This window comes from Dipteris shenzhenensis, chromosome 22, assembly GCF_047967505.1.
Source record: "Dipteris shenzhenensis isolate YYH24624 ecotype China chromosome 22, Dip_SZ_1.0, whole genome shotgun sequence".
NCBI lineage: Eukaryota > Viridiplantae > Streptophyta > Polypodiopsida > Gleicheniales > Dipteridaceae > Dipteris > Dipteris shenzhenensis.
In genome coordinates this window covers 28,634,090-28,706,178 of record NC_141617.1, presented here as the reverse complement: position 1 = coordinate 28,706,178, position 72,089 = coordinate 28,634,090, and the positions used below count along the sequence as shown (strand labels likewise).

The following is a 72,089-nucleotide window of genomic DNA, read 5'->3' as shown; positions in this document are numbered from 1 at the left end:
GTGAGGTCCAAGGGGGGGGGGTCTTTCGGATGAGGGGGGGTAAAACAAAAAATACACTAAAATATGAAAACCCATCTCCTTTCAAATGAATGTAACTTTTTCATGTGTTACCCAAATTTCAAGGTGTAAATACATATTTGAAGCTCTTTTAGTGTAGAACACAACTATGTTAATTTGAATAATTTCTACACATGGCATATTGTTAAATTCATCTCATACTCAAGATTTTGATATGTTTTCTTACTAAAGGGAGTTGGCACCCCAGGGGGCCGACCAACTGGAAATGTGGACTAGAGCCCAGAGCCCTAGGGGCAACCCCTCTTGCTCTATATGTACTTCCACACCTCGGGGCTCTAGCCAATAGCGGCTTTGATACCACATGAGAAGTGAAGTGGAACTGAACAAAAGTGAAGAGAGAGAGAACCAACCTCACACACAACAAACTGAAAACGGGAGAGAGAAAATAATCTCAAGAAAACCCGTGTTTGATGGGGAAAACCTCTTTCTATATATGATTTAACTGCTCCACAATGAGATGATAGGAACAAATAAAGGGGGACAAGCATCCTGAAATGTGGGCTAATGATCCATAGCCCTAGGGACTAACCCCTCCATGCTTTACTGCTAGGCAACCCTACAATCCCCTGCCCTCTAGCCTGACTACAAGGGCTCTAGAGCCAACTTACTCACGTGTCAAGGGAAGGATGACTGATCATATGTATTGCATGATGAAGTAATGGATGGGCCCACTAGGGAGGATTGACCTATGGCTCAGCCATGGGGGCTCAGCTATTTACCAGCTTGGCTTTTTTGCATTGCGGCTAGGTGAGACCTACACTGGCACACCCCGTGGTTGGAATTTGAAAAATTCCAAGACTCGAACGCACTAATTTATTTCTAGGTTCAACCTAATGGAAGTTAGTAGACCCCATTCATGATGTAAACATCACATCAATTCAAGACCATGCAGTTAGTAGAGTGAAGAGATTGGTGTAGTACCAAGGTTCAAACTACTCCCATACATAGATGTCCACTACCTTCCAAAAGGAAGAGATTATTCTGCAGTAAAGTAAAACTAAGCTATAGTGCATATCATGATTATGTGAGTGTAAATACAGTGCTACCATTTTAGGGTAACATGCCGGGCTAGGAACCCATAAAATATAGTGTCATCCATGCTAGTTTATACAAAATGAATAAATAAAACCATGCATGAATAAGTACATTCACATTCCACCAGCACAAAATCAACATATTTCTCCGATCAAGCAAATAGGAATCCACAACATATGTTGGTGTAGAGTCCTCAAAGAAATCCTTCATTTTTCTTTTAAAATTCTGAATTTGGCTGTGATTAAACAATAGGAATTCTAAATTCTAAATTTGATTGATTTCCGTGACTGACTTTGGACTTCGGACTAGCATTTTTCTTTTAAAATTTTGAATTTGGATATGATTAAACAATAGGAATCTTAAATTCTGAATTTGATTGATTTCCATGACTGAATTTTGACTTCGGGGACTAGCATCCATCACATTCGTGTTTGAATTATTCGTACTGTTTCAACAACATATGTTGAATTAAAGAACACAAAAATTACTATTTTTCTATCATTTAGACTTTTTGAACTTCCTCTTTTTGAAATCAATTTGATAATTAGAATTTTGGACTATCCGAAACATGCCCAAACTGCTTTTTTTTGTCGGACATACTTCCAAGCTGTTTGTTAAATTTATGTTTGCTATTTTTCATGATTCCCAGCTTTCATTTGTTGTATTATTTGACCTTGAACACTTGCCAAGTTTTGGAATGTTTTTGGTATGAAGTAGAGGTGATTAGGGGACTCCTCCAGGCTGTTTCCACTCCATTTTGGGCTCTTTTAGCCCTGGTTTAACCTCCTCCCTTTCCCTTCATCTTTCATCCTTACCATTTCATCCACTTCAGCATCAATATCATCATTATCATTTTCTGATTTTGTTTTGGTATTTGTGTTTGAACTTTTGGTTTGTGCTTTGCACTCAAGTCCTCCCACACAACTGGAACTTTGCCAACACTTGGATTTGACTATAAACCAAATTTTGATTGCATAATATCATCTTTTGCATCATATAATTCATCCTTAAACTCAGTAAAAGCATCATAAAATATTTCAGATATATCATCCTTCAAATCTAAAATTTTTGTTTAGGAAACCACCTCACTGAGTGATTCTTCTGAAACATTGTCCTTACCATTTTCTTCACCCAATGATTGAACTGAAGTTAATTGCATTTTTTAATCTTCAAAGAGTTGGTCTTCAGCTTTATCTTCATCTAGCTTCTTTTTTTTGTTTACCTCACCCTCAATCTGATCATCACTTTGCCATGTATTGTCATTTGGCACACTCGGATGAATGGGTTAGCCTTATCCAAATCAAAAACCTTTTTAGGTGGATATAGACCATATATATGACTAACACTCAGCCATATAACATCAGTCATATGAGTCCATTTGACCTACTTTTGAAGCTCCTCAAAACTACCAACCAATAGCCTACAATGCAGTTTCCAACTAGGCTTGCATTTTGGCATAGACTGAAACACACCCAAATCATATTCAAAATGAGATCCAAGTTGATGAAATTGATGTCCATACATTGGTCTTGAATACCCAAGCCCACTTGATGAAACTCCATCATAAATTCATCCAACAAAACATCTAAATCAGCCTCTTGACATAGGTACAGGCTGCAAACTGCTTGCTTTGTAACATGTGGGTCAATGATAATGAGGGCTGAACTTGATTAGACACATCATATTCATTTTCAAGAGAAAGTAAGAATTGATCCACCACTTTATCCTCTTCATTCATATTCTTATCATTGAAGCATAATACCTCATCCATAACATCATGTTGTTGTATGTCTGGATTCTTTTGCTTCCTTTCAAGCTTATTAGCTACTTGACATTTTGCAAATAAAATCATTAACATCATGCATTGTGCCATACCTCTTATGGATTCTAGTACATCAACATCTTGCAAACCATCAGGTCGTGTGAGGTTTAGGGATAGAGAGGGCTCCTCTTGGCTTCTTTGGCTCTCGGTCTACTCATCTTCTTGTCCTCCAACATTGTAACATCTAATTTGAGAATTGTAACCTCAAAAGGAGAACTCTAGGGGAATCTTTCAAAGATTCCCTTCTTTTCATGTGAATTTTACATTTTTTTTAAAAAGATGGCCATTTTGCACAATGTCTTTCGACAAAAGACATAAAAAACATATTTTTTTGAAAAAAATTCAACAACGGTATTTTAGAAATCAAGCATGAAAACCTTTACTTAGAATACTGTTGAGAGTTCACGCTCAACATCATGTGATCATGTGTGCATAGCACCATCACGTGATCATATGTGCATAGCACTAACCTTATAGAGTGCTATAAAGGAAAGGGTTAGATCCCCTAACCCTAACCCTAAAAGGGTTTGTATATATTCTATTTATTCAACTAAATCTAGTGTACAGTTAGTCATTTGTAGTGTGCTCTCTAGCTGTGCCCTCTCTCCTCATCTCCACTCTTCTCCTCTCCCCTCTTCATATTTTGTCATGGTATCAGAGCTCCCTTGCCCTTCTGCAAAGGCATTGTGATCCTTGAGAGTGTGAGAGACATTATGAGATTGATAGTTATCTTTAGTGTTCTTCAAGCAAGTTCACTTCTGCTGAGAGAGACATTTTCGTCCATTGAGTGTTCAATTCCGTTCATGAGAGATATTTTCGTCATTGTGAGGATTGAGAGATTTCTGTTGCATTTCATTGAGAGGTTCCGTCATTCTTTTGAGAAAGATATTTGTTCTTTTGTTAAGGAGAGAGAGTAGCCTTCTACCTATGCGGCTTGAGAGAAATAGAGCTTTGTTTTGAGAGCTTTGTCTTGATTTATCAGCATCTTGATTGCATACAACTCCAAGATAGGCAACTCTGCAACTATATGCAAGAGAAAGGCCTTCCAAACGAGCTTCAACAAACTCTTCAACAAGCAGACAATAGATACGATGCCCTACACCTTCTCCAAACTACAAAGCATCTTCCATCGATGCTCGTGCTTCAGCCAACCTGCTCCAACAATCTACAACTTAGCTCATGGCCATGGTATCACCAAGCTCACAAGCTAGGCTCAGCTGCTGCAACGGAACATCCAAACTCTAAGCCCCGACAGCCTCTACAATGCAATAGATGCTTGACTGCCTTCGAAGTCGTGCACCTCCAGTGCCATAGTTCTTGCAGTTGCGCACCTTTAGCAGCCACACATCTTCAGCTAGCATCAACATCCGTAGCCGTCTCTTGTAACAAGCAAGCAAGCAAGGCACAAAGCGACCCATTCAACTCAACTTTCGGCTCCAACAGCGGCATCAGCAATAGCCTACGCCACCCAGCAAAACGGTCGCACCTCCAGCAAAGCAGCCCATGCTCCAAAAGCTCGCAGCGTCAACGGGCCTCCCGCCAGCCATCAACACTCCCATAGCAGTGAGCAGCAACCTCCAACAAACCTTTCCAAGGACCTGCTCCCGGCACTCGATGCCCTACGACCGCCTCTTCATCAACCACTCAACGAAATGCATGCTAGGTCGAACAGCCAACGACACCCTCCATAGAGCAAAGCAACCACGCTCCATGCTTCTAGCTCCTGGCTTCTTAAAAGACTACATCAATGAGCCTTAGCTCTACGCTCAATCGCCTCAATGAACCCATGCACGGGCAGCGCTGCTCCATCGACGTCGAAGTTTTTTCTACGTTGACAGAATCTGATAGATTTCGTCGGATCTCCCAAGGCTCTACCCTTGCGACACGTGGTAGATAGGCTCCGACTCGAGTTAAGTCAATGGACCCTGGGTTTGTTCATTGGTTAGATTTTTGACACATGGCCTTATCATCTACCCTATCACAAGGGTCACCACACAGAGGTGTGGTCAATCAATGGACACATGGCACTCTTATCCACTCAACACGTGGCATCTTCCCAGCTCTTATCCTCCACGTGGCATCTAATCTGCCACGTCAGGAGTCCACACCACCGACTAACACGTCATCATTGCCACATCATCTGACACATCATCATTGCCATGTCAGCACTACCACGTCATCACTGATAGCCACGTCAACTCAAATGCTAAGGTGGCCATGTCAGTAGGCCACATCATCACCGGCAACCACCTCAACAGGCTACGTCAACACATTTGCCTCTACATCGATGCATCTGACCCAGCACTTAAAAAGAACAAAAGAAAAGGAATTATATGTTGTTCTTTCATCGATCGACGGTTGGTTTAGATCTAGATCAGAGTAGACTAGATCACCATAGAGGGGATGCTTTGAATTTCCCCAAGTTGCCAATCTAAGCCATGCTCAAAATTCCCGACTCGGAGTTAGTCCATACGCTCACATCCGATTTCACATCATTACATTACCTGAAACCTTATGTTCATCAGTTCAATGAGCAGACTTCAGAGTTCAGAGGCATTGCAGATTGATTCAGTGGGCAGATAGCACTTGATTTCACACACACATGCCACCATTATAAAGCCTATCAGCTATCTCACGGCATCGTGCACATCATTTTAGCCTTGTAAAGCCTCTTTGCTATTCTCGGCATCATTGCCATAAGCCTTGTAACACAGATCAGATTTTATATACTACAGTTCTATCTTCACCGATGGTTCAGAGATTTCACTTGGCATATTCAGTGTATTTGCAGTTGATTCATACAGAGATTTTCACGACACTTCTGAGTACATTTCTTGCACCATGTCGACTAGCAACCTCAATCTGGAGGCATCTACTAAGTTAGACAACTCCAATTACGGTCATGGAAATACCGAATGGAGACCATTCTTGTGCTTCAAGACAAATGGGAGTATGTTGATGGGTCTACACCTAGACCATTGGCCGATCCAGCCACCAGTAGCTCTACTCCATCTGTTGTCATAGCATCAGCAATGGAATCTACACCGGGATCTTTGTGCTATATGTACATACAAGCACTTTTTGAGCTTTCAATTTTACTCCAATTTTATTGCATTTTGGAGTTGTAATGTCTTATTTGGAATTGTAATTAAAATGCGGTTGGCTGTAAGAATTGAATTACACAATGTGGAAATGGGATTCTTGTAACTATATTGCATACACAACATACATAGCATTCTGTAAATTTAAAAAAAAATATATATATATATAGCGCGTTTATCAGTGCATCTATAAATGCATCTACATATGCATCTGTCTGTTCGAGAAGCATTTATTTGCGCGTCTATAAATGCATCTATAAGATCGTTTAGTCATATAAATCAAACTTTCTACTATGCGTCTGTACATACTAGGGTCTTCCAAAAGCTCACTTGCATCTATGCTCAGCTTCACATTCTGCTCCAAAGGAACTGAAATAGGCTTACAGCCTGTCATCCCATATTTGGACAGCATGTCCAATCCATAATGCCTCTGCAAGAGCTGTATCCCACTTGGCAATCTAATCGCCTCAATGCCCAAGAAATAACGCAGCTCTCCCAAATCCTTCATCTCAAACTTCTGCTTCAATAGCATTTTCACATGAAGGATATAGCATGATAGACTGGGTTATTTGCCAAGTATATATTTCTCATGTTGTCACAATAAATGACAACTGACCCATCTGTAGATTGATGCATATCATCAAGTAGCTTATGCAACCAATCTGCCTCACATGCAGCCATTGCTGCACCCTTGTACTCAACCTCTGTGCTCGACAAGGCAAGTGTAGGCTGTTTCTTGCTGCTCCAAGTGACTGCAGCACTTCCAAAAGAGAACACATATCCACTGATAGATCCAAAGATGACTTGTAGTTCTCCTGTGCCTTTCTCTCCTTCTCAAAGTGGTGTGTGCGTGAGGCATGCTCTCTCTCTCTCTCTCTCACACACACACACACACACATTTCCACTGCACTTCTCACAGATCCCACAATAGCCTTTACTAAAATGCCTATGACAAGCTCTAGTGATCAGATTAAAAATCACTAGAGCCATCTACTTGACAAGCCTTCATTCAGGCTACCCAGGGGAATGAAGCTGAGCAAACAGCCCTTTAGATGGTAATATGGTCTAGGTACAAGACATCTAATGTGGCAGGCCTATGTGGGCTTTTATATGCCACAAGAGAGGCTAGATAGCCACCACAAAATGGCCTGTGGGCCAATCAGGTGATTCAGGTTGGTGAGACTAATTGGGTCAGCCAATAGCAGGGACAGTCAGCCACATTGGAGCATTAGATAAGGTCTCAGCCAAGAAGTGCTTCAAATAGCCCTTTATAGACTATAATTAGCCCCATAGGAGTGCATTCCATAGGCACTACTGGATGTAGGTATGAGGTAGCAATAAGATAGAAAGTGCTCCAGCCCTTAGTAGTGCAGCAAGGGACTAGAGAAGATGGAGACTACATCATCAAAAGCAAGGTGCAACAGAGGCATGAGTAGTAGCAGCAACATATCCTTGCCCTTGTGAAGACATTAGGTGGTGAGTATATTACAAAGTTGTAGAAAGGAAGCTAACAAAGATTTTGGCTCCCTGAGAAGTTTTGGGCACCTCCTTGGTGCATTGAAGTTCTCACTGGTATGAGCTATTTGTATTCTATTTTCCAACATGGTATCATAGCTAGTATAAGAGCCAACAAACGTGATTAGACATGTCAAACCTATGGAGGCTGGAGGCAGAGGTACACAGCCTGCATATCATGGATGGCACATGACGCAAGATGGCGGGGGAGCCAGTAACCAGGTTGGCCTGTTTAGAGGCTGGTAGGGCTAGTCACAGCCAGCCTACCAGGCTTGGAACAAGGGCAGACTATGGGGGGCTGGACCCCTCAAGGTTTAAGGGCATGGCCTTGGTTTTATAACCCACTGGGCAGTGGGGAGGCAGGGCAGAAGTCGGCCTGCATAGGGGCTGTACCCCTGCCTTGAAGTGTGGGCCAAAAGCCCTGGAAAAGTGAGCCCCAAAGGGGCATTTGTAGTAGACCAGGGCAAGGCCTGGTCAACCTGATGGGGCAGACATAGGCAGCCTGCCTAGTCGGTTTTTGCAACCCTTGAAGAGCCTAAAAAAGGAGGGCCTCCACCCCTCACTCATCATCCAACAGTTCAGCAGAAAAGGCTCCAGACAGGAGCAACTAGAAGACACTTCCTTGGGCTTCATCCTAGAGGTGAAGGAGAGTAGAAGGTGTGCTGCAGACTGAGCTCTCAAGGGCTAAACCTTGGCTATCTCTCTAGGCAACAAGGTGTTGTGATCTGGACAAAAGTCTACTTACGCTCAAGGTGGAGCGCGTGGGCTTGAGTCTAGAGATAGCCGGCAGATAGGAGAAGTGCCTTGTGGTAAGATTAGAGGACCACACCATTGGTGGGACTCTAGATCTATCTCTTTTGTATTGTGTCCATAGTTTTGGACAGAAATATATTATTTTGGTGTCTTCTATATCTGGCTGGTTCATTGTCTATTGACGAGTATGCACAATCTATCCTATGCACATAAGTTTAAGAAGTTTGTGATTCCACTCCCACACACACACAGTGTGAGCTCCTGGGCTATTCTATCAGTCTTTCATTATGCGTACCCTCTGTTGGTCGATTTCTAACATAATTGGTGGATACTTCAAAGGAGCTAGACCATATTAATGGCTTGTATGGGATTAGCAACACTTGTTATATCCTTATGCCCTAGAACCGATTGTTCCAATGAAGATGGAGGAAGGAGATCTAGTAAGTGAGGATTTGGTTATCATGAATCACCTAGTAGTTGTAGCTCACTAAATACTGCAGCAATCCAAGCCTCTTACTTTTAAGGAGTTGGGCCCAATTCTCATGCAAGAGGAAGATAAAAAGAAGAAATATGATGACAACAATGCAGCAGCAGACAATTGGAGTATCTTCATCAGTCGATTGGTAATGGACAAGATGTGTCAATGAAATGGTGTGGTCATTGCCCAAAAAAAAAGATGGTGTGGTCACCTCCCCATTTGTAAGCCCCCATATGAGGAGAGCATCGGGGGAGTGTACTATGAAGTGATATGGCTACCACATGGGCAACACCTTGGCTACCATGTGGGCAGCATGCTCATAGCAAAACATAGGGAAATGGGGCTGCTATGTAGGAAGCACATGGGCTACCCTGTGGGAAGCAGATCCAAGGAAATACCTGGGAGGCAGTTCAAAGCTTCCATGGTGCATAAGAGGTGCACAAGAAGGGTACTAAGGTGCCACATGGTTGTTTGTAAATGGAGGGAGTATGATTGCATAGGGAATACTGCATGGAACAAAGCGATGTGCTGGCAAGTGATGTTAGCAACTATAGGAAGGCATACATTAGAATGTATGGAGCTATTGGAGAGGATCCAAAAGGCCTTGATAGTAGGAGGTAGTCTTGGGATGATCTATCAGTCTTCCACTATGGGATACCCTCTGTTGCTTCATGTCTAACAACCTCATTTCCTTCACGCTTGTGCTTTTCCATAATAAGCCTCATCACGCTACTAATTAAGTTGTAGCCATATATCACTTTCTAGTGTATGAAAAATATTAACATGACAACTCGGCAAGAGAGCTGGACTTGCACCTTCCAAGTTCATTGACACTTCTATCCACACAGACACTATTATAGTTTTCAATGTAGATAGTGACCTACATGGAAGGTGCAATCTAGATGCCAACCGGGCTTTGAAACATGAACTTGTGCCTTGCAAGTTTTATCCAGAAACTCCTACATGCACATCTCGAAGTCCCTCATAACATTCCTACATGTCTTGATGCATCTCTAAACACCTCAGGGTGATCAGTGTAAAGGGCGGCAAACTCACACAAAAGATTGCACACCACTACTACATTATTGGGATTCTTTGTCGAATCACATATTAAACAAAAAAACCCTCTCGATGCTGTAGTTTGTTGACTACAAGGACATAAATTTTCCAAGCTAGAAGGTGGGTGCTTCCTTTCACATGAAAACATCTTGCCTATGCCTTAAACTACAAGATCATGAGGTAGAACTCCAATGTGTCGATGAAGAAAGGAGGAAGAAAGTTGATGTGAAAAGACATTGCACACAATCCTGAACTCAAACTTCTGCATTCATCACTACGATGTCTAATCCCCATGCCGCAAACCCATAATTCTGTCCAACCTGTTTTGAATTGGCACTACAGGAATAGAAATTGGAAGTGCTAGTAGTGTCAATCAATATCTGATTAGCCTTTTCGACATCTTGACAACGTGCGTTTGGCAGTCGATCTGCAAAAGTAACTCTCATTAGTGATAGATTTGTTCACGCTCATTGCAAAATTCCCAAGTTTGTGCCTTACCCTTCTACGATAATTGGGCCATAAATTACTGAAGTACAAGAACTCTAGAAGTGAAGATTTGTGACTCAATATTCGAGGGATTGGAAGAATATAGGCTACGATCAACGGATAGGCAACGGGAAGGGAAAGGCAGGGAGAGGGGTGAAGCGGAGAGCAAGGTAGCAAGTGGCAATGTCAATATGATGGGGCGATGAGCTTGGAAGAGGCCATTGGAGATAGCCACACAAAAGGAGAAAGGCTCAAGGGATGGCAATGAGGGAATAGGGGAGAGTAGTGACCATGGAGGCGGGAAGAAGAATGGGCAGCCCACGTGTCATTCTTTGTTTGGTCTTTTTGAAAATTTATCTATAATTTCATTAGATCAAGCTCTCAGATTTTTTAAGCTGTACATTCGAAAGCTGCATGAGAATAGTATAAATTTTCTTCCTATGAAAAAATCTAACATTGGCATGTAGTGAAACATGATGTTAGAACAACCCATAAGTAGGTAGAGGAAAAGTGATTTGCACGCTTAGGGAACGGTCACACATGGTCCATAGTTCGTTGTTACAATAGACGAGAGTACAATCACGCGAGGATGGAGGAGACAAGGCAACAAGCAACTCCCATTCGCTAAGCAAGCATTGATAGGAGTGCATTAAAACCCTACAAGTTGTAGAAGGCATTCTTTGCATCATTTTATTTGCTCAAGTGGTCTCCATTAATGAGGTAAGTAGGTTCAGATGAGTAGCCCCTCATCTCAAGGAGAGGCAATCCTTTGTTGTGTTATGGAAACCAATTCCCATCTTTTGGCAAACCAATTCAAGCCAATTATTGAATTTTGGGCCATGCATGGTCGTGCGCTTTTTTCTCCTCAAATCTATGATGTTATAGGGAGTTCCTAAAACTATGATGCAAATGTTCCAAAGTATAATATTTAGGTAATCGTGAATATCGAAACCATCATCTTGGCATCATGGGAACGCCCTCTAAAAACAAACTTTAGATTATTGGAAAAGCGTAGCATCCCACAATCATAACAAACAAGAACATACTTGTAAAGGTGACAACCAAGATGTCCTATATTATGGAGGATTTCTTACACCCTTATTAAAAGGAGACTTGATCTTTTTAATTATAGCTTTTTGCTCTAGGATTACAACCACTTAAAAAGGCAGATCTAGTATATCTAATGTAGCCAATACAACCACTTAAAAAGGTGGATCTAGCATATATATATTCGATAAGCCCATAATGTAGCCAATACAACCACTTAAAAAGGTGGATCTAGCATATATATATTCAATAGGTACATAATGTAGCCAATATAACCAAGGTCTGATAGTCTAGCCAAAGCAAGTACATAGTGCTCAACCAATCAATTCATTTGTTGGGGGCTTAGGTTAATGATTAGTTTTTTATGGGGGGCATAACTTAGATAATCGTATTAATTTGTAAAGGGGGGACGGAGGAGGGACGGAGCTAAATAATTGAATTTTGAATACCTTAGGGGCTTTGGGCTATTCAAAACAAACCATGTCAAGCACATCAAGCATTCCTTTGGCCCACCAAAAAATCAAGCATTTCTTTCCTCCACCAAAAAATCAAGCTAAACTAGAAAAGGGGAGGGAAATGTTCACATGTACTTTGGACTATTTAAAAAAATACATCAACCACTCCTTTGGCCCACCAAAATAAACTGCATCAAACATTACTTTGGGATATACAGAGATTTGCCAATTAGAAGTGGCAAATACACACCCTTTATTTTCTCCACATAAAGTAATCTTAGAGGCACTTCCCATGTACCCTTATTTTTTTCCACACAAAGTAAATTTAAAGGCACTTTTGATGCAAACTTGTAGGACAAACTTCTGCATATCATGAAAACTAAGGTATTGTGTTAGAAACTATCATAATCATGCTAGAAACAATGTTGCATAATCATGCTGAAAATAATGTTGCTTAATCATGCTGCAAACAATTTTGCTTGCTGAGAAATGCGAGACTAACAGCTAGTGACAAGTGCTTGTGGTGAGACCCTACTGATGTAGACTATGTGGGAAGAGCGTTGAAATGCAATGTAGAGCAGATATGTGAAGCATATTTTTCTTCTATTTGCACAAACTAGGGAAAAACGCTTGTGAAGTAGTTGCCAGTAAAAGGGGTATGAATCAAATGAGGGCATCAAACCCTTATGTGCCTATAGGCAGCCTACGTGGGATGCAGAGACTACCAAAGTCTTGCTTAGGGAAGTCATGATAGCCTAGTTGACATGGGAAGCACTTCTTATCACTTGGATACAGCGTACTATCAAATTTTGGAATAAACACACCCCTTATGTTAGTTTGATAGGGCTACAGATTCTAACCCCTCCTGTATTTACAATTCTACAAGCCTAACCAATTAAATAACCCCTCTTTTTGAATGCATGTGGTACACTAACGCATTGTAGGGTGCACCCCCCGAGTGCATGGTGAAAAACTAGGAAATATCCATTCTAAGCCATGCAAATGACATTAGATGGTCATGATACTTTTGCACAAGCCTTGAAATCACCTATTTTAAGGCTTGTCCAACGTATCATGCCCATAAAATAGTGGTTGCATGGCTAGAAGCACATCAATGCATGTTTTCAATGCTCATGCATGATGCATGGTGAAAAATTAGGAAATATCCATTCCAATCCATGCAAATGACATTAGATGGCTATGAGACTTTGCATAGGACATTAAAATCACCTAGTTTAAGGCTTGTGAAAAGTATCTTGTCCATCAAATACCATTTTCATGGCTAGAAGAACACCGATGCATGTTTTTCAATGCTCATGCATGATGCATGGTGAAAAACTAGGAAATATCCATTCCACGCCATGCAAATGACATCAAATGGACATAATACTTTGCATAGACCTTGAACATTCCCATTGTAATGCTTGTGCAAAGTATCATGCTTATCAAATGTCATTTGCATGGCTAGAAGTTGACATATGCATGTTTTTCAATGCTCGTGCATGATGTGGGGTGAGAAACTAGGAAATATATTGTCCAAGACATGCAAACAACATCTAATGGCCATGATTCTTTGCGTAGGGATTTAACTCACCTTGTTTGAGTCTTATGCAAAGTACCATGCACATCGAATACCATATGCATGGCTAGAAGTACAACAATGTGGTAAAAAAGGAGCTACAGTAAAAAAAGTCAGCAGGAGCCCTAAAACAACGCCTCCCAGGCTCCAAGATATTGTAATCCAATACGAGCCACCAATTTTTAAACTTAATCAAGAACTAGAAGTGAGAGAAGTATGAAAATTTTTACGAAATGCCAAAAAAATGGAAAACTCTGTTTTCGTCGATATAGGCACTAGTATATACATATGCCTATAGAAACTCTGATAAACTTTCAAAAAGCAAACCCAAATGCTTCTATTTTTTCCATGCCTCTCTTGTTTCAACTGTTGCCGGCTTTTTTCCTCTTTCCCATGACCTTGCCACCATCTCCCTACCCTCCCCTGCCATCCCCACACCATCGTTGGCCAACCGTCTCTCCACTCCAAGCTTGAAGAAGAAGATTTCTACTTTGGGAGCTAAAGAAGTGGAGGACATTTTCGAGCTTTTTGAGTGGTTGTCTTCAAATTTCTTCTTCTAGGGAAGCTTCCAACCCTCCCATCTCCATTAGAAGAATCTTTGGAACAACCAGTAGGTGTTTATGTGTTTATTATGTCTTTGTGGTTGCACAAAAGGAAAATATGATATTTTTATAGGGGAGATGTTGCCAAAATTTTCCAATTACTTGCTTACTTGATATGATTGCATCTTGTTTCTTACTTGCTTGCTTGATTTCATTGCTTTCTTGGTATCTTATTGTCTTGTTTGCTTGCTTTCATTTCTCTCATTTGTTTTCATTACTTGACATTACTTTATTACTTGACATTGCAAGAATAGGGGTATTAAGACTTGTATAAAGTATCATATCCATCAAACTCAGACACAGGTGGAGGGAGATGGGCAAAGATAAGGAGACTCATGGAGAGAGAGAGAGGCGGGGGGGGGGGGGGGGAGAAGCAAAAGGAGAAGAATAATTTTTTTAACATTAGACCACAAGGCAGGCCCCTTCATGGAGACACACACACACACACCGAGAGAGAGAGAGAGAGAGAGAGAGAGAGAGAGAGAGGGAGAGGAAGAAGAAGATGATGATGATGACAAAGAAGGAGAAGAAGAAGAAGAAGACTTTTTTAAACATTAGGCCACAAGATAGGGCCTTTCATGGGCACAGAGAGAGAGAGAGAGAGAGAGAGAGAGAGAGAGAGAGAGAGAGAGAGAGGGAGGGAGGGAGGGAGGGAGGGAGGGAGGGGAGTGGAGAAGAAGAAAGAGCGTACATGCGAGATGAGAGAGAGGAAAACTGGTGTTCAAAGAGAGAAGAGAGAAGAGAGGAGAGAGAGAGAGAGAGAGAGTTGTTTACCTTAAGACAACATTTGGATTCAAACTCTTGCAAGGCAAAGAGACTATACCATGTTGCTCTAGCTTGTTCGTACTCACATGGAAACACACAAACTTTGGGAGGAACACATCCCCTTTAGGAGATAGATCGAGGTCCAATGATTAACCTGTTGCTAGCACATGATAGGGGCTTCCTTATCAAATCAATTATGGTAGTGGGCGTGCCAGCACATGATAGGTTTTTGTGGAGTCTTTGTCATGATTTAATATACCAATGCTACACATTGAAAAAAGGCTCACCCATTAAAGCTTTAGAATCAACCTTAATTAAAGACTAATTACTGACTAAATCTTACGTTAACACAAGCCCAAATGCTAACCCTACATTTTCATACTTTATCACCATTAGGAAGCCCACTTGCAATGTGAACAAGGCAAAAGATGCTTGACGTTGCAACCTCCTATAGTGTAAATTGTTCCATACTCTTTCCCAATGCACATGCCTCTTCTTCCTCCCCAAAGGAACCAAAAGTAATATGATATAATGCAAGTGGTAATATGATATAAAACCCACTTGCATATTTAATATGTGACGTCCTTCTTGCAAGGCAAAGAGACTACACCATGTTGCTCTAGCTTGTTCGTACTCACATGGAAACACACAAACTTTGGGAGGAACACATCCCCTTTAGGAGATAGATCGAGGTCCAATGATTGACCTGTTGCTAGCACATGATAGGGGCTTCCTTATCAAATCAATTATGGTAGTGGGTGTGCCAGCACATGATAGGTTTTTGTGGAGTCTTTGTCATGATTTAATATACCAATGCTACACATTGAAAAAAGGCCCACCCATTAAAGCTTTAGAATCAACCTTAATTAAAGACTAATTACTGACTAAATCTTACGTTAACACAAGCCCAAATGCTAACCCTACATTTTCATACTTTATCTCTCAATAAGAGATCACCATTAGGAAGCCCACTTGCAACGTGAACAAGGCAAAAGATGCTTGACATTGCAACCTCCTACAGTGTAAATTGTTCCGTACTCTTTCCCAATGCACGTGCCTCTCCTTCCTCCCCAAAGGAACCAAAAGTAATATGATATAATGCAAGTGGTACTTGCATATTTAGTATGCGATGTCCTTCTTCCACGTGCCGATTTGAAACATTGACCTTGTATGAGTTGTATTCAAAGCAGGGACAAAAAATGACAAAATTTTTCCCCATTTCCCTTTTTCATTTGACAAAATTTTTTCGAGAGCGTTTGTAAATGAAAAAGAAAACACCCAATGACAATGATTTCTTGGTCAATTTTTGTCCCTGAAATTCCAAAGCTATCCTTGACGTGAAAGCACGATCCTTGATCGAGGGAAACAGCTCCGCTATATAGAGGTCTCTTTTGCATTGGCATTTCTCCGTTAATTCTTAGCGGTCCAGGCGTTTTAACACACCTCGCTTGTCTTTCCACTTCCCAGAAAACAGTCTGAGCGTCTTTCTAAGCGTCTTTCTAAGCTAGATCTTGCAGCATGGGTCAAGGGGCAAGCTCCTGAAATTGTTGGAGTCGTCCTGCCAACCCGTCACAACTCTAGAGATATCTTTTGGACTGGAATTTTTCCTCTGGCTCCAGCGGTCCAGGCATTTTAACACACTTCGCTGTTCTTTCCAGTCTCAGCGTCGACTTTCTAAGCTAGATCTTGCAGCATGGGTCAAGTAGCAAGCTTCTGCAATTGTTGGAGTCGTCCTGCCAACCCGTCAAAACTACCTTTTGCTGATTTTCTGGCCATTCTGGACAAACTGACGGAGGACGACTTAGATCGCGTCGTACAATACTTTGAAGAGGTACTCTCGCTGGTTTCGACATTCATTTGTTCTGCTTTATTTCGCAATTTGGAGACTGCTCGAATAACCCTCTCAAGAACTTTTGCAGGCCATTTCTAGTTTTGAAAAAGGTGAACCATCGACACCCGTCGATATACCAGAGGCTGTCCAGCATACCCTGGATTTTGTACCGAGAATCATGAGCGGGATTGCCGATAACGCGGAAACAGCAAGGGGCCAGGTGCGCGTGCTTAGTCTTTGTTTGATAATACGGTTGTAGATATTTGGTCGTCATCGCCTTTTCTGCTCCACATTTGTTGTACACGGTCGTCGGATTCGAACTGTTTTGAAAATCATCAGTGGCGAACAAATTTCCCACAGGTACACGATTTTTTTACGGGAGCCGTGGCCAAAGTATTATCAGATGTGCTGGGAGCTGCCGGAAATCTCCATTGGACCGCTACTGCACTATCGGTGGTGGCATACATTTTGAGACAACAAAAACTAAACTGTGAAAATCGTGAAAAATGCGTAGATCTGTTAAAAGAGATGCGAGATCTCGCCAAGTATGTGCTGCGACTTCACAAAGATGACGGTGAAATTAATGACGATGAGCGTCGTGAGAACTTAAGGAGTGCGACATTCGTGATTGTACGCGGTACAATAGCATGCCTCAAAATGGTCTCCTCTCGCTGGGCTTCCAGGTTTATACACCTCCACCGTTAATGATCATTACTTGACGTTCCTTAAGTTTCAAAAGGAATATTGAACCGCTCTGGCACGACTGAATCCCCAGGAACAGCCTCGAATTATCTCCCTTCAGTTGTTGTTCAGGTTGTTAGGTAGTCGTTGATTGCATTCGTTGAATAACGTGACAGCTAAGTAGATGGACGCTAGAACCATCACAAGAGGAGAGAAGCGAGCAACGAGAAGCGAGACAGAAGAGAAGAAGTACGGCACAGCAAAGGAGCTGTGCGCATTCCATATATACCAGGTTTTAATGTTCTTGGACTCAAACGGCTCGTTAGCCTCAAACTTAATGAGTTAATAAGGGGTTGTACGTGGTCGATCTGGCCTTGCTAAGAATCCGGACTCCGGAGCTGGCCTTGCTATTATGGTGGTCATGACTCGTAGGAACTGGGAATCCCCGCCCTTTAAAATGAACGGCACGTGAATAGAAGGGCTTGTGATGTGAGCCAATCCACGGATCTCCAGACTCCAATACTAAAACGGGTGCCGGGCGAGTTTTGTGTCGGCGGTCTTACAACCTTGTTAGATAGTTGGTCAATACTATTATGTATTTGTTGCCTGAAGAGGACATGGGGAAGAGGCCCATAATGTCGTAGGCCGCTTGGTGGTTGGTGTGTGAATGATTGGCAAGTAGCGAATGACTGACGATAGAGGTGTAGCAAGTGTCGTAGCTTGGGCCAGGAAAAAACTTTGATTAAATTTTGGTAAGGACCTCCGAAGTCTCCATCATGAAAGGCATAAAGATAAAGGTGTCAGCAATAGACAGCTAGACCATAGACCCTAGGTTGAGATGGTGGTTGATGATAGTCGAGTAAACCATCTATCATCTATCATGTGATAATAGAGAGGCAGCTTGTTGGATTCTAGCTGCTAGCGGGTTTTGATGACTTTTGGGTCTTCGCCCTGGAGAAGCTTTAGTTCTGTCACTGTCAAAAGTTGAGGCATATGAGAAGGGAGGGGTAAAGGTGTGCATGACGGAAGGAGATTTAGATGATTGAGCAATGATCACATGAGAACGAGAGAGTGCATATCCACCTTCATTCAACCTCCTAGAATAATAAGATGCAAACCAAGGCAATGTTTTTAAGTTGAATATCTAGAAGGCTAAGTCTCCCCTACATCTTGGGTGCCTTGAGGAATTCCCAGGGGATAAAGTGCATTTTACTCTTACCTCCTTTAGCCCAAATCAATGCAAAACATCCATTCCACTTCCAACTAGTGGCTCTTCCTGAAATTCCAAATCGACACGACGTAGGTTGGGCAACCATGAGGATACTAGCACTCGTGCATTCCAACCTAAGCACAATCCATGCCAACTTCTCAATTTCTCTCTAATTTGCTCTTAGACTAGTCGAACCTCTAGAGCACTATCAACCCCAACCTTATGGGGGCCCCTAAGTACCGAATTACGTGGCCCCTAGGAACCACTTGGACCAACAAGCCTTTTAGCTAGTTAGGAGGAGGATTGTAGTCTATGCAGAGTTGGAGGGTCTTTTGTCAACTACATTTGGAGCCCAAAGCGAGACAAAACCTCTTCAAAATCTTGAGAAGATTGGTAACCAAGCTTATTGTCTAGAGACGATGAGGATATGATGTCATCTGTGAAAAGTTAGGCATAAAATTATTCACTTAACAATAGCCTGGCTCCTTTGATGGATCTTGCGACCGGCCTCCACAACTTGCTTGAGCACATTCATTAGAGGCACATTCCTAATTGCAAATAAGGGGGTGCCCTTCTTTGATTGACCTCCTGAGATAGAAGTTACCGATTGCCCCTCCATTGATACAAAGCATTGCCAAAGCCTTTCCAAATAAGCAACCAACCATCTTCATGAACCCCTAGCTTTCTAAACTCAATTTTAGGGAAAATAAGTGGGTCAATTTTTAACTCAACTTTAGGAAAATATATGTCAGCTCATAAGTAATGAGGGGCGATTTTATTAGGGGGGAAATTTTAGATAAACAAATTTCAAAATACCCCTTGAATGCATGTGATGCATAGGATTTCTTAGTAGTGCACCCCTCAAGAGGGAATCCATATTGTCAAAATATTTTGGGAATGCTCACATGTTTCAAGATGCTCGCAGATAATTCATCATGACAACTAGTATGGTGGTCCACATCCTCCATCATAGTGGCTGGTCCTTCAATAAGCTAGACCAAGTCCTCCAGTGGATGCTTAAATACCTCAATCGAGGTATTGGCTTGTGAAGTGCACTAGTCTACATAGGTATTTTATAATATCTCAACCAAAGTTTGTTCCCATCCGTTTATGTTTTTCCATGTAGGATGCCTTAATACCTCAATTGAGGTAAATAATTACCCTTTTGGATGCATGAAGCCATGTTATATTGCCACATGGTCTGCCATAATAGATATCATACATTGATTTAGGTATGGTCTCATTGCCACATGCCTTACCCGATCAAGGTGTTAGTTTCATGTATATTGCCACATAGGGATTTTAAGCCTAGAGGACGTGCCATGTGTCACTTTAGTAATTGATTGAAATACCCTAATTGAGGTGGCTGCCCATTGCCCATTGCCCATTATTCCACTTCCTTGTATTTCAAGTGTCCAATTTTACTCAAGGCCAACCAAAAGTGGGCACCCATGGGCACCTTTATCTTGCAATCACCCACATCAAGGATCTTAGCCATAATTCTCAGATACAACTCTTTCATCAAGGATTTCAACCATAAATCTTAGGTACAACTGTGCCAGCTCATCCAACCCAAATTACATGCCTTTATGAGCCCAACAACCTTAATGTTTCAAACATTAGATTGGTTTGACAAATGTTATCTCCCAATGATTAGAGCTAAAATGATGGTTATAATCAGCCTGGTGGGTGTCCTTAACTAGTCCAAAGTTTGGCCTAAACTAAGCCAATGGCTAAGAACTAGAATGATGGTTGTAACCAACCTATTGGTTATCCTAAACTAGCCCAATGGTTGGCCTAAAGTAGCCCAGTGGTCAGATGGACAATAAGCTAGCTTGCCATTCCAACTATCGGGCTTGTCACTTGTAAAAGAAATCTCTCTCTCTCTCTCTCTCTCTCTCTCTCTCTCTCTCTCTCTCTCTCTCTCTCTCTCTCTCTCTCTCTCTCTCTAAGATCACAACAATACAAATGAAAAGATACATAATGTTTTGGCGACAAAAAATATAGTAACGAATAGAAATGGAGCTCTGCGACTATGTACTAAACGTACATTGTATCAAGCTTGTGAATGATGCACTCGTTGTACACTTCTTATGTCCCATCCATAACCTACAAACATCATTCTTGTTTGGAGAAACTCTGATGTTATTGTGCTAATTTTCCAAAACAGTGTCACTATAGCGATGATTTTGCACATCAAGCTGTATCACTTCTACTTGACACTCAATCATTGGATTTGATCAATTATCGTTTGGATATTGTACATCTATTTCCCCTTCTTTCAACCTCTTCCTTTTACCTTGCCTAGGCTTTTCAACCTCTTCCTTGTACCTTGACTGGGTTTTGGACCTTTTCTATCGTGTAGTCTCTATCTGCTTCTCTTGTAACTCTCATGGATATAAAGGAAATTGAACCAATAATATAGACCAGCTAGTTTGTAAAGACAGCAAACATGGAAAAATATAGTAACGAATAGAATTGGAGACAAAAAATATAGTAACGAATAGAATTGGAGGTCCACAACTATGTGTATCCCCACTTGCCTACTGGATCTTGTATGGAATTCCTTGCGTTGCATCCATGTTTTGACTATGAGGGTTTGCTTTTTGATCATCCCTTGAAATAGAAGCTCACATCTCTAGATCCTAACTTTACTTAATTTGATTTGCTTAAGTGGCCATGTGCTAAGAAGTTAGATCCTTTGTGCCAATTATTATTAAATGGGATAGACTTTATGGCTTAATATTTTTAGATAACCTAAGGTTAGCATTGCTCCTATGGTGATTTGGTCCCTACTCACTATTGAGACATGCCCAACTATCAAAGCACCCATAATTGATGGGAAACATGATTTCTTTGAAGATGGGAGTAGTTCCTCTTATAATGGCCAAATAGCATCTACATTTTTTATGGTGCTATCAATGCTCCAATGGAATTAGATAGTTAACAAGTTGCCTTGCAACTATCTTTGAATCTCCCTTAAGATCTAGTTTGATGCTCATTTTATAAGGGTTTCTAGAGTTCTCATTTTGGAAAACATGGTCAAATCTCTTGGAGACTTGAACCATTGGGTTTCTCTCTCCCTCACTCTCTCCTACCCTACATTGTATCAAGCTTGTGAATCATGTACTCATTGTACTTCTTGTGTCCCATCCACAACCTACAAGCATCCTTCTTGTTTGGAGAAACTCTCATGTTATTGTGCTAATTTTCCAAAACAGTGTCACTATAGCGATGATTTTGCACATCAGGTTGTATCACTTCTACACGACACTCAATCGTTGGATTTGGTCCATTATCTTTGGATATTGTACATTTATGTCCTCTTCTTTCAATCTCTTCGTTTCACCATGGCTGGGTTTTTCAACCTCTTCCTTGTATCTTGACTGGGTTTTTTACCTTTTCTATCTTGCACCCTCTGTCTGCTTCTCTTGTAACTCTCATGGATATTAAGGAAAGTGAACCAATAATGTAGACTAGCTAGTTTGTAAAGAGAGCAAACATGGAAAGATGACGACTCACCTATAGAAATGATCAAAGCATCCATCATGGCTATGCCAAATCTAAATGGGAACTGCACACTGAGGGGGAAAAGCAATGCCAAGTCAAAAGTACATGAAGAGTGGAAAGGAAATCTGAATAGGAAAACAACAGGAGCACAAAGTCTAGCAAAACGAGGGCAAAAAGGACTTTTGAAGAGGGAACAGGAAAGTAGAACCAAATCAAAGTGCATGCTAGTCTAGTGGAATGTTGAGAAAAAGGACTTTTGAAAAAGAAGCAATATGGTTAGTAATGTATTTAGGATTGAAGTTGTGAAATTTTGAAAGCCAATGTGGGAGATGTGAAGTTTTGGATAAACCTAGCGACCGTGGTTCAGCTCCACTAACCATACACATCACCAAAATAGTATTCCCAATGACCCTTGAGCAATTGCCCTGAGGCCTAAAATGCTAAAAAAAACAAAAGGTACAATGGCACACTAGCAGGTTTGCTACTATGGATTATGACATGCTGACATCTGTGGCATGTTCTATGGACCACATTGCAATGAAATGACACCTAATTTTGGATTTATAGAGATAATATTGCATATGTTTTACTTGACTATTATCCATTAAATAGCATTGCATATGTATTGATTGATTATTATCTATTACATCAATTCTAGGGTGAAGTAAGCTAGGATATCACCAAAAATCAATGTCTTAAGACCATAACTCCATAAATGTAGAGTCCATTTCTTCAAATCTTCTAATTGCCCACAAATTTAGAAAAGGCCATGAAGCGTGCCCTTGTATGTGCACTTGTAATTCTAGTGCAACATTGTGCACAACATAAACCATATCAAATGTTGTAGATTGGATGTCTCTTGTAGTTGTGATAAAGCTCTAGTAATGATTTTTTGATTGAGAACTTGCTTGAATTCACATGTAGAACAAGTTTTTGATAGTTTTGAAGAAATTCATATATCCTATATATAGAGAACACATACTTCACATGCAAAATAGCATTTGTCATGGTTTAAAGATTGCATTCAAGAAGGCAATTCTGGAATGTTTTACACTCATTTTAAAGTTTGGGATGTGTAGATTAGTTTAAATACCAATCTTGTTAAAGTTCATTGAGCAACATATAAGTTGTGGATTGAGCAAGTTACCCATATGTAATATATTCTTTGAACCTCATGAAAATAGTTTACACCTAGTTATGATTCGATTATGCAACTACTTTCCACCTCCACATATTCATAGTTGTGCGTGCGTGTGCGTGCATGCGTGCGTGCGTGTGTGTGTGCGTGCGTGCATGTGTGTGTGTGTGTGTGTGTGTGTGTGAGAGAGAGAGAGAGAGAGAGAGAGAGAGAGAGAGAGAGGTAGATAGATAGAGAGAGAGAGAGAGAGAGAGAGAGAGAGAGAGATTAATCTCCACATATAAATATCGACATTGATATGAATCTTTTGGAGAATCAATGAGCTATGTGTCACTAATTCTTTATAATATAGGTTTTGTTCTGCTGATCTAAATGCCAACACATTGGATGGCATTATGAGTGACATGAAGGGCTCATACGACAAGCTTGATCGTTTGATCTTGAGAAGAACTTATGACATTGTTCTCAGACCATTCTCACCATATGTGCCAGAAATACCAAAAGGCAAAGGTATGATCCTTTAATCTACAATATAAAAGTTGAAGACCACATATGATTACCTCCTCAACCTTTGGATTGATGCGTTGTTGTGGAAATAAAGCATTTGAAAAAGGCCAATCTTTGGAGATAACTTGGTTCCAAACGCGTTTTTTAGCATTGATCTATGCTCCGTGATGTATGAAGTTGGGGCTACCTTGTTTTGATAGAGGGAGGGCTAACGAAACTCAGGATGTATGCAGTTGGGCTAGAGGAGCGAACCAAGGAGGTAGTTCAAATCATTGATGGCATGCCAAATTCTCACGTACGTTATGTCATTTTGCATGGACTCGGAGGAGTTGGCAAGACCACGCTGCTGGAAGCTGTACATGCAAATCTATTGAGTTCACCACACCACTATGCGCACTGCTTTGTTGGGATGGCAAAAAAGGACACGGAGATTCAAAGTTTGCAGGCGCAAATTTACGAGTGTCTAACTGGGAAGACAATCAAAATTCCCGATTTTCGTGTAGGACGACAAAAGCTTGCAGAAGCATTCTCCACCGGTAAAAGTGGAAAAACGAAAAAAGCGTTCCGACATTTGGGCTCCAAACTTGATGCTCCTGGTAAAAAAGGAGAAACGACAAAAGCGTTGAAGTCCAAAATTGATATTGAGGATCTAAACTCCGAAGATCCTGGCAGGATGGCTGCTCCACCACTGTTGCTCTCCATCGATAATGTCCGGAACACCAAGGATCTAGAAGACTTGCTACCTGACAATCTAAATTCGTGTCTGCCCAAGGGAAGTGTATTCTTGATCACCTCAAGAGATGCAAATAGTGGTCATGCCTTGAAAAGAAAAGGCGTAAATAACGAATCCATCAAGCGCTACCACGTGAAAGTTCTCTCTCCTGAGAAATCCAAGCAGTTACTTGTTGACAAGATTGCCCATGGTCTTGACGCTGATATGGTCGACAAGGTGGCTAAGGCCTGTGCGGGGCTCCCCTTGGCTTTGAGGCTTGCAGGCGAATTCATACGTAATGCTATAGAAGATGAGACGCTTAGCGTAAAAGGCGCCTGCAATACTGTCATCGATTCTATGGAGAGGATGCGTGCGTTGGACGGTGACAGTGAGAACGAGCTTGTCCAAAGTTTGGGCTTTAGTATTGACCCGCTGGACGATCACCTCCGGCGAGCATTCTTTGATATTGTGTCTTTTTTCAACTCGTCGGAGGACTTTCTGTGGACGGAAGTCGATGAGATTTATGATCATTCTGCTCTGTTGCTTGAGCGGCGTTCTCTCGTAGAGCGCAGTGAAGATAGTTCTTCCTCCGAACGAGTTCGCGTTCATGACCTCCTCGTAAGTTTGGGCCGACAGCGCATGCCAGAGGACACCAGAGTCACAAGCTGGGAACAACTCCGACCCCTTCTCGGTGATAAAAAGGTAAAGCATTTGCAGCACAGCATCCTCGCCTCACTCTCACCCCTAGTTGTCTTCTGAAGCTCAGCAATGTCTTGCATTGCCCATCATCGCTGAATTCTAACGATCTTTATAATCTTTCAGAAGCTCGGCAAGATTGAGGGGTTGGATCTCAGGAAAGAAAGCAACGAGTTAATTCGTAGAGAGCTTTCCTCCGAAGCATTTGGACAAATGAAGAGTCTGCGGTTGCTGTTCCTGCCTAGACAGTCCCAAGATGACATGCTAGTCGACGAGGATTATAACTGCAACGTAGCACAAGAAGCACCCCTGCGGATACTGTCAGCTTACCGTTTTAAGACACAGTGCCAACTTGACAGCAGAGCTCAGCTAGTCTTCTTGCAACTGGACTCACCCCTAATGGACCTCACAAACGTATTGGTAATCTCTCTTCTGAATTAAATTGTGCTAGGTGGTTGAATTCCAAGCAAATTCATGTTTCTATTCTGTAACTTCATGCATTTCTGCAGGGAACCAACAAATTCAAATCCTTAAAGATACTCAAGTTATCCAAATGCGAGATCTCCGAAAAAGCAATCCAACAAATATGCCATATTGAATCCCTTAAGAGTCTCGTATTGATGAGGTGTACCTCTTTCGCCACGCTTCCCCGAGACGTCATGAACTTGAAAGGACTAGAAAACTTAGATATGTTGGGTTGTGAGAGCTTGAAAACCCTTCCGGAAGAGATCACGTCCATGACCGCTCTGAAAAAGCTAATGCTGAAGGATTGTCGGGGCTTGGATTCACTTCCCATGGGGATTGGCAACTTGAAAGCAATAGAAAATTTGGATCTCTCAGGCTGTGAGAACTTGAAGGTTCTTCCAGACGAGATTAGGTCCATGGCAGCTCTAAAAGTGTTACGCATGAAGAATTGTCCAAGCTTGAAATCATTGCCGATGGGGATCGCTAACTTGAAAAAAGTAGAAATTTTGGATGTGTCCAATTGTGAGAACTTGAAGACCCTTCCAGAGGAGATGGGGTCCCTAACAGCTCTAAAGGAGCTAAGGATAGAGAATTGTAAGGGTTTGGATTCACTACCTACGTCGATCGGCAACTTGCGAGGGTTGGAGAAGTTAGATCTGAGCGGCTTAGAGAACTTGAAGACCCTTCCGGAGGGGATGGGGTCCCTGACAGGTCTGAAGGCGCTATGGATGGAGAATTGTCGGGGCTTGGATTCTGTGCCTACGTGGATCGGCAACTTGCAAGGGTTGGAGATGCTAGATCTGAGGGGCTTAGAGAACTTGAAGACCCTTCCAGAGGGGATGGGGTCCCTGACAGCTCTGAAGGAGCTATCGATGGAGAATTGTCGGGGCTTGGATTCTGTGCCTACGTGGATCGGCAACTTGCAAGGGTTGGAGATGCTAGATCTTAGCGGCTTAGAGAACTTGAAGGCCCTTCCGGAGGGGATGGGGTCCCTCACAGCTCTGAAGGAGCTATGGATGGGGAATTCTCGGGGCTTGGATTCAGTGCCTACGTGGATCGGCAACTTGCAAGGGCTGGAGAAGTTAGATCTGAGGGGCTTAGAGAACTTGAAGGCCCTTCCGGAGGAGATGGGGTCCCTGACAGCTCTGAAGGAGCTATGGATGGAGAATTGTCGGGGCTTGGATTCCGTGCCTACGTGGATCGGCAACTTGCAAGGGCTGGAGACGTTAGATCTGAGGGGCTTAGAGAACTTGAAGGCCCTTCCGGAGGGGATGGGGTCCCTGACAGCTCTGAAGCACCTATGGATGGAGAATTGTCGGGGCTTGGATTCAGTGCCTACGTGGATCGGCAACTTGCAAAGGCTGGAGACGTTAGATATGAGCGGCTTAGAGAACTTGAAGGCCCTTCCGGAGGGGATGGGGTCCCTGACAACTCTGAAGGAGCTATGGATGGAGAATTGTCGGGGCTTGGATTCAGTGCCTACGTGGATCGACAACTTGCAAGGGCTGGAGAAGTTAGATCTGAGGGGCTTAGAGAAATTGAAGGCCCTTCCGGAGGGGATGGGGTCCCTGACAGCTCTGAAGGAGCTACGGATGGAGAATTGTCGGGGCTTGGATTCAGTGCCTACGTGGATCAGCAACTTGCAAGGGCTGGAGATGTTAGATTTGAGCGGCCTAGAGAACTTGAAGGCCCTTCCGGAGGGGATGGGGTCCCTGACAGCTCTGAAGAAGCTATGGATGGAGAATTGTCGGGGCTTGGATTCAGTGCCTACGTGGATCAGCAACTTGCAAGGGCTGGAGACGTTAGATTTGAGGGGCTTAGAGAACTTGAAGACCCTTTCGGAGGGGATGGGGTCCCTCACAGCTTTAAAGAAGCTATAGATGGGGAATTGTCGGGGCTTGGATTCAGTGCCTACGTGGATCGGCAACTTGCAAGGGCTGGAGGCGTTAGATTTGAGCGGCCTAGAGAACTTGAAGGCCCTTCCGGAGGAGATGGGGTCCCTGACAGCTCTGAAGGAGCTACGGATGGAGAATTGTCGGGGCTTCGATTCCGTGCCTACGTGGATCGGCAACTTGCAAGGGCTGGAGACGTTAGATCTGAGTGGCTTAGAGAACTTGAAGGCCCTTCAGGAGGGGATGGGGTCCCTGACAGCTCTGAAGCACCTATGGATGGAGAATTGTCGGGGCTTGGATTCAGTGCCTACGTGGATCGGCAACTTGCAAGGGTTGGAGATGCTAGATCTGAGGGGCTTAGAGAACTTGAAGACCCTTCCAGAGGGGATGGGGTCCCTGACAGCTCTGAAGGAGCTATGGATGGAGAATTGTCGGGGCTTGGATTCTGTGCCTACGTGGATCGGCAACTTGCAAGGGTTGGAGATGCTAGATCTTAGCGGCTTAGAGAACTTGAAGGCCCTTCCGGAGGGGATGGGGTCCCTCACAGCTCTGAAGGAGCTATGGATGGGGAATTCTCGGGGCTTGGATTCAGTGCCTACGTGGATCGGCAACTTGCAAGGGCTGGAGACGTTAGATCTGAGGGGCTTAGAGAACTTGAAGGCCCTTCCGGAGGAGATGGGGTCCCTGACAGCTCTGAAGGAGCTATGGATAGAGAATTGTCGGGGCTTGGATTCCGTGCCTACGTGGATCGGCAACTTGCAAGGGCTGGAGACGTTAGATCTGAGGGGCTTAGAGAACTTGAAGGCCCTTCCGGAGGGGATGGGGTCCCTGACAGCTCTGAAGCACCTATGGATGGAGAATTGTCAGGGCTTGGATTCAGTGCCTACGTGGATCGGCAACTTGCAAAGGCTGGAGACGTTAGATCTGAGCGGCTTAGAGAACTTGAAGGCCCTTCCGGAGGGGATGGGGTCCCTGACAGCTCTGAAGGAGCTATGGATGGAGAATTGTCGGGGCTTGGATTCAGTGCCTACGTGGATCGGCAACTTGCAAGGGCTGGAGAAGTTAGATCTGAGGGGCTTAGAGAAATTGAAGGCCCTTCCGGAGGGGATGGGGTCCCTGACAGCTCTGAAGGAGCTACGGATGGAGAATTGTCGGGGCTTGGATTCAGTGCCTACGTGGATCAGCAACTTGCAAGGGCTGGAGATGTTAGATTTGAGCGGCCTAGAGAACTTGAAGGCCCTTCCGGAGGGGATGGGGTCCCTGACAGCTCTGAAGAAGCTATGGATGGAGAATTGTCGGGGCTTGGATTCAGTGCCTACGTGGATCAGCAACTTGCAAGGGCTGGAGACGTTAGATTTGAGGGGCTTAGAGAACTTGAAGACCCTTCCGGAGGGGATGGGGTCCCTCACAGCTTTAAAGAAGCTATTGATGGGGAATTGTCGGGGCTTGGATTCAGTGCCTACGTGGATCGGCAACTTGCAAGGGCTGGAGGCGTTAGATTTGAGCGGCCTAGAGAACTTGAAGGCCCTTCCGGAGGAGATGGGGTCCCTGACAGCTCTGAAGGAGCTACGGATGGAGAATTGTCGGGGCTTCGATTCCGTGCCTACGTGGATCGGCAACTTGCAAGGGCTGGAGACGTTAGATCTGAGTGGCTTAGAGAACTTGAAGGCCCTTCAGGAGGGGATGGGGTCCCTGACAGCTCTGAAGCACCTATGGATGGAGAATTGTCGGGGCTTGGATTCAGTGCCTACGTGGATCGGCAACTTGCAAGGGCTGGAGAAGTTAGATCTGAGGGGCTTAGAGAACTTGAAGGCCCTTCCGGAGGAGATGGGGTCCCTGACAGCTCTGAAGGAGCTACGGATGGAGAATTGTCGGGGCTTGGATTCAGTGCCTACGTGGATCGGCAACTTGCAAGGGCTGGAGATGTTAGATTTGAGCGGCCTAGAGAACTTGAAGACCCTTCCGGAGGGGATGGGGTCCCTGACAGCTCTGAAGAAGCTATGGATGGAGAATTGTCGGGGCTTGGATTCAGTGCCTACGTGGATCAGCAACTTGCAAGGGCTGGAGACGTTAGATTTGAGGGGCTTAGAGAACTTGAAGACCCTTCCGGAGGGGATGGGGTCCCTCACAGCTTTAAAGAAGCTATTGATGGGGAATTGTCGGGGCTTGGATTTAGTGCCTACGTGGATCGGCAACTTGCAAGGGCTGGAGGCGTTAGATTTGAGCGGCCTAGAGAACTTGAAGGCCCTTCCGGAGGAGATGGGGTCCCTGACAGCTCTGAAGGAGCTACGGATGGAGAATTGTCGGGGCTTGGATTCCGTGCCTACGTGGATCGGCAACTTGCAAGGGCTGGAGACGTTAGATCTGAGGGGCTTAGAGAACTTGAAGGCCCTTCAGGAGGGGATGGGGTCCCTGACAGCTCTGAAGCACCTATGGATGGAGAATTGTCGGGGCTTGGATTCAGTGCCTACGTGGATCGGCAACTTGCAAGGGCTGGAGAAGTTAGATCTGAGGGGCTTAGAGAACTTGAAGGCCCTTCCGGAGGAGATGGGGTCCCTGAGAGCTCTGAAGGAGCTACAGATGGAGAATTGTCGGGGCTTGGATTCAGTGCCTACGTGGATCGGCAACTTGCAAGGGCTGGAGAAGTTAGATTTGAGGGGCTTAGAGAAATTGAAGGCCCTTCCGGAGGGGATGGGGTCCCTGACAGCTCTGAAGGAGCTACGGATGGAGAATTGTCGGGGCTTGGATTCAGTGCCTACGTGGATCAGCAACTTGCAAGGGCTGGAGATGTTAGATTTGAGCGGCCTAGAGAACTTGAAGGCCCTTCCGGAGGGGATGGGGTCCCTGACAGCTCTGAAGAAGCTATGGATGGAGAATTGTCGGGGCTTGGATTCAGTGCCTACGTGGATCAGCAACTTGCAAGGGCTGGAGACGTTAGATTTGAGGGGCTTAGAGAACTTGAAGACCCTTCCGGAGGGGATGGGGTCCCTCACAGCTTTAAAGAAGCTATTGATGGGGAATTGTCGGGGCTTGGATTCAGTGCCTACGTGGATCGGCAACTTGCAAGGGCTGGAGGCGTTAGATTTGAGCGGCCTAGAGAACTTGAAGGCCCTTCCGGAGGAGATGGGGTCCCTGACAGCTCTGAAGGAGCTACGGATGGAGAATTGTCGGGGCTTGGATTCGGTGCCTACGTGGATCGGCAACTTGCAAGGGCTGGAGAAGTTAGATCTGAGCGGGTTAGAGAACTTGAAGGCCCTTCCGGAGGAGATGGGGTCCCTGACAGCTCTGAAGGAGCTACGGATGGAGAATTGTCGGGACTTGGATTCAGTGCCTACGTGGATCGGCAACTTGCAAGAGCTGGAGAAGTTAGATTTGAGGGGCTTAGAGAACTTGAAGGCCCTTCCGGAGGAGATGGGGTCCCTGACAGCTCCGAAGGAGCTACGGATGGAGAATTGTCGGGGCTTGGATTCAGTGCCTACGTGGATCGGCAACTTGGAAGGGCTGGAGATGTTAGATTTGAGCGGCCTAGAGAACTTGAAGACCCTTCCGGAGGGGATGGGGTCCCTGACAGCTCTGAAGAAGCTATGGATGGAGAATTGTCGGGGCTTGGATTCAGTGCCTACGTGGATCAGCAACTTGCAAGGGCTGGAGACGTTAGATTTGAGGGGCTTAGAGAACTTGAAGACCCTTCCGGAGGGGATGGGGTCCCTCACAGCTTTAAAGAAGCTATTGATGGGGAATTGTCGGGGCTTGGATTCAGTGCCTACGTGGATCGGCAAGTTGCAAGGGCTGGAGGCGTTAGATTTGAGCGGCCTAGAGAACTTGAAGGCCCTTCCGGAGGAGATGGGGTCCCTGACAGCTCTGAAGGAGCTACGGATGGAGAATTGTCGGGGCTTGGATTCCGTGCCTACGTGGATCGGCAACTTGCAAGGGCTGGAGACGTTAGATCTGAGGGGCTTAGAGAACTTGAAGGCCCTTCAGGAGGGGATGGGGTCCCTGACAGCTCTGAAGCACCTATGGATGGAGAATTGTCGGGGCTTGGATTCAGTGCCTACGTGGATCGGCAACTTGCAAGGGCTAGAGAAGTTAGATCTGAGGGGCTTAGAGAACTTGAAGGCCCTTTCGGAGGAGATGGGGTCCCTGACAGCTCTGAAGGAGCTACGGATGGAGAATTGTCGGGGCTTGGATTCAGTGCCTACGTGGATCGGCAACTTGCAAGGGCTGGAGATGTTAGATTTGAGCGGCCTAGAGAACTTGAAGACCCTTCCGGAGGGGATGGGGTCCCTGACAGCTCTGAAGAAGCTATGGATGGAGAATTGTCGGGGCTTGGATTCAGTGCCTACGTGGATCAGCAACTTGCAAGGGCTGGAGACGTTAGATTTGAGGGGCTTAGAGAACTTGAAGACCCTTCCGGAGGGGATGGGGTCCCTCACAGCTTTAAAGAAGCTATTGATGGGGAATTGTCGGGGCTTGGATTCAGTGCCTACGTGGATCGGCAACTTGCAAGGGCTGGAGGCGTTAGATCTGAGCGGCCTAGAGAACTTGAAGGCCCTTCCGGAGGGGATGGGGTCCCTGACAGCTCTGAAGGAGCTATGGATGGAGAATTGTCGGGGCTTGGATTCCGTGCCTACGTGGATCGGCAACTTGCAAGGGCTGGAGACGTTGGATCTGAGGGGCTTAGAGAACTTGAAGACCCTTCCGGAGGGGATGGGGTCCCTCACAGCTTTAAAGAAGCTATTGATGGGGAATTGTCGGGGCTTGGATTCAGTGCCTACGTGGATCGGCAACTTGCAAGGGCTGGAGACGTTAGATCTGAGCGGCTTAGAGAACTTGAAGGCCCTTCCGGAGGGGATGGGGTCCCTGACAGCTCTGAAGGCGCTATGGATGGAGAATTGTCGGGGCTTGGATTCAGTGCCTACGTGGATTGGCAACTTGCAAGGGCTGGAGAAGTTAGATCTGAGGGGCTTAGAGAACTTAAAGGCCCTTCCGGAGGGGATGGGGTCCCTGACAGCTCTGAAGGTGCTAGCCATGATGAATTGTCGGGGCTTGGATTCAGTGCCTACGTGGATTGGCAACTTGCAAGGGCTGGAGAAGTTAGATCTGAGGGGCTTAGAGAACTTAAAGGCCCTTCCGGAGGGGATGGGGTCCCTGACAGCTCTGAAGGTGCTAGCGATGGGGAATTGTCGGGGCTTGGATTCAGTGCCTACGTGGATCGGCAACTTGCAAGGGCTGGAGATGTTAGATCTGAGCGGCGTAGAGAACTTAAAGGCCCTTTCGGAGGGGATGGGGTCCCTGACAGCTCTGAAGGTGCTAGCGATGATGAATTGTCGGGGCTTGGATTCAGTGCCTACGTGGATTGGCAACTTGCAAGGGCTGGAGAAGTTAGATCTGAGGGGCTTAGAGAACTTGAAGACCCTTCCGGAGGGGATGGGGTCCCTGACAGCTCTGAAGGAGCTATGGATGGAGAATTGTCGGGGCTTGGATTCCGTGCCTACGTGGATCGGCAACTTGCAAGGGCTGGAGACGTTGGATCTGAGGGGCTTAGAGAACTTGAAGACCCTTCCGGAGGGGATGGGGTCCCTCACAGCTTTAAAGAAGCTATTGATGGGGAATTGTCGGGGCTTGGATTCAGTGCCTACGTGGATCGGCAACTTGCAAGGGCTGGAGACGTTAGATCTGAGCGGCTTAGAGAACTTGAAGGCCCTTCCGGAGGGGATGGGGTCCCTGACAGCTCTGAAGGCGCTAGCGATGGAGAATTGTCGGGGCTTGGATTCAGTGCCTACGTGGATTGGCAACTTGCAAGGGCTGGAGAAGTTAGATCTGAGGGGCTTAGAGAACTTAAAGGCCCTTCCGGAGGGGATGGGGTCCCTGACAGCTCTGAAGGTGCTAGCGATGATGAATTGTCGGGGCTTGGATTCAGTGCCTACGTGGATTGGCAACTTGCAAGGGCTGGAGAAGTTAGATCTGAGGGGCTTAGAGAACTTAAAGGCCCTTCCGGAGGGGATGGGGTCCCTGACAGCTCTGAAGGTGCTAGCGATGATGAATTGTCGGGGCTTGGATTCAGTGCCTACGTGGATTGGCAACTTGCAAGGGCTGGAGAAGTTAGATCTGAGGGGCTTAGAGAACTTGAAGACCCTTCCGGAGGGGATGGGGTCCCTGACAGCTCTGAAGGAGCTATGGATGGAGAATTGTCGGGGCTTGGATTCCGTGCCTGCGTGGATCGGCAACTTGCAAGGGCTGGAGAAGTTAGATCTGAGGGGCTTAGAGAACTTGAAGGCCCTTCCGGAGGGGATGGGGTCCCTCACAGCTTTAAAGAAGCTATTGATGGGGAATTGTCGGGGCTTGGATTCAGTGCCTACGTGGATCGGCAACTTGCAAGGGCTGGAGACGTTAGATCTGAGCGGCCTAGAGAACTTGAAGGCCCTTCCGGAGGGGATTGGCTCCCTGACAGCTCTGAAGGAACTAGTCCTGCCTTCCCGAGTTGATATTGGTACCGGAGTTGGGCATTTGCAAGCGAACGGATTAAAAATCTTGAGGCGTTGAGTACATTTCTCAATCTGGTGAATCCAGTGCTCATGTCTCCGTTCCTTCAGATCGTAAACAGGTAATCTTGCTCCCAATTCTGTGTTTTCCCGGATGATGATCCTTGTGTTTTTATGGCCGTTTCAAATTCTGTCTTGGAGCGCTTCTTGCGTGTAGTTGATTTGCGTGCTTTCGTAATGTTTCGCAGTCGCTGAGTGCCATCGCTCTGTTTGTTCATGGGCATTTTCAGCTGAGTGTCCGAGAAACTTGAGTGCCATCGCTCTGTTCTGGGTGCTGCATTCTACTGACGAAGTTGTGGAAGAGAAAGTCGGGTCTTTGAATGCAGCTTTCATTACGTTTGCTAACAGTTGCCTGTCTGCCCTTTCTTTGCTCCCTTGGCCCGGAAGACCTGGCGTCATTGTGTTTATCACTTCGATGCAGCTCGATTTTCATGTTCCAAAGCAGAGGAGATAAGTCAGACCATAGCCACAAAGAGGAGTCAGAACTGGAAGAATCTCAAGCATTATAATTACATGTAGAGTAAAGCAAAGGATGGATAAGCACATGACAAACTTCCTCATCTAAATAAAGAGGTTCCCCCCACTGCACGTGAGACATAAGAGCCTTATTGGCTTCATTTCTGCAATGGTACGAAGTTTTTCATCGTTTCTGACCTCGTTCTCCAGCAGAGAAAGGATTTCGCTAAACATTTCCAGTGATTCCGAGCAAGGGAAAGCTCCACCAGCTTTTACTCGTACAGACTTCGATAAGCATGAATGTTGCAGGAATCCCTGGCGTGGAAGTAGAAAAGAAGACTTTGACGAAACTGTCGAACAAAGCATGTCACCTGACGCATTGGCCCGGCGTACTATATCAATCATCAAATTATTAGATGATTTCATGGTATCCCGTTCCGTCTTTTTGATTTTAACAACTGAGGAAAGCAGCAGCGACGACGAATCTCCTTGCTTTAATTTGGACGTAAGTGATTATACTTTTCTTCTGCTTGTAGTGATGCTCACAGAACCTTATTTAATAAGGGGAAAATCAGAAGTTACTTGGTTGGCTTAAACAGCCTTTTGATTCTCTGGGTTCGCCCCCATTTTCTTTTATGAAGACACAGCAAGGTACTTAGGAAGCTCCTTGATGACAAGGCCGAAATATTTGCGATCATGAACTTTTCATGTACATGGATCTTCAATTACACACCCTGAAACACCAAGACCAGGCAAGCTGAAAGCTGTGAATCGTGATCATTTTTGGCACTACCGTCTCCTCTTTTTTGCACTGTAGGAATTCGCTAGTCAATTTCTTGACCACAGCATTGTCCTTTTCAGACTTTCAGCAAAGTGCTAAAGCTTTTGAAAAGTTGAAGTCGATCTCCAAGATTCTGCACAGCACACGAACTGCCATTGAACAAGCATGGGTAATATTGTACTCAGAACAGTTAGCAAATTGAGTTTTTGCAAGCTTTTTATTGGGCTGAATGATTTAAGTTGGCAACTGATGTTTTCATCACCATATCTACAACCTTTATCCTGAGAGAGAGAGACAACTGCATTGCAAGTGATAAAGAGAGAGATCTTGGACGTCCAAAGGCACGAAAGAGAGATGTTTTTAAAGTTGTTTGTATTCTGTCTTCAGAAGTCAAAAGATGAATATCCTTTAACTGTCAACTTGAGGAGACTTTTCCAGCTGCAGTGGAACAAAGCAATTTTGAGCGACAGCTTTTTTGCAGACTTGGAGAATTCCAGTAACCTTACTGATAAGGTAATAGATATGCTAAGATTTACTTGTGCATCTTTAAGTGTATCTTTGAAACCTTGCTGATGAGGGATGCCCTCATGCCATCATAGATTCTTTATAAGTGCTAAGATTTACTTGTGTCTCAATGAGCCCTCGAGCGAAATCAGATGTTCATGACCAGAAAATGGTCATGACTTAAGAACCTTGCAATTCTGTAACCAGTCCGTAATAGTTAGTACATCCCGTCTACATCTATGCTTGAGTATCTTTGAAGAGGAGTTCTGAAATTGGCAAAACTTTTGTTGTGTTAAACAAGTTAATGCTGATTGCAGTTGAAAGAAGCTTTCTCTTTGCATGTTTTTACATGTTGCCTGGTTTTCCATAGATCCTCCTGAGAACTCAGATGAGAGACTGATGTTCGGCAATTTGAGATGTGTGATATTCTCACATGTGTGGAGCTATTTTTAGAGAAAAACCTGTCTACCCCTGCTTGCACTTCGAACACGTCTTGAAAGATATGCTCAATTTTGCAGGTGGGGAGTTTCAAAGCCCCAAAGTGGGAAGCTTCAAGCCCATTTTCTTTTTAGTTCTTAGGTTTTTCTATTTTGGGGGTAATCCACTCTTAGGTACCTGTTTAGTTCTTAGGTTTTTCTATTTTTGGAGGTCATCCACTCTTAGGTACCTGTTTAGTTTTGGCTTTTCCCCATTTTCTTATTTAATTTATTTTTTAAATTTAAAATAAAAACTAGTAAAAAAAAAGAAGAGATCGGGTAGGTGGGGTTGTGTGTGTGGTTGGATGATGTTTAACCTAATTTAATTCTCTCTCTCTTGCATTTCTTTTTCTTGTTTTCTGATTTGTTTGTTCCTTTCTGCTATAGAAGTTTTTGTTGTTTGGCTTGGGATTTCAAGCTTGATGATGGGAGAGGGGCTCATTATCTTTATATATTCAAGGGCCTTATATACACATATTTGAATATGGGATAAGCCACATCTAATACCACATGTGACTTGGGCACACCAAGGAGGCTTTTTAGCCCCTCCAAATGCACATTTTTATTCCAAGGTACCACGAGGGTGGTGGTGGTTGAACCATACCAAGGCCTCAAAGGCCCAACATCCCAACCCCCCCCCAAATGGGCCAAACACCATAGTGAGAATAGGTAGGCTAAATATCATTGATCACCCACACAGGGCAAGACCAGCCACAAATTCTGACCCACACCTTTTAGACAAACAGATGTCAAGCACCAGCACAGGGCACGGTCGACTAATCAAATGCCAGACAATTCACAAGATGCTGATGCAGGCCATCAACTCTTGCGCTAGCCGCCAGAGAATCAACACTTTGAAGATACTACCGTCAAACGTGGATAGGGACTGCAGTTAGAGCACTTGAGTGCGCAGGTACCCTGCCTAATACACACATAGCGCAGCTGACTACTGCATACACTTGCAGACAGACAGTGTGCGCACGAGGGTAGTCACTTCCCGCATACACGCAGAGGTGCATTTATTGAACAAGTCAGGTACAACTAGCCGCCGCGCGAACATGCAGTTCAAATAGTCCATCACGTCCACAGAGCAGCGCAGGTGCCATGTGTTACTGCCACAGTCTGCAGGCCATCTGCCTGCTCTGATACCATGTTGGAAAATGTGGGATAGTAGAGCCACATGTTGTCATCCTTTACAAGGTGATATAGTAGCCAACCTAAAAATTAAAATAAAAGATACATGGACATAGCCAACCTCCATGACTAAGAAAACATAGAAAATGAAATTTTTAGATTCCTTTTCTCATGTAATGCATCAAATTATTTCAAGGTGATTTAGTGATATGAAATCAAATATTTCATTGACATAGTCAACCTAAAAGGTGGCAGGGGTCCCACTTCCCGCCCATAGCCATGCAGAGCCTCTTTCACATCCAACAAAAGTCCGGCGGGATGATGGGAGAGGGGCTCATTATCTTTATATATTCAAGGACCTTAGATATACATATTTGTATATGGGATAAGCCACATCTAATATTACGTGTGACTTGCGCTCACCAAGGAGGCTTTTTAGCCCTCCAAATGCACATTTTTACTACAAGGAACTACGAGGGTGGTTGTACCATACCAAGGCCCCAAAGGCCCAACATTCCAACAATTTCATTATTGATGGAGATATTGTCTTGTATTTCTTATGCTATTTGTATAGGGTCTTGATCCTTTCATGTGTGTTGTTATTATCTATTGTGCTGTGTTTAATGCATTACATGGTTAGATTCTCTTGTTATTTTATGTAGATATTGCTTTATATTTCTATGCTGTTTTATATCGTGCTTTTAGTGCTCGATTGTTTCTAGAATGTATTTTGCTACAATGGCAGGCTTTTCAAACATAAACTATTGTGATGTAGACACAGAGATCCGAACCACCAGTTCAGAGATTGTTGCTTAACCATCTCTTGTGATTCAAGAATTGCATTTAAGATATATGGGTTGGACATGGAATGATAAGGTAGTGGGAGGAATGGTCCCTCTATCTGCCTTTATCCATGTACCTTCTCCCTTTATATGTGTCTCCTTGGTGCCTTTGGCCTTTTCTATATGTACGACTGTCACTGGTGATGTCATTAGTTTCTGCAAAGAAATTGTCTTCTAACGTTTCTAAGCAATGTGGACATTGTAGCACCAAGCGGTTCGAAAACTCTATCAGAACCATTATGAAGCTGATCGATCTTTAGATCTGTTCATCCAATGCTTCTTTAATCGCATGATTGAGTTGACAGGTGAATTTGTTTCTGTTGTGGTCAATGCTATACGTGTTATATCGAACCGGTAAAGTATTATGTGCAAGAAAGTACAATTATTTCTTTTCAAGAATTTTTGAAGACCTTGGTTTGTTATTTGATTTCCTGATCAATGAATGTCTTCTAATATATGCCCTCTATGACCATCCAAAAATTGAGCAGCGAACATAGCCGTATGGTACTCATTCTCGCTGTCACGATTTAAGTATCTACTAATGGAATCATTCAACACGGGATTGTAGAATATGAATTGTAACAGGACAGCACTGCTCTTGCAGGGTCTGAAAAGGAAGGCGGATGAGCAGGCTTTTGGAGATTCCTAGGGGTTTTCATAGGATCCCATATCCCGTCGATATTGTTTGGAAGCACGTGGAGGCCAGTGGCCATGAAAGTATTAGCCTACTCCTTTCTTTCTCTCTTTTTGTCTTTTAAAGTCTAACAACTGAGGAAACCAGCAGTGATGAGGACTTTGCTTGCTTCAATTTTAAAGTGATTTTTGACTCCTAAGTGATTCTTGTTTTGCTTCACATTTTACATTTGAAGGCTTCACTTGGTTTCTCAACCAGAACTGGAATGCGCATTTTGCATTCTGCCGCCAAAAGTTGGACCTGACCGTCGAAGGTGCCACAAATTTGGTGAGGGTTTATATGTTTTATATGCTTCTTCGCCATCTTTTTTCTTTACTGAGCCTTATTGTGTGAGAACGGGAAAGTTAGAAGTTTCTTGAGTAGATTAAACTGACTTCGGATCCTTGGGGTTTTTGCCTGCAGGAATTCATAGAGACTAATCAGACACAGCTACTTTTCCCTTTGATGAAGACACAACACGGTACTTAGGAAGTACCTTGACGACAAGCCCAATGTATCTGTTCTTTTCCACACCATAGGAATTCACAAGTCAATTTTTGACCACAACATTGTCCTTTCCAGACTTTTAGCCAAGTGCTACAGCTTTCAAAATGTTTAAACCGATTTCCAAGATTCTACACTGCACACCAGGAAGTTGTGGAAAATGGGCTTGTGGTCAAACGTCAAATGCTATTAAACATACAAAGGTATTAATGGAATCAAAACAACTAGCAAATTTTGAGTTTTTGCAATGAAGATGCTTTTTATTGAGCTAAACAATTTACTTAGGCAACTGGTGTTTTTATCACCATATTTAGAACCTTGGGCTTTGAAACCTCGCAATGTCTTTTCAGGAATCAGAAGATGAATATTTTATAGCTGTCAATTTGAGGAGATTTTACTAGCTGCAGTTGAATAAATCAGTTTTGAGCGGCAGCTTGTTTGCAGACATGTTGGTCTGCTGGAGAATTGCAGTAACCTTGCTGATAAGGTATGCTCTCAACTAAGATATACTTGTGCATCTCTAATGCTTGAGTGTATCATTGAAGAGGAGTATTAAAATTGGTAAACGTGCTAAATATCTGATTTAGTGCTATGTTCTCAATATATCTCTTGTTGTAGGCAAGCTCAGGTGTGTCTCAGCTTCATCTCCTCTTTTTTGCATTGTAGGAATTTGCTAGTCAGCTTTTTGGTCATAGCATTGTCCATTTCAGACTTCTAGCAAAGTGCTACAGCTTTTGGAAGATTGACGCCAATCAGAAATATTCTGCAAAGCAGAGTATGAAGTTGATGGAAGATGAGTTTGTCCTCAAGCTCCAAATGGCCATAAAGCAAGCAAGGGTAACATTAGCATTAAAAGATGGTAAAGTGAGTGTTTGCAATGAGAAACTTTTAGAAATTATTAAAGCAAGTAGCAAACCTTAGGATGTTTTAGAGTTCTACGTATTCTGTCTTTCAGGAATCACGAGATGGGATTCAATTTGTCAACCACAGGAGGCTTTACCAGCTGTGTTCAGACAAAGCAGTTTTGAGTGACAGCTTGTTTGAAGACTTGCTGGGTTTGTTGGAGAATTTTGATGATCTTGATAATGAGGTATGCCCTCCCTCGTACATGTGCCAAAATTAACTTATGCAGTTCAAAATACAACCACCACTCTTGAATTCTTGAGGAAGCACATAGGTTTGCTTACAGCTATGATGATTCCTTGCATCTGGGTAGGACAAACATAGCCAAAGACGCAATGCAAAGAATGCTAATTGAGGCTGCCATGCAGGGTACATGGAAAAACCTTTGCGCCTCCCCCTGCCCCCTCTTTGTCTTTCAGGAATTACGAGATGGCATTCTATTTGTCAACCACAGGAGGCTTTACCAGCTGCCTTCAGACAAAGCAGTTTTGAGTGACAGCTTGTTTGAAGACCTGCTGGGTTTGCTGGAGAATTTTGATGATCTTGATAATGAGGTATGCCGTCGTACATGTGCCAAAATTAACTTGTGCAGTTCAAAATATAACTACCACTTTTGAATCCTTGAGGAAGCACATAGGTTTGCTGACAGCTATGATGGTTCCTTGCATTTGGGAAGGACAAACATAGCCAAAGATGCAATGCAAAGAAGGCTAATTAAGGCTGCCATGCAGGGTACATGGAAAAACCTTTGGATGCACTTTTCCTCCCCCCCCCCCCCCCCCCCTCCCCTCCTCTCCCACACCCACACCCACACCCACACCCACACCCACACCCACCCACCCACCCACCCACCCACACACACCCACACCCACACCCACACACCACACCCACCCACCCACACATGAAAAAACTTCTGTTCTCATGGCAAAAGTACATCATACATAGCATGAAAAATAAGATACCGTGAGTGGATCAACAAAAGACGAGCCAATAAAACACCAAGGTTGAGGTTGAAAATGCCACCTCAAATTTGTGGTGGATTCCAAGAAAAAAGGAAAGACACTGCACTCCCTGAGGAAGATATTCCTCCTGCCAGAGGCCGCATAGGATGTTGCTTGGTGTTCATAGATCTTTCTCCGAACTCAAATGAGAGGCTGCTGTGACATCTTTGATATCAAAGCACATCAATGTGATGAAACAGCTGAAGTGTTTTGCGTTCAAATTTACAGTGCAGGTAATGTCAGATAAGCAAGTTTTTTTATGTTCTATTGTTAAGCTTGCAGTGTAACCTTATAGATACTTGAAAACATGACATTTGGCATTTTCAGACGTGTGATACTCTCATATCTGCAGAGCTTATTTTATTGGGAAATCTGTCAACAACTAGGGTTCTACCCCCTGGTTGTCCTTTTAACACATTTCAGAAGATAGGCGTGCTTGTGCAAGTATCCCCAAGTGCTTCCAAATATCCTCAGGTACTCCCAAGTCCTTGCAAAAGAAGGCTAGTTGAAGCTGCCATGTAGGGTACATGAAAAAAGCTTTGTTTTTTTTTTTCATGCATAGCATGAAAATCGAAACACCCTAAGTGGTCAATAACCTGACTCATTAAGAAGAGCTAGTAAAACACTAAATTTGAGGCAAAAAATGCCAGTTCAAACCTATGATGGACTGTGTGAAAAAGGGAAAACCACTGCAATCCGTGAGGAAGATAGTTCACCTGATAGAGGCCGGCTGAGAAGACTCCCGGGGACTGTCCAACGAATCAAAGTGAGAAGAGTTTTAAAAAGATGGTCCTTGGCTGGAGTCATTGAAAGAAATTCACACGAGAAGATAACAAGGCTGAGGAGATGATGCGTAAAATACTTATAGGGTTAGAAGACTCCCGGGGACTGTCCAACGAGTCAATGTGAGAAGAGTAAAAGAAAACAGTCCTTGACTGGAGTCATTGAAAGAAATTCACACGACAAGATGATGATGCGTAAAATACTTACAGGGTTAGGTTCTTGTTTTATTTCATCAGTGATGTTGCTTGGTGTTCATAGATCTTTCTCAGAACTCAAATGAGAGACTGCTGTGACTTCTTTGATATCAACGCACATCAATGTGATGAAACAGCTGAAGTGTTTTGCGTTCAAATTTACAGTGAAGGTAATGTCAGATAAGCAAGTTTTTTTACGTTCTATTGTTAAGCTTGCAGTGTAACCTTATAGATACTTGAAAACATGACATTTGGTATTTTCAGACATGTGATACTCTCATATCTGCAGAGCTTATTTTATTGGGATTTCTGTCAACAACTAGGGTTCTACCCCCTGCTCTTCCTTTGAACACGTTTCAGAAGATAGGCGTGCTTCTGCAAGTATCCCCAAGTGCCTCCAAATATTCTCAGGTACTCCCAAGTCCTTGCAAAAGAAGGCTAGTTGAAGCTGCCATGTAGGGGACATGAAAAAAGCTTTGTTTTTTTTTTTCAATGAAAAACTTCTCTTGAGTATGAAAAAAGCAATACTCTGGCAGAAGTACCTCATTCATAGCATGAAAATTAAAACACCCTAAGTGGTGAATAACCTGACTCATTAAGAAGAGCTAGTAAAACACTAAATTTGAGGCTAAAAATACCAGTTCAAACCTATGATGGCTTGTGTGTAAAAAGGAAAACCACTGCAATCCGTGAGGAAGATAGTCCACCTGATAGAGGCTGCCTGAGAAGACTCCCGGGGACTGTCCAACCAATCAAAGTGAGAAGAGTTTTAAAAAGACGGTCCTTGGCTGGAGTCATTGAAAGAAATTCACACGAGAAGATAACAAGGCTGAGGAGATGATGCGTAAAATACGTACAGGGTTAGAAGACTCCCGGGGATTGTACAACGAATCAAAGTGAGAAGAGTTCTAAAAAAACGGTCCTTGGCTGGAGTCATTAAAAGAAATTCACACGAGAAGATAACAAGGCTGAGGAGATGATGCGTAAAATACTTACAGGGTTAGGTTCTTGTTTTATTTCATCAGTGATGTTGCTTGGTGTTCATAGATCTTTCTCAGAACTCAAATGAGAGGCTGCTGTGACATGTCTGATAGCAAAGCACATCAATGTGATGAAACAGTTGAACTGTTTTGCGTTCAAATTACAGTGAAGGTAATGTCAGATAAGCAAGTTTTTTTACGTTCTATTGTTAAGCTTGCAGTGTAACCTTATAGATATTTGAAAACATGACATTTGGCATTTTTCAGACGTGTGATACTCTCATATCTGCAGAGCTTATTTTATTGGGAAATCTGTCAACAACTAGGGTTCTACCCCCTGCTCGTCCTTTGAACACGTTTCAGAGGATAGGCGTGCTTCTGCAAGTATCCCCAAGTGCCTCCAAATATTCTCAGGTACTTCCAAGTCCTTGCAAAAGAAGGCTAGTTGAAGCTGCCATGTAGGGTACATGAAAAAAGCTTTGTTTTTTATTTTCAATGAAAAACTTTTATTGAATATGCAAAAAGCAATACTCTGGCAGAAGTACCTCATGCATAGCATGAAAATTAAAACACCCTAAGTGGTCAATAACCTGACTCATTAAGAAGAGCTAGTAAAACACTTGATTTGAGGCTAAAAATGCCAGTTCAAACCTATGATGGACTGTGTGTAAAAAGGAAAACCACTGCAATCCGTGAGGAAGATAGTCCACCTGATAGAGGCCGCCTGAGAAGACTCCCGGGGACTTTCCAACCAATCAAAGTGAGAAGAGTTTTAAAAAGACGGTCCTTGGCTGGAGTCATTGAAAGAAATTCACACGAGAAGATAACAAGGCTGAGGAGATGATGCGTAAAATACTTACAGGGTTAGAAGACTCCCGGGGACTGTCCAACGAATCAAAGTGAGAAGAGTTCTAAAAAAACGGTCCTTGGCTGGAGTCATTGAAAGAAATTCACATGAGAAGATAACAAGGCTGAGGATATGATGCGTAAAATACTTACAGGGTTAGGTTCTTGTTTTATTTCATCAGTGATGTTGCTTGGTGTTCATAGATCTTTCTCAGAACTCAAATGAGAGGCTGCTGTGACATCTTTGATATCAAAGCACATCAATGTGATGAAACAGCTGAAGTGTTTTGTGTTCAAATTTACAGTGAAGGTAATGTCAGATAAGCAAGTTTTTAAACGTTCTATTGTTAAGCTTGCAGTGTAACCTCATAGATACTTGAAAACATGATATTTGGCATTTTCAGACGCGTGGTACCCTCATATCTGCAGAGCTTATTTTATTGGGAAATCTGTCAACAACTAGGGTTCTACCCCCTGCTCGTCCTTTGAACACGTTTCAGAAGATAGGCGTGCTTCTGCAAGTATCCCCAAGTGCTTCCGAATATCCTCAGGTACTCCCAAGTCCTTGCAAAAGAAGGTTAGTTGAAGCTGCCATGTAGGGTACATGAAAAAAGCTTTGTTTTTTTTTTTCAATTAAAAACTTCTACTGAGTATGAAAAAAGCAGTACTCTGGCAGAAGTACCTCATGCATAGCATGAAAATCAAAACACCCTAAGTGGTGAATAAACTGACTCATTAAGAAGAGCTAGTAAAACACTAAATTTGAGGCTAAAAATGCCAGTTCAAACCTATGATGGACTGTGAAAAAAGGAAAACCACTGCAATCCGTGAGGAAGATAGTCCACCTGATAGAGGCCGCCTGAAAAGACTCCGTGGGACTGTCTAACGAATCGAAGTGAGAAGAGTTTTAAAAAGACGGTCCTCGGCTGGAGTCATTGAAAGAAATTCACACGAGAAGATAACAAGGCTGAGGAGATGATGCATAAAATACTTACAGGGTTAGAAGACTCCCGGGGATTGTCCAACGAATCAATGTGAGAAGAGTTATAAAAAAACGGTCCTTGGCTGGAGTCATTGAAAGAAATTCACATGAGAAGATAACAAGGCTGAGGAGATGATGCGTAAAATACTTACAGGGTTAGGTTCTTGTTTTATTTCATCAGTGATGTTGCTTGGTGTTCATAGATCTTTCTCAGAAATCAAATGAGAGGCTGCTGTGACATCTTTGATATCAAAGCACATCAATGTGATGAAGCAGCTGAAGTGTTTTGCGTTCAAATTTACAGTGAAGGTAACGTCAGATAAGCAAGTTTTTTTACGTTCTATTGTTAAGCTTGCAGTGTAACCTCATAGATACTTGAAAACATGACATTTGGCATTTTCAGACGTGTGATGCTGTCATATTTGCAGAGCTTATTTTATTGGGAAATCTGTCAACAACTAGGGTTCTACTCCCTGAACACGTTTCAGAAGATAGGCGTGCTTCTGCAAGTATCCCCAAGTGCTTCCAAATATTCTCAGGTACTCCCAAGTCCTTGCAAAAGAAGGTTAGTTGAAGCTGCCATGTAGGGTACATGAAAAAAGCTTTGTTCAATGAAAAACTTCTACTGAGTATGAAAAAAGCAGTACTCTGGCAGAAGTACTCATGCATAGCATGAAAATCAAAACACCCTAAGTGGTCAATAACCTGATTCATTAAGAAGAGCTAGTAAAACACTAAATTTGAGGCTAAAAATGCCAGTTCAAACCTGTGATGGACTGTGTGAAAAAAGGAAAACCACTGCAATCCGTGAGGAAGCTAGTCCACCTGATAGAGGCCGCTTGAGAAGACTCCTTGGGACTGTCGAACGAATCGAAGTGAGAAGAGTTTTAAAAAGACGGTCCTTGGCTGGAGTCATTGAAAGAAATTCACACGAGAAGATAACAAGGCTGAGGAGATGATGCGTAAAATACTTACAGGGTTAGAAGACTCCCGGGGACTGTCCAACGAACCAAAGTGAGAAGAGTTTTAAAAAAACGGTCCTTGGCTGGAGTCATTGAAAGAAATTCACACGAGAAGATAACAAGGCTGAGGAGATGATGCGTAAAATACTTACAGTGTTAGGTTCTTGTTTTATTTCATCAGTGATGGATGGTGATGATGTAGATATTGCCTTATATTTCTGTGCTATTTGTAAAGGTCCTTGATCCTGCTTTCATGTCAATTGTTTTTATTATGTATGGTGCTGTGTTTTATGCATTACAGGGTTAGATTCTTTTTTAATTTATGTAATCAGTGATGTATGGTGATCATCCATATAGTGCTTTATATTTCTGTGTGGTTTTATAGGTCCTTGATCTTGCTTTCATTGCACATTTGTTTTTAAAATGTATTTGGCTATAGTCCCTCTATCTGCCTTTTTTTTTTTTTTTCCCGAAAAAACAGTGCTGATTATATTACTTCGAGAAACAAGATACAAGGGGTCAGTTTTGCAGCTGACAGGGCTGCGTTCACAAATCGGACGCAGCCCTAAGAGGAAACAAAAGGCTCTCTCTCACGGTGGGATCAGGTGGGTGTGAATAAACAGCCAGAGAGGCGGTGAGTAGCGCCACTGAAGGCCCTGAGATGTATGCTCGAAGAAGAGGCCCTGCGTATCCCAATCTCGGAGAAAACGTCTCCGCTTCTCCTGGCCAGCCCGGGAGTCCCCCTGGATCTGGTCCCACTGGCCTCTGAGCGTGTGGATAATCTCGCACCAGATGTCGGCCATGACCTGGGCAGACGAAAGAGAGGTACCTCCGAGGATCTGCGCGCAGCGCGAGGTCCAAATGTGCCATCCGACGATGCTGCTAATAATCTCCCAGACTGGCTGCCTCACCTGAGATCCTGTGTCCACCTCTGCCAAATGCTGCGGGATGCCCTCAAGCGGCCCCCAAGTCCCCTGTGTGATAAGGAACATAGGGTCCTGCGGGCCTGCCACGAACAACTGGTGATAGCCAGGTGTGGTGCTGCACCAGCAGAACGCGCCCCAAGTGATCAAACCTAACTCCGGTGCTGCACGAGTAAGGATCCCGAAGGCTCTCCTCCACACGTCCTGGGCGCGAGTGCAGCTCCAAAGGCAGTGCTTTGGTGACTCCTTGTCCTCATGACAAAACTGACAGAGTCCTTCCTGACCAATCTGCCGCAACCAGCTCCCCACTGGAAGACCCTTGTGGGCGAGTAGTCAAAGGAAGTAGGAAATCTTCCGCGGCCGCCAGCTCTCCCACAAGGCCTTCCAGAAGGCCTGCAGAAATAGCCTGGAAATACCCTGAGCATACCAACTGGGCCGCTGGGTGGGCGGTTTGCTCTGCATCCTCCCGAGAATGCTCCTGCCCAGTTTCGTGCTGTAAGCGAAGAAAGGGGTCGGCCCCTGGTCTGCCACAACCTCTGGCCATCTCCACTCTCCTGGGTCCCAGTCAAGCTCTGAAAGGGCCCGCCCCTCCCAAAGCCAGAGGCGCCATAACTGCAGCTGATCCTGCTCTACACTAGGATCGATCCGCCAAACCTTCCCCACAAGGCCTACGACATGAACCCTCTGCCACGAGAGAAGGGGATCGATGAGCGCACCCTCTCTCCTGAGTCGGCCGTCCCCCAAAACGGCGAAGAAGGAAATAGAGGTGTCGTCCAGCCGACCTGCAACAACCAGTGGGATGCCGCGGGGGGTGAACTGTCCAAGCCCTCTATTTGCCTTTATCCATGTATCTTCTCCCTTTTATCTGTGTCTCCTTGGTGTCTTTTGCCTTTGCTCTATGTACCGGTATCCCTGGTGATGTCATTAGTTTCTTTCAAAAAATTTGTCTTCTAATGCTTCTAAGCTGTGTTGACATTGTAGCACCAAGCCATTTTGAAAAACTGTATTAGAACCATTATGAAGCTGATGACAATGTACCATCATTGGATCTGTTCACCGAATGCTTCTGTAATCTCATGATCGAGTTGATAGGTGAATATGTTTCTGTTGTGCTATAACTGTGCTATCGAATCTGTAAAGCATTATGCGCAAGAAAGAATAACAAAGTACAATCATTGCCTTTCAGGAATCATCTGCTTGGGATGAATATCTTAGTCTTTTTTTAAATTTTCTTATAGATGAATATTTTCTAATATTCTCTGTAGTTGGTGATCTTGTCCATGAGCATCCAAAAATTGAGCAGCTCACATAGCCAAATGGCACTCATTGTCATTGTCAGGATGTAAGTATCCACTGATGGAATCATTCAACGTGGGATTGTAGGGAATATGAGTGGTAACAATACAGCACTGCTCTTGCAGGGTCTGAAAAGGAGGCCGGCTGAGCAGGCTCTTGGATTCTTAGGGGTTTTCATGGGATACCATAGTTATTATCCCATCGATATTGTTTGGAAGTAAATGAAGGCCAATGACCATGAAAGTATTAGCCTTCTCCTTTCTTTCTCTCTTATGTTCTTTTAAATTCTAACACCTAAGGAAACCAGCAGTGACAAGGTCTTTGCTGTTAGAAAAGAGAGAGTGTGAGAGCAAGAGAGCTGAACGTAGTGCTTGCAATAGAAGAAGTGAGTAATACAAGAAGTGGGATAGGTTTTGTCTAAGTGACAACCTTATCCTTCACTAACCGTAGTCAGTGAACTAACTGTGGTTAGGGGGAAAAACCTCTAAATAAGGGAAAAGTGCCCCTAACCTACTTATTACATTACATTGGTCACTGCTGAATTATAATAATAATTCTAACACTCCCTGTAGTGCCAATGTCATGTACAAGGAAATGATCAATCACCAAAAGGAGATAAGTTCAAGGCACTGCGAAATGCCTCAAACTTTTCACGTGGAAGTGCTTTGGTGAAGATGTCTATAACATTGTCATGTGTTGACACATAGATCATACTGATCTCTCCTGCATGCAACTTCTCTCTGACATAGTGATAGTGAACCTCAATGTGCTTCGTGCGAGCATGAAACACAGGATTCTTTGCCACTGCTATAGCACTCTGACTATCAGTGAGAATCGGAGAAGGACCCTCCAATGAAAGATGAAGATCAGCAAACAAACGACGCAGCCAAACACATTCAACTGTCGCTGTGAAAGCTGCCCTGTACTCAGCTTCACATGAGGAGGTAGCCACTGTAGACTGTTTCTTGCTCAACCAAGAAATGCAAGCATGTTCTAGAAAGAAACAATTCCCACTAGTTGACTGCCTAGTATCATAGTCTCCAGCCCAATCTGAGTCACTGTGAGCATGCATCTGCAAGTCATCCCCCCTGGGAAACATTAAGCCAAAAGACTTTGTACCTTGCAAGTAACGGAAGATGCGTTTTACAGCCTGCCAATGCATAATCTTTGGGCTGTGCATATACCTGCTCACCTGAGAAACTGAAAACTGAATATCAGGTTGTGTATTGTAGAGATAAATGAGGCATCCAACAGCCTGACTATAGAGTGTGACATCAATTGATTCACCCGCATCATGCATTGTAAGCTTCAGCCCCGGCTCCATGGGAGTGGACATAGGCTTGCAATCATGCATGTTGAATCTGTCCAAGAGCTTTTGAACATACTTGGATTGAGACATGACAATGCCACGTTTCTCTTGAATAAACTGGATCCCCAAAAAGAAATGTAACAAGCCCAAGTCTGACATATCAAATGTAGCTTTCAATTGGGCCTTGAAATCTGCAATTACTTCCTCATTTGATCCGGTGAGCAGCATGTCATCTACATAAAGAATGATGACCAGAATATCCCCCCCATCCCTTCTTGATGTAGAGGGTGCTCTCAGTTGGACTATTGTGCAGCCCCTTGCTGGTCAGAAAGGCATCAATTTTGGCATACCATGCACGTGGGGCTTGTTTCAGCCCATACAAAGCTTTATTCAGCTTGCATACCTGAAGTGCATTTCTTGAAATATCAACGCCCGGAGGTTGTTTGACATAAACCTCTTCCAACAAGTCTCCATTAAGGAAAGCTGTTTTAATGTCCAACTGATGAACATTCCATTCAAAATTTGCAGCCATGGCTATAACTGACCTGATGGTGGTCATTCTGGATGTAGGAGCAAAAGTCTCCTCATAATCTATGCCTTTTTTCTGAGCATATCCTTTTGCAACCAGCCTTGCCTTGTACCGATCAATGGACCCATCTGTTTCTTTTGACTTTGAAAACCCACCGTGTACCTATGGCATTTTTACCTGGTGGCAAATCCACAACATCCGAAGTCTGATTTTTATGAATGGACTGCAACTCATCGTGCATGGCATTCATCCAATGCACATTATCTTTTGCTTCTTCAAATGTCTCAGGCTCCTCCTCATCAAGAAGAGTACCTGCATAAGTTGATTCAACTGAATGAGCTCCCTCCATGTGCCTTATTGCACTATGAGTTCTGCCAGGCAATGGAGCTTCAAGCCTACTCTCCTTGAGAGTTTGAAGCAACCAATGCGGGACTGTTTTGGCTCCGTGTATCTCTTGAATTTCTTGCCTGACAACTTCATCCACACCCTGAGGTTGTACCAATTCAGCTGGGGGCTGAATCTGTACTTGTGGAGCTGGCGAAGGTTGCTGTAAATTCTGATTTTCAGCGGGGGAACCAAATGTTATAGGAAGCATCCCCTCAAACACATCATGTGAAGAGGCCGGAATCTGAAATTCAGCATTTGTATGTGCAGAATTTTCAGAGAATATGACATCTCTACTGACAAAAATCTTGTGTGTAGCAGGATTGTAGAGACGATAGCCTTTGCTTTGTGAACTATAGCCCACAAAAATGCATTTTAGTGCCTTATCTGACAACTTGTGTCTGAACTCCACAGGCACGTGGGTATATGCAACACAACCAAAAACTCTGAAGTGGTCCACTGAAGGCTTTCTCCCATGCCATGCCTCATAGGGAGTGATTGTCTTCAAAGCCTTTGTAGGAGCCCGATTTAAAATATAGTTTGCACACATGAGGCCTTCCAGCCAAAACCTGTGAGGCAATTTCTTACTGCACCTTGAGTCCTGTCTCATTTTTAACCATAGCCACAAAGTGTTTGAAATGCATAAACACTTCTGATTTTGCCTTGAGACCATAGACCTAAGTATAGTTGGTAAAGTCATCTATGAATGTAACAAAATAGAGATAACCCCCAAAAGCATGTGTCCTCATGGGACCGTAGACATCACTGTGAATAAGCTGCAATTTTCTTGTAGCTTTCACTGCACCATGCTTCTTGAAGGGAAGCCTATGCATTTTGCCAAGAATGCAACCTTCACATGCATGAGGAGGAGGCGACTCCTAAGGAGGTAATGCATCAATCATATCATGCCTCTGAAGTATCATTAAGCTGCCATAGCTCATGTGCCCATACTTGGCATGCCATAACTCCGTATTGTGCATCGCAGCAGTGGGAGTGCTAACTGATAATGCAAGATGGGATCTTTTTTCATATAAATCAAGCTGAAAAAGACCCCAATACAAAGTGCCAGACAACCTCAAAGCATATTCATTTTCTTTGTCTCTGACTGCACACTTGTCATCATAAAAAACAACTTGAAATCCTCCTCTATTGAGTGAGGACACTGAAAGCAAATTCTTCTTTATACCTGGCACATAGAGTACATCTGAAATTCTGAAATCCGTGCCATCAGTGGATGTTAGAATAATATTTCCCATTCCACACACTGAATAAGAAGAATTATTTGCACAAGTGACTTTCTTCTTGGTGGGTGAAGAATGCAGAGTTACAAACAGATTTTCTTGGAAGTGATGTGCTTTGAAGCACCACTATCAAAATACCAAGTATGTAGTGTCTCATCAACACTGAAAGAGCATTCATTCTTTGAGGGATCGTAACTGCAAGTTAAAAAAGCATATGGGTCATCATCATTAGTGGCTGTAGTATCTGAGTTACCCACTAAAGAATCTAAAGTGCAAGTCAAAAAGGCATAGTGCTCTTCAACCAAGTTGGCTGCAACATCTCCTCCATCATGGCAATGTGGACTTTATGCATCTGATACAGCCATACCGGAATCCCTTTTCTTTTCTTTGGCTATGCGCTTCTTGCACTCTCCAATATAATGACTTGTCTTCTTGCAATAATGACAGATGCCCTTCTTTTTCTGCTTGTTTGTATCACCGTGTGCCTTATAAGCAGGCTGTCCAGAATCAGCTTTATGCTGATGTGTGGGCTGATTAGCATGTGGCTTATGCTGCCCTTTAACCTTGGGCTTGAACTTGGAGAGCATAGCATGCTCACCAGCCCGGGTTGCCATATTTTTGCGTGTTTGTTCCTCCTGCAACAGAAGTCATACCAACTCATGAAAGGAGAGAGGATTTATGCCCCCCTTCAATGACAAATGAGGCGAGGTGTGGAAACCGAGATAGGACTCAGGAAGAGAGTTCAGAGTGGTGGAGATCATCTCTGAATTCGGAATGACTTCCTCAATGTTAAGCAATTGTTCCCTGAGATCCTGAAGCTTTGTGAGGTGAGAATTCATGGAATCTCCCTCCTCCATATGTGTATGGGAAAGTTCTCTCTTCAGAAAGGAAACCCTGGCATCGTTCCTTGCTGCAAACATACTCTCAAGTATGACCCAAGCTGCCATAGATGTCTTGCATGACCGAATATGAGCTATGATGAACCTCTTGACAGAAAGAGAAATTACTGAAAGAGCTTGTGCATCTCTAGAGTCCCATCTTTTCTGCTCTACTGCGGGAGCTCCTGGAGCGGCTGCTCCAATCACCTGTGCTGTATTTGTATCTCTACCCCTGCCTCCAGCTTATTTGTATCTCTATCCCTGCCTCCAGCTGAGGAGTGACAGGTATAGGCGTTGTATCTGGTCTTTCTTCATCTCCATTGACATAATCCCAAAGATTTCTGCCAACTAAGATATTGCGAACCATGAAACTCCACAAGGAGTAGTTGGTGCCATCCAACTTATCCTCCTGTGTGAGACCCCCGAACACCTCATTTGAGTTGTTCTGTGCCATTTTTGCCAGATAAACTCAAAAATACAGCTAACTGAACAAGTAAAATCCCTTCTTGGGATGTAAGATGCACAAATAAAATCTGCCAAAGAAAATCTGCCCTCAGTGACAAATAGTCACAGCCTATCAAAGGCTCAAAATGCACCACAATGCTCTCCTCAATGCCCAAATGCAAAAGGTGGCAGAAGTCTGCAATTTGACTCGTACTGAGTCCAAAACTGTTTGCAGACTTCCAAAATGCCTTTTACCTGCAAAATTGCAACCCAAATGCAAAAGCCCAAATTTCTTGTGGGAAATTGCATACAAAAGAGAGCAAATGATCTAAAAGCCCCAAATGTTGCACAAATTGCACTCAGCCTGCAAAAGCCCTAAATTTCACTGCAAAATTGTAGTGTGATTGCAAAAGCCCCAAATTTTGGACAACCTGCAATGTCTGCCCACAAATGCAGAATGCCCCAAATTCTCTGCAAGATCTAAGTCAAACAATGGCTATGCAGTAATGCTTGCCAGAAAACAACTGCTCAAGTACCTGCAAGAATATAACCTGCACAAAAGTGCGGATGCCAACCAAAAGTACAAGGGCCTGCAAAATGTACGAAAATCCGTACGTGTACGGATTTGCAGAAACCTGTACGGAGTACAGACAACCAGCGCAGTCAGGTACGGAATGGTGACACGCAGTACAGAATGCCTGTGTACGGACGCCTGTATACGGATGTATGGCACGGTGTACGACAAACAGTACAGTGCTATACGTAAGGTGTACAGAAGCAGTACGGCGTTCCACACGTGCAAGTACGGTCGTTGTACGACAAATGTATAGAAATAGTACAACGATGTACGGCGATTGTACGGCAGATGTACGGACTACGGGAGCTCCGTGAGCTTGTACAGCTGTACATACCTGACAGCGTTGCAAGTACGTACGCCACAAGGTGTACGGCACCTCGAGAACTGAAGCGTGGGCTGCTGTACGGAATCAGTCCGTACGACTCGTACGGACGGGAAAGTACGGACGGGAGCTTGCAGGAGTGGGGATCAGGGAGTGGGGAGCAGGGAGCTTGCGGGCTAGAAAGCAAAGAGTAGGATCTCGCTCTGATACCAAATGTTAGAAAAGAGAGTGTCAGAGCAAGAGAGCTGAACGTAGTGCTTGCAATAGAAGAAGTGAGTAATACAAGAAGTGGGATAGGTTTTGTCTCAGTGACAAAACCTTATCCTTCACTAACCGTAGTTAGTGAACTAACTGTGGTTAGGGGGAAAAACCTCTAAATAAGGTAAAAGTGCCCCTAACCTACTTATTACATTACATTGGTCACTGCTGAATTATAATAATAATTCTAACATCTGCTTGCTTCAAACTTGAAGTGATTTTTGACTCCTAAGTGATTCTGGTTTTATTTATGCTTGTAATAATGCTTCACATTTTAAAGTTGAAGGTTTGACTTGGGAATTTCTCAACCAGAACCAGAATGCACAATTCGTATGCTGCTTGATGATGCCAAAGTTGGACCTGATAATTCAAGGTGCCACAAATTTTGTGAGGGTTTATGTGCTTGTTCCCAAAAAGTTCTTCCTAGTCCCTTCCAATGAATTGCAAAAAGCAGACGTCTGAGAGGGTAAAAAACAAAACTTGCTAAGGTTATGCACCATCTTTTTTCTTTATGGAACCTTATTCTATGAGAATGGGAGGATTAGAAGTCGCTTGAGTGGATTAAACTGACTTCCTATCCTTCGGGGTTTTCCCCTTCAGGAGTTCATAGAGGGTAATCAGGCAGCTACTTTTTCCTTCGATGAAGAGGCAGCAAGGTACTCAGGAAGTGCCTTGATGACAAGCCCAAGATACCTGCCATCGTGAAACTTGTCATGTACATCGATATTAAATTAAGCACCCAGCCAGGCAAGCTGGAAGCTGTGATCTTGTGTGGCACCAGCATCTGCTCTTTTTTACACCGTAGGTATTTCCAAGTCAAATTTGGCCACAGCATTGTCCTTTCCAGACTTTTAGCTAAGCAGTACAGCTTTTGAAAGGCTGAAACCGATTTCCAAGATTCTGTACAGCACACGAGGAAGTTGTTGAAAAATGAGCTTGTGCTCAAACTTCGAATTCTGTTAAGCAAGCATGAACAATAATGTAATCAGAACAGCCTGTAAATTTTGAGGAGTTGTAATTAAAATACTTTTTATTGAGCTAAATGATTTAAGTAGGCAGGTGGTCTTTACTATACATATTCCAAAACCTGCAATGTGCTTTTTCAGGAATCAGAAAATGAATATTTTACAATTGTCAACTTGAGGAGTCTTTACTAGCTGCAGTTGAACAAAGTAGTTTTGAGTGGAAGCTTATTTTTTGGACCTACTGGGTGTCTACGTAACCGTGCTGATAAGGTATGCCTCATAGATTCTCTTCAAGTGTTAAGATTTACTTGTGAGTCTCTAATGCTCGAATGTATCTTTGAAGATGATTGTTGAAATCGGCAGACGAACTACATATCTGGTTTAATGCTGTCTTCCTTTTGTTTTTAATAAAAGTTTCTGTTTACCTCTTTTTTCTTCTCTTTCATTTTCTCTTTTATTTTGTGTGTAGATTTTTGGTCTTTAGAACAACAAAAAATCTAAATTTGTACGATTGGACTTATTCTAGTCTTACAAAGGTATATACATATCTGGTTTAATGCTATGTTCTCAAAGTATCTCCTGTCGTATTTGGCTGTGTTAACATGTTGAATGCCGATTGTAGTTTAAAGAAGCTTTCTGATGTCTCTTTGCAACATGTTCTTACATGTTGCCTGGTGTTTTGTAGATCTTCATAAGAACTGAGATGAGAGACTGGTGTGACATCTTTGATATCAAAGCACATCAATGTGAAAAACAGCTCAAGTGGTTTGCCTTCAAATTGACAGTAAAGGTAATGTGAAGCCTTTTCTGCACGAGGAGTTTTTTAATGTCCTATGGTTTGGTTTACGTTGTAACCTTATAGATACTTGAAAAGATGACATTTGGCATTTTCAGATATGCGTGATAGTCTGATACATGTTAAGCTATTTTTAGTGAGGCGAAGCTGTTAACAACTACAGTTCTACCTCCTGCTCGGACTCTGAACACTCTTTGGAGATAGGCTTGCTTCTGCAGGTACCCCCAAGTGCGTCAAAATATTTTTCAGGTACTCCCAAGTCCTTCCAAAATATTTTTTTTGAAAAAAGGAAATATTTCTATTATGTATGCCTTCTGATTCCTTGCTTTTCTCCCCTGCATTTCCTTGCTTTTCTCCCCTGCACGAACCATAGACAAACAAAAGAGAGAGAGGCAACTGCTCATTGGAAACTACTTAGGAAGTTCCTTATTGACACTGCCAAGATTCTTGCTGTTGTGAAACTTGTCATGTACATGGATCCCAAGAAAGGGCAATCTCTGATGTCTGTCAGCATCATCTTCTCTTTTTTGCATTGAAGGTCTTAGCTTTGTCCATTCCAGACTTTAGCCAAGTGCTACAGCTTTTGGATGATTCAAGCTATTTTGCACACTATATGAAGTTGACGGACGATGATTTTGTCCTCAAGCTTTGAATGGCCATAAAGCAAGCATTGGATATAAATATGTGAGTGTTTGCAATGGGAAACTTTTAATCGAACCAATTATTAAAGCAAGCAACTCTGGCTTTCAATTTGACAATTTCTTGCAAACCTTCAGGTGTTTAGAGTTTTATGTATTCTGTCTTTCAGGAATTAAGAGAGGATATTCTATTTGTCAACCTCATGAGGATTTACTGGCTGCATTCAGACAAAGCAGTTTTGAGTGACAACTTGTCTGCAGATCTGCTGGGTTTGCCAGAGAATTTGAATGACCTTGATAATGAGCTATGCCCTCATACAGGTGCCAAGATTAATTTGTGCGTCTTATTGCTCTAGTATATCTTTAATTTAAGGGAAAGGATTGCTAAATATCTGATTTTTGGCTCTGTGAAAAAGTTTAGTGCTTATTGCAGATGAAGCGAGCTTTCTCTAAGCAATATGTTGTGTGGTGTTTGAAGTTAATAGATCCCTCAGAAGTCAGGTGAGGCTCGCATGTCCTCTTTGATATTAAGACACACGAAAGTTCCACTGAAGGCAATGCCATAGCCTTTTATGCAGCACGGTGAGTTTTTTTACGTTCTACGTTAAGTTTGTTGCAGTCTACTTTGTAACCTTATAAACATGACGTTTGACATTTTCAGATATGTGATACTCTCTCATGTGGACGTATTTTAGTGAAGCAAAGCTACCATAACTAAACTTCACTCTCACAGGGCTTCTGCGCCCCTATGCTGGCAATTTGAAAACTTCTTGGAAGACAGGATTAATTCTGCAGGTACTCGTAAGCCACCTGCTTCCAAACATCCCTCTGGGTCACACACACACACACACGCACTTTTTTTTGGTGAAATCCATTTCACGCACGCGTCCACGCGATGAATGGCATGCTGTGTATGGAGTATTCATCTCCTTAGTTCATTCACCTATGAGTGTTCTTGTGCCGCAGGTGGGCAATGGAGAACATTGTGAGCAACCTAGAGCGGATAACACAGGTGGGCAACGGAGAACACATTGTAAACATCGTGAGAACGCAGAACATTGTGAGCAACCTAGAGCGGTCGTCACATCAACTTCTTAGGATAGAGTGGGAAAATCTCTCATTGGATTTTGTACTGGAATCTGGAGCAGGTGTCGGCAACTGCTCTGGCTGCTGTGATCTCTCTGTGTTGGGCTTCACTGATTGATTCTCGGATATCTTTTCAGATTGATTCACTGATTGATTCTCGGATATCTGTTGGGCTTCACTGAATGATTCTCGGATATCTGTTGGGCTCAGATTTCCCAACAGAAGCTCAGGAAAAGGAGACAAAGCAAGGGGATATCTTTATGTCGTGGAATGGAATGATCTGCTGATGGCGCTCTAGGAACATTGGTTCGTCTTCTTAAGGAAACCATATTTCTCCAGGTTTTAAATACCAGATGCTTACTTCCAGAGGTGCTCTTGGGGATCACCCGAGTCTACTTGGAGGGCTGATGATCACCACCACATCATCCTTTCCGGGCTGGATGGAATTAAGAATGCTTCTCTAAACAAGAGAAATTAAGAATGCTTCTATCAACAAGAGGCACGAGGTGCCCCTCGCATTGCCCTAGATTGTTTTGGGTAAATGTCTTAGCGTGATCGAGTAAAATTCAATCTTAGCAAAGTCCGGTTTAGACCCGGAAGGTCCTCGTTGCTATAGCTTGCCCTAGTGCGGCAGTGCTAACAAATTTCTGATATAATTTGGGCATGCATTTTGTAACAAGGGTTGAATTTATCCAACAGCTTTACAATTTCGAATGGATTCACACCTTCATAGAAGGGTACACTCGGCTCTCCTTTCAATGCATGCAAACTTTCTAGCTGCCATTCATCTATTTAAAAGTTGCTTCTACACGCAATGGCTCATGAACATTGTTTCCTCTTGTTTGCTAATGATATTAGATTAACTATGATTGATTAAAGAAGTTGCTACTTTTTAACAAAGCCAAAGAATGGAAAGTTGGCTCATTTCTTGTCAACTAAGAATGATATTCACAACCTATGCTAGCTTTGAGCTACCTCAAAACTCATACATAGGTGCCTCCCCCATCATCACATCCGACAAGTGTGCGTGCGCGTGTATGTGCGAACTAATTTTTTTTATGACAATACTAATGGCATTCACCACCCATACTTCCCTTGTGCTACGTCAGAACTTTGAAATGACGGGCAGACATTTAAATAATCAAACTCGAGTGTCCTTGCACCTTGATAATAGAAACATGTGGGTGTGCCCATTTTTTGATGATGTTACAAATGACAATCACCATCTACTTTGCATTTGCCCGATCTCGAAACTTTAGATGATGTTGAGAGAGAGTGGGGGAGAGAGAAACCCAATGGTTCAAGTCTCCAAGAGATTTGACCATGTTTTCCAAAATGAGAAGCCTAGAAACCCTTATAAAATGAGCATCAAACTAGATCTTAAGGGAGATTCAAAGATATGGTTGCAAGGCAACTTATTAACTATCTAATTCCATTGGAGCATTGATAGCACCATAAGAAATGTAGATGCTATTTGGCCATTATAAGAGGAACTACTCCCATCTTCAAAGAAATCATGTTTCCCATCAATTATGGGTGCTTTGATAGTTGGGCATGTCTCAGTAGTGAGTAGGGACCAAATCACCATAGGAGCAAAATATTAAGCCATAGAGTCTATCCCATTTAATAATGATTGGCACAAAGGATCTAACTTCTTAGCACATGGCCACTTAAGGAAATCAAATTAAAGTAAAGTTAGGATCTAGAGATGTGAGCTTCTATTTCAAGGGATGATCAAAAGGCAAACCCTCATAGTCGAAACATGGATGCAACGCAAGGAATTCCATACAGCATCCAGTAGGCAAGTGGGGATACATTCAATGCCATTCTTCATGGAGTAGATTGGTGAGTGTAAGTAGTTGATTGGAGAAAGGATCGATCAAGTATGGCTAAGTTGTACCCATCAATTTCATCTAACTCAACAAATCCAACCATTTTCAAAAAGTAATGGAGTTTTCCCATGTCTTTTATGTTGAAACTTGATGTGAGGTAACCTTTGACTTATGAAATAAGATGCCTATTGGAGCCAATGATGATCAAGTCATCAACATAAAACACAACAAGAACAATGTCATATGCTATCATTTTGATCTAAAGTGATGAATCTAAGTTTGATGGTCAAAATTACCTTGCCAGAAAATGATATTAAATTCTTGCATTTAAAGTAAGTGGTGTGTATTTCATCCATAAAGAGATTTTTGCAATTTGCCAAATTTCTTTTCCATATGGGCCTTTGACAACGTAAGCTTTTGGTTGTGTCATGTATACTTCTTCATCCAATTATACATTATGAAAGCATTCTTAACATCCATTTGATGGATGGGCCAATCATAGTGTGAAGCAAGGGAAATACTACTTTAATTCTGGTCATCTTTATAACTATTGCAAATTTTTCTTCATAATTGTGGCAACTAATATGGACCTGTATTTTTTAAAATTGCTTCATTTGAGTTGAGCTTGACTTTTGTGAGGGACCGTTCGTAGCCATTGGGTTTCTTTTCAATTAATAGATATGTATGACATTATTTTGTTTTTGATGAGGGGATTGCACTACTCATCCATGTCACATTTCCATTATAGAAGTCGGATTGCTTCTTGAATGATGTTGGTCCTTCTATTTCCATAACTTTGGCCATGAATGCCCATCTCTTTCACTATTTCTTTTCTCTTGATGATCTTCTCAATGTGCATTGGAAAATTCTATAATGTTTGTGATGATAGTTGTTGTAATATCCACAATTTCATACATTTCCTACTTACCGTTTCTATGTGTCATCATAGTGGATTAGAAACTTTTTGAAAATGTTGGTAAAGTAATATTTTGAACAACCGATATTGATAAAGATGGTACTGAAACAATTATGGGTTGATCAAAGTATCATCATTGATCATGTAGAAAGAATGAGCTTTCTTTTAGCTAGATCTCATAATCTATATGCTTTGAACTCATCACTATACCTATGAGGGAACATTTAATAGATATCCTATGAGGGAACATTAATAGATATCTAGTTATTTTGTTACAAAGTTCATCTGGATTGTGTACATATGCAAGCGATCCAAACACTCTCAGATGGTCAACTGGAGGCTTTACACATGTAAAAGCTTCTTTATGATTGACATTCCTCAAGGTTGTAATTCGACTTCAATTCATTAAATAAATTGTAGTTCCACATGCTTTTGCTCAATATGGATGGAGACTTTCTTTATCATCCATCATGCATTTATTTGATAATTCTATGACTTTATTCATTCTTTTAGTAACTCCATTTTGTTGAGGAGTATATCTAAAAGTGAACTATCTTTTATTCCATGATATTTGCATAACTTGTTGAGCTCATTTGACTTATACTCTCCTCCATTCACACATCAAAGGACCTTTATGTAATTTCTAGTTTACTTTTCTCTTAAAACTTTCCACCTTGTGAATGCGTTGAGTGCACTTGATTTTTGCGTGAGAGAGTAGATCCATGTCTTTCTAGAGTATTCATCGATGAAAGTGAGGAATTGTAAAGCATCACTGAAGGATAAATTTGAGACATAATCCCAAATGTCAGAATGCATGAAATGAGAAAACATTGATGGTGTTTCTTTCCCATGTATAGCATGATTTACATACATGTTTTGAAAACTACCTATAGAAGGCCTTTAATCATGTTTCTTTGCTTGAGTGAAACAAAGATTTTGAAATTGATATGATCAAACCTTTTGTGCTATAGTATGTTCAAATAAGAATCGATTTGGATAGGAGCTATCACAGCTCTTTGAGTAGGAATAGTAAAGAGAATTTCAACATTATTCTAAAATTTTCAAATTTTGTTTGGATTCTATAATTCTTAGATTGTACAAGAGAACATGTTAATTTACTAGTCCATGTCTCATTTATCTATTTAACTAGCTAGTAAGAGATTTTTGACGAAACAAAGAAAGCATCTTCTATGCTTTTTGAAACTTCTTCATCACTATGAAGAGAAAAATTATCAATTCCTTCAATCTTATGTGGGGTATCATCACCATGATTATATTTCCTTTTGCATTCTTATTTGGATGCATTTATCAAAACCATTCTTGCTCATGAGACATATGATTGCTTGCACTCGAGTCAAACTACCAAATGCCCTCATTATTGTTGAAAATTGCATTTGAGTATTGAGAAATAAGAACTTGTTGTTGAACTTTGTTGTCTTAGGGTTGATGTTGGTTTTGTTTATTGGCAAAGTTACTTGACCATCTTTAAATTTGATTTCGATGATTGTGGTTTTCTAATGTTCTTGCCAATGTGGACATTCTACCTTGGTATGATTACCAATGAAGGACCTTGATTTACCCTTGCCTTGGTATGATTTTTCCTTGGTATGATTACCATTACAGAAATAACATCCAATTTGTGAAGGACCTTGATTTTTGTTCTTACTATTCTTGCCCTTACCTTTACCTTGCCCAAGTTTCGGTGATCACGCCTCCTTGGTCTTTGAATCAGGTTCAACCTAATTAACCTTAGGCAGATTCTTTTAGGCATACTAGCAACCAGACTCATCTCATCCATATTTGGAACAAGTCCCACAATATTTGGTTTTGCAATCGTCCTTTGTATGTCCCTTGTTGGAACATTTGTTGCACCATTTCTCTTCTTGACTTAGCTTTTCTCTAAATCCCATCTCTTTCAAAGCCTTCTTCAGTGTTGACTTAATTTTGTCAGGCTTAGTCAAAGCATCCTCATCATGACTCACGTCGGCCTTCTTTTTGGTCTTTTTCTTGGCTGGAGGAATTTTCTCCAATGCAACAACTTAGTTCAGTAATGCTTCATATGTTTTTATCAAATCGACTCTTTGTAGAGATCTGAGGTTGATCTGAGTGCAGCTCATGATTAACCATGATCGCAATGACTTATCCTCTAGAAGTGTGCTAAGATGGTTACTCAAAGGTGGCACTCCGAGTAAAAAGTTATGTATGGACTCATGCTGCTTCTGACTCAAGTCACTAAGCTTTGGTGTACATATTATTCATTAATTTCTTGTTTGAACATTTTTAGAAAAGCCTCGAACATTTGTTTCCAATCTTTGAAGTAATCAATTGGAAATTGGTTGAACCAACATTGGGCCATCTTGGTGAGTATACATGGGAAATAGTTCATGTATTCCTCTTTGTCATAGCACCATTAATATTCAAACTTACATGAAACTCTGCAAATGACTATAAGGACCTTCATACTTAGTTCCTTTAAAATTGACCTTAATTAGTGTGGTTTGCTTTACTTCAATAGCATCCAACTTGGGTCCTTTAGGTACCTTGTCGTTATTGTCATCAGTCCTATGGAAACATTTGTTTGTGTGGATGTGCTCATGGTGGTGTCCCCCACCAATAGGTGGCAGCTTTGACACTTGAGCCTTCTAGCTATGAAAATATTTGGAAGTGCTAGCCTAGATAATTGATGATGTGTATGGCCACACCCCAATACTAATACAAGACTTGTTGCTTGATTTTTGGATGGTGGGATAGGATAGGGTGTTCTCTATCCCGATGATAACTTATGTCCTGAGATCTTGCTCTTGTGAGTGCACCTTGATTCTTGGTCAAAAGCTTGGTTGTGACTGTGTTTAGTCTCTTGCACTTCTACCTCTGACACATGTGTAGATCTCCATTGTCACTCTAGGCTTGAAGTATGCCTAGCTTCTAAACCAGTATTGTGTTGTGAACTTGAAGGATCGTGCTCATATTTGGTCTATGTATGAATCTATTAGACTTCCTAGAATTGAGACTTTTTATAGATGATTGCTCGAAATCCTCTTTCCAGAACCTAGAAGTCACTTCTCTATTAAAGGTGCAAGTCACCTCAGATGCTAATTGGGAACCGGTTCACTTCTAGTGTCGGTTTGGTACTCTCTACACATAGCCAGGTCATTGTCTATCTCAAGCTTGTCTATGTAGGTGGCCTTCTGACGACTCCTCATAGTTCCATTACTCGTCCCCTACTAGCTCAAAATACATGGTAGCTTCCTGGTCTTCCAAATTCTATTAACCTTGTTAATCTCTGCAAAGAAAGTTTTCCCTTCTTGCCACATACCTTTCTCTCCTCACCGAGCATGTATCATACATTTCATTTCACCTGAATGATATGAAGGATTTCTTGAGAACAATTCTCAATCCAAATACTAGTTGTTAGAGAGGTCTACAGATGTTGAAGTCCTTAGACTGTCCTGAGAGAAATCAATTGTAACACCCGACTAAACCAAGTAGCTATTGAAGCCTTTTCTTGAGTCAACATAAGCTGCTACTATGAAAATCTATGCACTCATTCGTATAAATGCCATTCTCAATCCGATCGATTACCACTTGACACTTTTTCAACACATCTATCCCTAGTAGGATTGCCAAATATCGACAATCTTTTCCCCTGTCTCTTGAGTTGACTAACTACCCTTGTGCCTGAGTTTGGGTGGGTGAGCTTATGGCTTGCAGAAGGTTCCCTCTCGTGTAGAAGATGCTCTCTCTTGCAGTTATCGTGTTGCTGTATATGGACCCTACCAGAAATGTGGTGTTTGGCAATAGATGCCAACATATTGTGGGGGTTAAAGGTCACTGCACCTTAACCCCAATTATGTACAATGCTCAAATACATATATAAATGATTGACAAAGAAGATTAGGGTGTTCTGCACCCACCAAAACTTGTGTGGCTCTCTCATCTGTCTCTCCCTCCCTCTCACCATTCTTTAGTTTTTGAGATCTCTCAATTGGTATCATGGTCTAGCTGAGCCCGTGTGTGTGCCTAGAGACTGAAGTTTGCTGCTGCAGCTTCTCGGGAGGACGGAGCAAGCCTATGGGTGCTTGTTTGAGCTTCCCAGGTGGTATTTGTACCTTGTGGAATCCTGTTGGTGGTTTTAGGAAGTCTCTGGGGTGGTTTTTCTAAGCTTTGAGTGGTTTTTGAAGCAAAAAAAAGAAAATTTGGGTGGTTTTGGAGCCTATGACAATTTTTTATTCTAGGTGAGCCAATTTCTCATTGCAAAACCTCGTGGGTGTGACCATTAGCTAGATGTGGACTCTGTTGAGCATTGTGAAAGTTCTTTGAAGCAAAAGGGCGATTTGAGGCTCATCCCGTGAATCTGGCATCCCCTGCTACGAAATCACTTTGTGAGCTCATTACTCTGTCCTCCGCTTCCAAAGCAATTCCAAGCTTCTAGCCACCTTGGGAGAAGGAGAAGAAGTAGGAAAAACCAATCAGATCAAGCATTTGGAATTTTGGATCCGTTCTTACATTTCGTATGCTCGTGGTTTGGATCGCTTGCACAGACCACCATTGCCAGATCTGTCTGTTTTGATGGATCGAGGATGGGCCAAAACTGCTATCTACAAAGTCTTGCGTGATTCGGCGAAGGATTCTCAGCATTATAGATCTCTGTGTCAACGTGTTTCTTCTCTATTGCAGATTTCTTCAGATTTCTACATAGGTGCCATGTGGCATTTTGGCTAAGGTCTAAGTTACCTAACATTTTTAAATTGCTGGTAAACTGCAAGGGTTGACTCCCTGTTTTGCATCCATTGGTTGGGATTTCGGAGTTCCAGCAGAAGAGAGATATTTGTAGATTTTCTTGCTGAGTTCGATTGTGCAGTGACGCTCATGTTTTGAGGCATCCCAGGTTCTATTTTCACTTGCGGTCATTGCCATGAGGCTGAGATTTTTTGGATATACCTTATGCAGATCACTCTGGTTGCAGTTTAAGCTATGTGCGCTCATTCGTGGTTTGCATTGGGTTAGAATGGATGCTTTGGAGGCATTGCGATCCTTGTTGGATGCGCTGATAGGCTCAGATTGCCTTGTGGGATGCTTTATTGATGGACGTTCATCTTGCAGAGTCAGTTTTTTTCACAGTAGTAAATGAGCAGACTACAAAAGATTTGTGGAAGAAATTATGTGCCACTTATGAGAAGGAAACTGCCTCTAATAAAGTTTACCTCATGAAGAGGTTGTTTGAGTTGCAAATGAAGGAAGGGGTCTCCATTGCTTCTCACTGGAATGAATTCAATATCATTTCAGCCAGGTTCAGGCTTAGAGGATAAATTTTGATGCGGAGACTAAGGCAATATTCCTCTTGTGTTCATTGCTATCCTCATGGGATACCTTTCATACAACTAGTAGTAACTCTTCACTGGTGGAGTACTAAAGTTTGATGATGTTGTGGGTAGCTTGTTGGCCAAGGAGATGATGGCAACAAGAAGGATGCATCCTTAAATGTGCCATGGGATAACCATGGGGAAGATCATAGTTCAAGGGAAAGTCCCAAGAAAGAGGGAAGTCTCGTAGCAAATTCAGGGCACAAAACATTAAGTGTTACCATTGTGGCAAGAAGGGACACATGAAAAGGGATTGCTAAGAGTTGAAAAGAGAGCAAAAGGACAAGAAAAAGAATGCGAATTGGGGTGCAAATAAGAAGGAAGAGAGTCCAAGGGAGGACAAAGGAAAAGTGAATTAACAACTTCAGATGATGCATATTCCTAGGATTGGATTTTGGATTTTGGTGCTTCATTCCATGTTACTCCCCATAGGGAATGGTTCTCCCCTTATGACAGTGGAAAGACAGGTTGTGTGTATCTTGGAAATAACTATGTATGTGCATAGTGGGAGCACGTGATAAAGTTTTCTTTTGCAAATGGGTCTGCATTTGTTTTGAAAAATGTGAGACGTGTGCCTAAGTTGACCAAGATTCTCATTTCAGCGGGTTAGCTAGATGATGCTGGTTTTCAGACTTTGGATTTCATAGTTGGAAAATTCAGAAGGGCTCTATGGTTTTGGCAAGAGGTTCCAAGTGTGGGACATTGTATCTCTTACATGTATCAGGGGTGTCTGATCATGTGGTTGCAATAACCGAGCAGCCAAGGACTTCTTTGTGGCATTGCTGGTTGGGGCACATGAGCCACAATGGAATGAAACTCCTATGCTATTTGGGTTATGTACCGCATTTGAGTTTTTTTGACTTTGAATTTTTTGAGCATTGTCTCTATGGGAAGTAGACTAAATCAACCCATAAAAGAAGGGGAAAGAAAGAGCTTAAAAAGCTTGATTTGGTGCATTTAGACGTATGTGGTCCCATGCCTACACGGTCATTAGGTGGGGCTGAATACTATGTGACATTCATTGATGATGCAACTAGGAAAGTGTGGGCTTATGCTATATCTTGGAAGAGTGATGTTTTCCACGTATTTCAGAAATGGCTGGCTTTTGCTGAAAATCAATAAAATAAAACGCTTAAATGCATATGGACTGACAATGGTGAAGAGTATCTCTCGCATGACTTTCAATCTGTGATACACGTGGAATCAAGAGGGAGCTCATGTCCCCTCATACTTCAGAGAAAAATCCAGTTGCAGAACAGATGAACTGCACCATTCAGGAAAGGTTGCAATGTATGCTTTCAAATGCAAGTCTTTCTGGAGGTTTTTGGGCTAAGGCAATGAAGACTGCGGGGCTTGTGATCAAAAGATCACCTAGTAAGAGTTTGGATGTTGGTATTCTTGAAGAGGCATGGAGTGGCAAGAAGCCCTCTTACTCTCATTTGCGTATATTTGGGTGTGAGGCATATGCACATGTGCCAAAAGAGTTTCAGAAGAACCTAGATCCAAAGTCTAGGAAATGCTTCTTTGTGGGTTATGAGTGAAAGTGGAGAGATGGGCTATCGTCTCTCTGGATGTAGAAGCAAAGAAGATCATATGAAGCCATGATGTGGTCTTCAATGAGAATAAGATGCATAAGACACCTATGAGGGATGTGGAAATGGGAAGAATCACTTTCCAGGATGTGAATCCACTCGCATAGAGACAACAAGCTATCCATGCACCAAATGTGCAGTAAACGGTGCGACCAGGTACTCCCACAAGTACACAATCAAGGGTAGATGATGGATCATCTATTCTTGGAAATGATGAGCCAAATGTGGCTAATATGCAGGTGGAACAGCAAGCTAAAATGCCCTTGAGAAGATCAGCTAGAGTGTCTAGATCACCTAAGAGATTTGTTCTAGGGGTAGAATATGTGATGCTTAATGATTGTGGGGAGCCTTCTTGCTATAGAGAGGCTATGATGTGCGAGGATCAGCACAAGTGGGAGTATGCTATGCAATCATTGATGAGTTCACTTATGAAGAATAAGACTTGAGACTTGGTTTCTTTGCCACGTGGAAAGAAAGCATTTCCATGTAAATGGGTCTACAAGCTGAAGGTCACAGTTGATGATGAGCCTAAGTACAAGGCCCATTTGGTTGCTAAAGGGCTCAACCAAGAGAAGGGTGTGGAGTTTGATCAGATCTTCTCTTTGGTTGTGAAGATGACCACACTTAGATGCATACTTGGACTTGTGGTAGTAGAGGATATGGAGCTTATGCAAATAGATGTCAAGACAACTTTCTTGCATGAGGATTTGCATGAGGAAATTTACATGGTACAATTTGAAGGCTTTGAAGAAAAGGGCAAAGAGCATTGGTTTGCAAGCTAAAGAATAGTCTCTATGGCCTTAAGCAAGCGCCTAGAGAATGGTATCATAAGTTTGATGCTTTCAATCGGTCCCAGGGTTTCAGAAGAAGTGAGATTGATCACAGTCTCTACATAAAAGGGCTAAGGATAAGAGACTAATACTCCTTGGACTTTATGTGGATGATATGCTATTGGCTAGCAAGAATACTTATGAGCTAGATGCATTGAAGTCCAAGTTGCATGGGACCTGCAGGTCATATTCTTGGTATGCGCATCACGTGTGACCGGAGTAGGAAGCTCGTTTGGATTTCATAGAAGGAGTATGTTACAAAAGTGCTACAATGTTTCAATATGGAGGGGGAAAAGCCAGTAAGTACTCCATTGCCTCCATATGTGAAACTGAGTTAGGATAGTCACAAATCATATGACGAGAGGGCCATGATGGCCAAGGTTCCTTATGCATCAACGATTGGGAGTCTTATGTATGCTATGATAGGTACTAGATGGAACATTGCACTTGCAATGGGAGTTTTTACCTGATGTATGGCTAATCCAGGAAAGAGGAATTTGGAGGTAGTTAAGTGCTTCATGAGGTACATGAAGGGTACCAAGGAGATGTGTATCTACTTTGACAAAGGACAGATGTGTGTACTTGGGTACACAGATTCAGACTATACAGGTGGATAGTAGGAGATCCATTTCTAGTTATGTGTTCACCTTTCTAGGTGGTGTAGTGTTGTGGATGTCTCATGCACAAAAGTGCGTTGCTTTGTCTACCATAGAGGCCGAGTATGTTGCATGCACAGAGGGTTGCAAGGAGGCTATATGGCTTGATCAGCTATTGGGAGACTTGGGGATTCATATAGGTGTACCAACATTGCATAGTGATTCCATGAGTGCTATTCAGCTAGCACAAAATCCGGTCTTTCATGCAAAGACCAAACATATTGAGGTCAGGTACCATTTCATTAGTGAGGTACTTGAGGACAAGCGGATAGAGCTTGTCAAGGTTCATACAGATGATAACCCTGCAGATATGCTGTGATGAAGAGTTTATCTAGTTAGCAGTTTGAGTATTGTCGTATATTGATGGGAATTAGATAGTATGCTCATTGGTTTTTCTCCCTTAAAGGCACATTGTCCTTTAAGTGGGAGATTGTGGGGGTTAAAGGCCACTATACCTTAACCCCAGTTATGTACAATACTCAAATACATATATAAATGAATGACAAAGAAGATTGGGGTGTTCTACACCCACCAAAACTTGTGTGGCTCTCTCTTTTGGATCTTTCTCTCTCTCACCCTCTTCAGTTCCACTTCCGTTGTTGAGGTCTCTCACATATAACTAACAGAATAGGGCGACATGTTGGGTGTGGCGAAGTATCAACTAACAGATCAAGGTGATGTGTTGGGTAGGTGAACTATATGGAGATAGGTGCTTGCACACTTAAATAGAATGAGAATAGAATACCCGTTTCATAATAAAAATATATGTATTATTGAAATTAATACTACTTAATATAGCTTATAGGTGCACAACAGACCTCAACATGCTCAACTTCACTCACTTCAACTTAGGATTGAAGCTCTATGAGCTAGAAGCCCTTTTCCTACACTCGCTAGGGCCTACTCACTTACTTACAGTTCCCTATTTAACCAAGTAAGGTTGAGTTCTCTCTACACCTAACATATCTATTGCCATATAGATGCGCTCATCACCTGAATGGGGACGACTGATCTTGCATCCTTCTAATTCTATTCTCTGCCTAACTAGTTGGATTGCAATCCATGATTGGACACCGCTACCTGTAACTTGCATTTCTCCATAAATTGTGGAGCCGCATTGCCCTTAGAGGGAAGTGTTGAGCAAATCCTCATACCTCCTTTTGCATGAACTCCACCTGAGATCCCCTATGTCGAGCTAGAACTCAACCTGAGTTACTTATTAACCAAAGGTTTAAAATAATCCATACAAGATCCATCAGCATTCATATGCACCAATCAAAGCCATCTTATGGCCTTGGTATGCAATTTTGATCTAAGAATTCTTGGTTCAACACACAATCACATGCAATGCATGTATCACCTTACCAAAACCAATGCTATAGGGTTGTAGCCCATATTTGATAGGGCTTTGAATGGAGCTCTTTAGCTCCTTAAAGAAGGGTTTTTGAATCTCAAGATTGATTGTACAAATTTCTTCAAACTATGGAAAGTAGTGACTGTTGGAACTCTTTCACCTTCATGTTATCAAAATACAAAACTTCATTCTTTGGGGGTTGAAAGAATAGGAACTAAACTAACGTTGCATTTGTTGAAGAGAAGAACTAAGATCTAGAAGATAGTTGGGATATTTTTGCTTCATAACAAAATTCTCTTCTCTCTCTCATTGCTCATAGAAGGAGGAAATAGATACAGAATTGCACTCAAAAAATGGTAATGGAAACATAATGCATAGAATAGACAATCAATTGTATGACTAGACTTATTCTCATCTTACAAAGGTATATAATCAATTGGAAATTGTATTCATTATTCAAGATACTACAACAAAAACTCACATTGTGTACTTCTCTCTCAATATCTCTCTTACATTCTTGCTATATTCAACTTCATATTTGGTATTTTAATTACAACTTCTGATAGCTAGGACTCTTAACCATTTTGGTATTAAAGTCGGGTTACTTATTTTACCCTTTAAGACCTCGCAACTTGTGGTGGATAGGAATTTGGACTAAATTCTTGGACTTGAACCCACCTCAAAATTTTAGATCTCCACTTTTGGAAAGTAGTGAACTCTTGTATCTGATGTAACATCCTATCAGACCAAGTCTATGCAATTATCTACTAGCATAGATTTGTGTAGTACTAAGATACTAATAGATTCCATACATAGTTGTTCACTTCTCCCCAAGTAAAACCTGAGTTTTCAATCACAAAATGGTATCAGTTGTTTAAAAAAAAAAAAAGTCTGTATATCTACTTGACATTTTTCCTATAAAGTATGGACAGATTGAAAACTAACAAAATGAAATACTAACAACAATGAATTTAGAAATAAGTCAGAAGTTAGTAGTTGTTTTGGCAGACTGTGCTACCTTTAGATTATCATAACCTGCATAATTACCAGTTTAAAAGCTGGTACCTCCGGAGTCGTGGTAGTAGGGTGTCCGTCCATCCACAACTCAGTTCTCATTTGTCAATGTTATAATTTTTGAAACCAAAATATCAAGAGAATTATCAATTCTTGTGAAATTACATTCTATGTCTTCATAATAAATCTTGTGAATTTCCACATCATATCTCTAATATTTTCTATTTTTGTCATAAGGAGAGTATGAGCTACTTCCTTATCTATCAGAGGTTCTGCTGCTGTATCTTGTTTTGTTGTAGTCACTAATTCTTTAAAATCAATTGTTGTAAAAGCAAGGAAAGACTTAACAAGGGATAAAATTGTGAAGAAGAAGTCTCATGTTCTTCTCTGATCAGTTGTTCTAATTCTTCTTAAGATAAAGAACCTATTGACTCAAACTCCTTTGTCTTAGCCAACTTAATGTTCAATGCATAGAATTCCTTTTTCAATTCCTCCACTTCCTTGTTCAATAAAAAAGACAAATTCTGAATGTGATCTTCACACTGATGAGCTGGTTCTATCTATAAGGTAAGCAATCTGTTTCCCACTTGTGCCCATAACTAAACCATATGCTATGTTAATTTGTCTTGCATTTCAGATAATGTAATGGGAGGCATGAATGTTCTCGCAATCTCCACTTCTTCCTCATCCTACATATTTTTAAATTGACCTTCCACTGGAGCAAGTGATGTAATTTTCTCTTTTAACAATAAATTTTTAGAAAATAATTTACTGTGACCCTCTATCAACTTCCCCATTTCTCTTAATAGTCCTTGTTGAATCTGGACTGACCATTTTCTTAATGCTTCAGCTATTTGCTAGTTTTCAATCAATTTGGATTTAAGCTGATCTACATCCTGCTGCAAT

General features: G+C 42.5%; 2 protein-coding genes across 25 annotated transcripts; both read left to right on the top strand.

The window, feature by feature from the left end:
* The first annotated feature begins 16,197 nt into the window (after positions 1–16,197).
* Positions 16,198–33,981, top strand: LOC147887962 (uncharacterized). Its single transcript, XM_087393261.1, has 10 exons — positions 16,198–16,606; positions 16,695–16,826; positions 16,967–17,289; positions 23,498–23,655; positions 23,886–25,066; positions 25,187–25,480; positions 25,570–26,945; positions 27,002–27,880; positions 27,965–30,168; positions 30,212–33,981. Exons 1-10 carry the CDS (start codon positions 16,469–16,471, stop codon positions 33,958–33,960), a joined length of 10,434 nt encoding a protein of 3,477 aa, XP_087249387.1. The 5' UTR covers positions 16,198–16,468; the 3' UTR covers positions 33,961–33,981.
* A 7,339-nt stretch (positions 33,982–41,320) lies between these two features.
* Positions 41,321–57,878, top strand: LOC147887961 (uncharacterized). 24 transcript variants are annotated; one of them, XM_087393169.1, is made up of 14 exons: positions 41,321–41,466; positions 41,586–41,707; positions 42,275–42,380; positions 42,500–42,621; positions 43,458–43,604; positions 44,241–44,346; positions 44,466–44,587; positions 45,274–45,327; positions 45,447–45,557; positions 56,711–56,877; positions 57,026–57,122; positions 57,202–57,335; positions 57,507–57,552; positions 57,764–57,878. In XM_087393169.1, the coding sequence occupies exons 1-11, from the start codon at positions 41,379–41,381 to the stop codon at positions 57,063–57,065; spliced, it is 1,185 nt and encodes a 394-aa protein (XP_087249295.1). In that variant the 5' UTR covers positions 41,321–41,378; the 3' UTR covers positions 57,066–57,122; positions 57,202–57,335; positions 57,507–57,552; positions 57,764–57,878. The 24 variants fall into 24 exon arrangements, with proteins under 24 accessions (XP_087249295.1, XP_087249296.1, XP_087249294.1 ...); XM_087393170.1 differs by having other exon boundaries at positions 57,507–57,600; positions 57,764–57,855; XM_087393168.1 differs by having other exon boundaries at positions 57,689–57,787.
* Positions 57,879–72,089: the final 14,211 nt, after the last annotated feature.

Bases quoted from the DNA above. Each gene is read 5' to 3' on its own strand.
- LOC147887962 (XM_087393261.1), top strand. From the start codon at position 16,469: ATGGGTCAAGTAGCAAGCTTCTGCAATTGTTGGAGTCGTCCTGCCAAC. The intron at 17,290-23,497 runs GTTTATACACCT...TTTATAATATAG, and splicing joins TCCTCTCGCTGGGCTTCCAG to GTTTTGTTCTGCTGATCTAA. The intron at 26,946-27,001 runs GTCCCTGACAAC...GCTTGGATTCAG, and splicing joins GCCCTTCCGGAGGGGATGGG to TGCCTACGTGGATCGACAAC.
- LOC147887961 (XM_087393169.1), top strand. From the start codon at position 41,379: ATGAGAGGCTGCTGTGACATCTTTGATATCAAAGCACATCAATGTGAT. The intron at 42,381-42,499 runs GTAATGTCAGAT...TCATATCTGCAG, and splicing joins CGTTCAAATTTACAGTGAAG to AGCTTATTTTATTGGGATTT. The intron at 56,878-57,025 runs GTGCGTCTTATT...TGAAGTTAATAG, and splicing joins ACAGGTGCCAAGATTAATTT to ATCCCTCAGAAGTCAGGTGA.